The sequence below is a fragment of the Rhipicephalus sanguineus genome, chromosome 4, assembly GCF_013339695.2.
Source record: "Rhipicephalus sanguineus isolate Rsan-2018 chromosome 4, BIME_Rsan_1.4, whole genome shotgun sequence".
Classification (NCBI taxonomy): Eukaryota; Metazoa; Arthropoda; class Arachnida; order Ixodida; family Ixodidae; genus Rhipicephalus; species Rhipicephalus sanguineus.
The window spans coordinates 201,375,777-201,447,865 of NC_051179.1; the positions used below are offsets into that span (position 1 = coordinate 201,375,777).

At 45.6% G+C, this 72,089-nt stretch overlaps 1 protein-coding gene across 1 annotated transcript; it reads left to right on the forward strand.

Annotated features, from left to right (window-relative positions):
• The first annotated feature begins 37,158 nt into the window (after positions 1–37,158).
• LOC119391985 (filamin-A) lies at positions 37,159–50,128 on the forward strand. Its single transcript, XM_049415463.1, has 12 exons — positions 37,159–37,182; positions 37,933–38,050; positions 40,090–40,280; positions 41,063–41,221; positions 41,646–41,774; positions 42,904–43,033; positions 44,089–44,177; positions 44,702–44,924; positions 45,939–46,507; positions 48,075–48,351; positions 49,285–49,512; positions 50,100–50,128. The coding sequence occupies exons 1-12, from the start codon at positions 37,159–37,161 to the stop codon at positions 50,126–50,128; spliced, it is 2,166 nt and encodes a 721-aa protein (XP_049271420.1).
• The last annotated feature ends 21,961 nt before the right edge of the window (positions 50,129–72,089 follow it).

A 72,089-nucleotide genomic window follows, 5' to 3' on the forward strand; every position in this document is an offset into this window, starting at 1 on the left:
AACGGAGAAATTTTGGTCTGTCTGCCTTTCTGTTTGTCGGCACGTCACTCGATTCAGCCACTCGGCCAAAGTTGAACCATTTGCCCAAGGGCCAACCATCTTGAACTGGTACGACTGTTCATACTTGTGAACGTTATCGATCAAAAAGTAAATATCACGCATATCTGAGGCGCAACATCACTAGGTAAGTATTAGGTGATGTGTTCCTTTAATAGAAAATATACATACGTAATTCTAAAGACCCTAGTTTCTTAAGCTGCGCTGAAAATGTAACTGCGCTGAAACTTGCCTTCCTCCGTGCCCTCTGCACGAGCTCATTGTTGTGTTTTGGTTTCGGTTCTGTATTGCACTGTGCGAATGCCATGGGGCGCCGTTCTGGCATTCCTGTTTTACGCAGGCGACGTGTAAATAAAAGAGTGTGGAGAGTACTAGTTGAGTGCGGACGTTTCTTCTGCTTCAGCACTTCATGCCAAACCGCGTGTTCGGGCTGGCTGGCGTCCCCGCCGGTCGCGTTGGTCACCGCCGGTCTTTGCCTGCTGCTGCGCCGGGACTACCAGCCCGCAACACAGCACTCATGTTTCCCGACGTATTGCCAGATGGCGTCCATATCTCACGCAGCGCCTCTGCTATCGTCTTTAGACGACATTTGCAGCGAAGCACGCAGATACGCGGCCAATTTTTTTTTTCTTGAGTTTTGTGCCTCACCCGGAGTCTTATATCGGCCAGATTACGCTGATATGCGATCTCATGAAGCCACCATAACACATTTTCGTGAAACATCCAACGCGAAATCTTGACCTGTATCTCGCAGAAATGGAAGTATCGTTGTAGCTTACTGTTACAAGAAGAATCCAGAGATGGCGCAACCATCGCGTGCAGTGTCTTACGCAAGCCGCTTCGGGATTCTCCGCTTCCTCCCTCTCTGTTTATTTCCTCCTCCTCCTCCTCTATGAACTCCGAGCGGTATCAAGTTGCGTCTGGCCCTCCGGATCGCGGGCTGCTTCCCCGCCTCTGAACTCTCCACTCTGCATTCCTACCTCCATGTAGCCACACCTATTCCTGTGCCCCAACGCTTATTAAACTCAGTTAATCCCCGTTAACAAAACCCCAGTGTTTTATCGGCCACTGATATAAGTCATAAGAAAACATGGTGTCAGAAGTTAACCAGTTTTAAGTCAGCGCATGAGCCATTGAGAAGATTCCGGCACCAGCGAAATTCGACTCAACGCTGCAGAACAATGGCGAGCCTTCAAGCACTTCACGTTGTACCTCAAGGCAACTAAGACAGCTAGAGCATCATCTGACCGGCAAGTAGCACTTCTTTTGACCGTCGGAGGCTCTTCACTGCTTGATATATACAACACTTTGGACTTCGGGGAAGCAACTGCAGAAAGACCAAACACAGAATTCAACTATGCTCATGTCATCAGCCTTCTCGACGCGCATTTATTACCGAAGCACAACGAACTGTACTCGCGATACGTCTTCACAACTCGCATGCAACGGGTTGAAGAGCAGTTCGACAGCTTCGTAACTGATTTGAAGCTCAAAGCGCGCGACTGTGGATTTGGAAACGAACGAGAAAAAATGATCCGCGACCAGATCGTCTGTGGCATCTACGACGAAAAGGCTCGTGCCGACATTCTCAAATTAGAAGATCCAACACTAAAGAAGGTTGAAAAAGTGTGTCGAGCCCATGAAGCAACAGGAATTCAAATGCAAGCATTTAAAGAGGGCACTTCAAGCAGCAGCGATTCTGTGCACGCAGTAAAGAAATTCGTTCATCGCACCAACGCCAAAACCTCAAAGTTTGCTAAAGGAATGCCACAGAAATCTACTGTACCAAAGTGCAGGTACTGCGGTGGTAGCCATGAGCGCAAAGGAGAAGCATGCCCAGCTTGGAAGCAAACATGCAGCAAGTGCAAGAAACAAAATCACTTCGCAGCAGTTTGCAAAAGCAGCAAAGTAGTTGCGGGCCTGGCAGTAGATAGCGAAGACGAAGCCATCTTGGCAATTCAAAGCAGCCAACCAAGCTCCATCCACACGTTCCTCATAGTGAATGGAAAGTCAGTAAAATTTCAAGTGGACAGCGGAGCAGCTGTAGACGTCATCCCAGCTAGACACGTCAACGCACAGCAAATAGAACCGTGCACAACGACACTGCGAACATGGAACGGAAGCAAAGTGCGCTGCTGGGGCAAAACTCAACTAGAAGTCACCACAGCGAACGGACAGCGACATTCTGTAGAGTTTATAGTGGTTAAAGAAGACCTCACTCCTCTGATTGGAAGAACAACAGCTGAGAAAATGGGTCTGGTAACTGTAGACTATAACGTCGTGGCCGCAATAGATGAAACTCCCGAAGAGCAGTTCAACAGTCAGATAACAGAAAAATACCCTGACGTCTTTGGAAACACTCTAGGAACATTCCCAGGAACTGTTCATTTGGTGACTAAGCCAGATACGCTTCCGAAAGCAATAACGAGTTACAGACTGCCTGTCAGCATTACGCCGCAAGTCGAAGACACGTTGACGGACCTGGAAAAAAGAGGTGTCACCAAAAGCGTAACAGAGCCAACGCAATGGGTCAGCAGAATGGTTGTCGCAACCAAGAAAAATGGACAAATGCGAATATGCATCGATCCCCAAGCGCTCAACGAGGCTCTCGAGCGAGAACGTCACACATTGCCCATTCTTGATGATGTTTTACCCGATCTTGCTAAAGCCAAAATTTTCTCAAAACTGGACTTGCGAGAGGGGTACTGGCAATGTTCTCGATGACGAATCAAGCTTGCTGACTACTTTCCAAACTCCGAAAGGTCGTTACCGATGGCTCCGCCTGCCATTTGGACTCGCGGTAAGCAGCGAAATATTCCAAAAGAGACTTCAAGTGGCACTTGAGGGACTTCCTGGTGTTCTCTGCATCGCAGATGACATTCTTGTCTTCGGAGTGGGCGAGAATGAAAAAGATGCTCAAGCGGACCACGACACGAAGTTGGAAAGCCTACTTCAGAAATGCCGACAAATTGGAATCCGTCTCAACAAGGACAAAACACAGCTTCAAACCACATCAGTCGTCTTCCTAAGACACGTACTGACCAATGAAGGACTCAAAGTTGATCCAAATAAGGTCAAGGCAATACTGCAGATGCCAAAGCCAACTGATGTCCAAGGAGTACAGCGCTTCTGCGGCATGATGAATTACCTCTCCAGATTCCTGCCTGAAATTTCGCGTGTATTGGAGCCTTTGAGGAAACTCACTGTCAAAGATGCACCATGGCACTGGGGGAAACTGCAAGAAGAAGCATTCGAAAAGGCAAAAGAGTCCGTGACAAGAGCTCCTGTTCCAGCCTACTTCGATCCACGAAAGCAGCTAGAAATCCAGTGTGATGCGAGCGATCTTGGACTCGGAGCAGCTCTTCTTCAGGATGCACAGCCAGTCTCCTTCGTCAGCAGAGCACTGACACCGACGGAAGCTCGATATGCACAAATAGAAAAGGAAATGCTGGTCATCGTCTTCGCCTTAAACAAGTTTCATCAGTACACATTCGGTAAAGAAACGAAGATAATCAGCGATCATAAACCACTGCAAGCAATCCTGAAGAAACGATTGGATCAAGTTCCAAGACGACTGCAAGGCATGATCCTTCAGACGCAAAGATAGAACATCACAATCGAACACAGACCAGGAAAGGAATTAATCTTGGCAGACACGATATCTCGGGCCTTCCTTCCCAACGAAAGCAAAGAACAGGAACTCGAAAACATCAATGTCGTACACTACCTCCCCGTGAGAAAGGAAACCTTGGAAAAGATTCGAGCAGCGACTGAGAGTGATGACTCATTGCATAGACTAAAGTCAATCATTCCGTCAGGCTGGCCACAGGACAAACGTGAACTACCCAAAGACATGCGCGTATACTTCACGTACAGAGATGAGCTCACAGTTGAGGACGACCTGATCTTCAAGGGCTTACGCCTAATCGTCCCAATGTCTTTGCGAGGTGAAATCAAAGTGAAACTCCACTCATCGCATTGGAATTGAGAGCTGTCTCCGACGCGCTCGGGAATGCGTCTTCTGGCCAGGAATGAATGCAGAACTGAAAGACTTCATCATGAGGTGTGAAATATGCCAAAAGCACGCACACGCTCAGCAAAGAGAAACTCTATCACTCCATCCAGAACCAAGCTATCTATGGGAACGAGTCGGATGCGACATCTTCGAATTCAAAGGAAAGAATTTCTTGGTTACAGTCGATTACTACAGCAACTTTTGGGAAGTGGACCAACTCAGATCGATGACCTCAAACCAAGTGGTACTAAAACTAAAGGCTCACTTTGCAAAGTACGGGATACCGAGAATCCTGATCAGTGACAATGGACCGCAATTCACCAGCGAAGAATTCCAAAACTTCACGAAGAGCTGGAACTTCGAACACATAACATCAAGCCCAGGATACCCGCGTTCCAATGGAATGGCTGAATCAGCTGTCAAGACGGCGAAAATGCTCCTCAAAAAGGCAGATGAAAGCCACTCAGACCCACAAATGGCATTTCTTGATTATAGAAACACGCCACTGCAAGAGCTGAATGCTAGTCCAGCGCAATTGCTAATGAGTCGCCGCACTAGAACGACTGTACCAACAGCATCGGAGCTACTGCAACCCGAAGCAGTCGATGTGAGCGAAAGAAGAAAGCAGAAGAGGCGAAAAATCACGCACTATCACGACAGACAAGCGAAAGATTTACCGAGCCTCAGAGAAGGTCAGAATGTCACAGTTCGACCGACGAAAACTGGATCATGGGTCAAAGGCACCATAACCAAGAGAATTGACGACAGGTCGTATGAAGTTCAGACGGAAGACAGCGTCCTGAGAAGGAACCGAGTATTTATCAGGGCAAGCCCTTCCTCGGAACAACACACTGAAGTCAATCAGCCAACTAGAGCGACAGGTCAACCGAAGCAGACGGAAACTTCTGCCGGACCTCGAAGAACCATACAGCTTCCAAAGAGACTCGAGGATTTCATCGTAGGTTGAAGGATCGACTCCAAAAAAGGAAGGATGTTACAAGAAGTATCCAGAGATGGCGCAACCATCGCGTGCAGTGTCTTACGCAAGCCGCACGCTCCTTCGGGATTCTCCGCTTCGTCCCTCTCTGTTTATTTCCTCCTCCTCCTCCTCTATGAACTCCGAGCGGTATCAAGTTGCGTCTGGCCCTCCGGATCGCGGGCTGCTTCCCCGCCTCTGAACTCTCCACTCTGCATTCCTACCTCCATGTAGCCACACCTATTCCTGTACCCCAACGCTTATTGAACTCAGTTAATCCCCGTTAACAAAAGCACAGTGTCTATCGGCCACTGAAATAAGTCATAACAAAACACTTACCGCATCATTGAAGCTGACAGGGAAGTGAATGTTCTTCGTCCACATTCTCTCCCGAGGTAGTGAACATGCGCATATCGATGTTTTCTGGTGAAACTTTCCCTTTTGGGCGTCTGGTACTCACAGCCAGTTAGGGGCCTTAAAGGGACACTAACGAGAAATATGAAATTGAAGTGAAATGAAATGAACAGGAGCATTGAAGAATGCGTGCAGTTTTGGTTGGGTGTGAAAAGATGACTTATTAGTGGAGATATCTGTAAGCAAAGACCGAATATCTCTTACTCGATTTCTCTCGCCGCAGATACGGTGCTGAAGCGATGTCGTCACGAATCTCATTGCTCTCATCGAATGAGAAGGCGCGATGATACTTAACCACGTGTCAAATGGCCGCTGCATAGCTATGGCTTTCGTGATTGCCGCGATGGATGTGGTTGCAGACTTTCAACCTCGCAGCAAAGATCTCGCCATGGAAGCAGGATTGCATGTCAGTGAGCCTGAAATGATCCCCGTGTTATCGCGGCAGCTCTTTCTGGCAGCAATCGACGGAAAGCGAAGCCTCGTTTTCGTCGATGGCAAGCGAGGCGTCCAGTTTCCGAATACTGCTTATATGTACACGCGTATTTCATTTTGTGTTTTTATTAATGGCGATTTCCTTTGGGAGAACTGGCACTGAGGAGAGGCGAGGCAGAGCACTGAGAGCAGTGAGCAGGGCCACTCAATCTGCCCGCGGAATGCGGCACGCATCCGAAGAGCAGGGGGCCCTAGCAAAAATTCTAATAGAAAAACTAATAGCCTACTAGGTTATGGGCACTAATACATGTATTAGACTAATACAGTATAAGACTAATAGCCTGTACAAGTCTTATTGGACAACACTAATAGGACAAGACCAATATTAGGCTCATAGGCATAAACTAATAGCCTGTATTAGGCTCATAGGCATAAACTAATAATCTGTATTAGGCTTATAGGCATAAACTAATAGCCTGTATTAGGCTTGTAGGCATAAACTAATAGCCTGTATTAGGCTTATAGGCATAAGCTAATAGCCTGTATTAGGCTTATAGGCATAAACTAATAGCCTGTATTAGGCTTGTAGGCATAAACTAATAGCCTGTATTAGGCTTGTAGGCATAAACTAATAGCCTGTATTAGGCTAATACGCATAAACTAATAGCCTCTATTAGATCCATCTATCTATTAGGTGCCTGCACAGACAGCGAGCAGGCTTTGCTCGTAGCATGCGGCAGCGGCATGCATGTCACTGCATATGACACAAAGGCAGTTGTCAAACACAAACACACTTTATTTAAATCGTCAAGTGAGGTGAGCTACTGTTAACCTTCCTCATTTGGCTGCTGAGGTGGTGGTGTTAGCTGCTGAGTTGGTGGCCTCGGTACCTTCATGATGTCCGCAATTTTTACCGCGAGGTCAACCTCCTTAAATGGATACTTCCGGACGAGGAGTGGCCGAAGAAATCTAGAATCAAACACATAAGTAAATCACTTTTTTAAGCTCACAAACACAGAACACAGGCACTGTGTTCCTACTGTCCGTCCACGTCAAGTGCGCGCTGTTTTTGCCTTGTTATGTTCAACGAACTAGCTCGAGATGCGTTATTCTAGAAAACATGAAACAAATACGAAAATCGGAAACTAATATTTAAATAGCTGCAGTAACAACCAACCGTCTGTCACAATGAAAACTACAGAGGCAGAGCTTCACCCATTAACAACATGGCTGAAACATGCTACAATTTCTCATTTGCTGACATCAGACCACACAACAACAGCAAAAAAATTAACACCAGTGGAATTTTATTCTGCTTCTTTCCCCCAGCTTAAATTAAAGAAGTTGAGACTGCGCAGCTGTCAATGTTTAATTTTAGCAGCAGTAACAGTGCCCTATAGAGGGCACTGTTGCTGCTCAGCTTCAGGTTTCAGAGGGTGTGCTATGTCAGCTTTCAGGTTAGGGAACTTGACATATAATTGAGAATGCCAAGGATCATGCATAGTAAAATGCATAATAGAGAAAAAATTAGATTAAACGTAAACGAAATAAAGCAGCAGATATTTAAAAATGCACTAACAAATAACTGTGAGTGTTTTCATCACTTCTAACAAAATGTGACACGCTACTGCATGCTGTGCAGGTCACATAATAGAAGGACAGATAAACAACTTACAGTACCGGTCACTGTAAAAGGCAACCGATTAATTACAAAAAAGAAATGGAAAGCGCATGCAAAGTGGATGATCTCAATGAAGTGCCCAACATGATAAAAATTGTATCACAAACCTACTTCGAAGATCTTGCGCAGCTTCACAACTTCTTGCCAAAGACAATCATCCTCCTTTCTTGCTTCAGGAGGAAACAAAAGGCCCAGCTGTTTTTTTCCTAAACTGTGCCTCGGTGTCCTTCACACGACGTTTTGGCACTTGTTTCTGTCTTTTGTGCTGGTAGAGGTAGAAGCAAGAAAATAATAGTTTGGTGAAAACTAGAAACCACAGAATCATCATCATCATTTATTTACCCTTAAAGGCCCTTTTCAGGGTATTACATAAGGGGGGGACAAAAGCATCAATAACAGCATGGTCATTATTACATAAGGGGGGACAAGCGCATCAATAACAGCATGATCATTATTATGCAATGCTAGAAAATAAAAAAAAAATGTTTGCAAAGTACAGAATACATGATTACAACCTTAAAAGCGAAGCAAATACAGTGCAATAGGCAGAACAAGTGGTATAAATGCCTTTACAAAAAGAATAGTACACGAAATAACACTGTGATGGTGGCAGATTAAGAGTTGAGAAAACATGAAAGTATGTGCCTAAATTTATTGGAGTCTTGCTCATTTACTATTTGTTCGGGCAATGCGTTCCATAGCTCAATAGCAGTTGGTAGGAAGGTCAAGGCGCTTTGTTGGGCTAGTTGGTTATGATCCATGAGACTGTTTGGCGTAGCGCACACCCACAAGGACAAAGAAGGACACACACACACACAGCGCTAACTTTCAACTAATGGTTTTATTTTTGATCACACGTGTCCTTTTTATACAGCAAACAGGCGATCGATAAAACCAAGAAAACATGTAATAGTACAGCATTGACCGCGTGCACGTCATCACTGATCACATCTGCACCCACCTTCTTCAAAGCGACATTTCAAGATACCTCTTTTCTTTATCGGACAAACCTTGTGGGTGACGTGACCTTACCAGAGAAGGTGCAGCAGGTGCTGAAGTGTGGACCGAAGTTCGCCGTCGAGCCACGCAAGTCCGGCCCGGAACTTTTGGGGATGGTTCGGCAGGTGTCGAAACAGGTCCCTGAAGACGACGTTGACAGGTGTGTATCCGAAGGTGTCGACGTACTGATGCGTGGCCGCCCTCCGCGCGGGAAGTTTTCCGTATCGGGGACAGTGAAGTACTTGAAGGACAACTCGCTTGCATTGTTACCGGCCGATAAAGACGGCGGTTTTGCGGTGATGCCTAAATCTATGTATCAGGAGAAAGCGTCGGATGCCATTGGTTCTGTTTTTGATATTCACAGTGATGTTTCTTTGGAAAAAGTGCGGTCGACCGCTAAAAAGCTATGCAAGAGTTTTAGTCTTGATGGCATTGCCAAGTTGATGGAGAAGAAGAAAAAAAACGGAACTAGAAATCTTCTTCAGTGCCAAAACGCATAAACTTGCTTGCCCATTCCGAGTGATCATCTCCGAGAATGAATCCTGGCAGAAGTGCTTAGCAGTGTTTTTACAAAAGTACTTGAAGTTGATACCCCTTAACGACCCATTTTTGGCAAACAAATCGGAACAAGTGTTAGATTTTTTCAAAGACAAGCAAAGCGCAAACCTTTTGGCATTTTCCATCGACGTTAAGGATCTTTATTACAGCCTTCCTCAGACCGATTTGGTGGCGTGTGTGTCCGAGGGTATCGACAGACTAGGAGCTATTCAATTCCAAAATGCTGCCGGGGTGTCGTGTGAACAGTTTTTAGAACTTCTTTCCTTTTATCTAAACTCGACATATGCGACGTGGGATGGAAACATTGTGAAACAAAGAAATGGCATTTGTATAGGTTCCTGCACCGCTCCATATTTGAGTGATCTGTTTTTAGCAAAGCGTAACCAAGTTCTCGACGCACGTGTAAAGCACACGGAAGTTGTTGCTGTTTTTAGATATGTAGATGACTACCTAATCGTTTGTAATAATGAACCTAACAGTTTTGACGCGGTCGTTTCAGGAACGCTTAACATGTTCACGACTGAGTTATCTCCTCTGGCCTTGACGCATGAAGTACCAAAAGACAACTTCGTAAGATTTTTAGACCTCGGGTTGTATTTTTCGTCAACAGGTGTGTGTTGGGGTTATGAACCGCGAGGAAATAAGCCTGTACTTTCGTTTACATCTGCGCACTCAAAGTTGGTAAAGCGTGCTGTTATAAGTTCATGTTTTCAGAGTTCACTGATGAAATCGTGCCGGCACAAGCTTGAAGCGAGCTTATGGGCCCAGGCTAAACGTTTAATTGATTCTGGCTATCCCCTGCGCCTGTTAACCGCCGTCGCCGAAAATATCAGAAAAAAAGAAAGAGCGAACACCAGTAATCAGACAGCCGCCACTAAGGCAACCAAGGTTGCGGTGGTGCCCTACATGCACGCCATATCGCATAATTTGCGCAGGATAGCGAGAAAGTCCGGTGCGGACGTAGTTTTTTCCGCTCCCGAACGTCTGCAAAGGATGTGCAAAAAGGTTAATGCGGACAGCAAAGAGAAGCGCGAGTGCACAATCAAGCACCGCGAAAAGTTTGTAAATTGCAGTGAAAGAGTAGTGTATTCTATTCCTCTCACGTGTGAACGCGTCTATATTGGCCAAACCGGAAGGTGTGTAAAGTAGAGACTCAGAGAACACTCGTATAATGTCAACAAAGCTGTGTCTGGCCACCTGGGCATTCACTGCCAAAGGTGTGGTTGCGTTCCAGAGTTTGCGAGCACTCGTATTCTATATAGGGCTCGAGACAAAACAACCAGGGAAATAATCGAGGCATTTGAAATTGAAAAAGTGAAAGAAAAATGCGTGAGTGCGCCTTCTTTAGGTTTGTCCGATAAAGAAAAGAGGTATCTTGAAATGTCGCTTTGAAGAAGGTGGGTGCAGATGTGATCAGTGATGACGTGCACGCGGTCAATGCTGTACTATTACATGTTTTCTTGGTTTTATCGATCGCCTGTTTGCTGTATAAAAAGGACACGTGTGATCAAAAATAAAACCATTAGTTGAAAGTTAGCGCTGTGTGTGTGTGTGTCCTTCTTTGTCCTTGTGGGTGTGCGCTACGCCAAACAGTCTCATGGTAGGAAGGATTTGTTGAAAGCTTTAGTGGTACCATGTAAGCGTTGAACACTGAGGTTATTAAACAGACGGTGTGAAGTGCGGTTGGGCGGAAGAAAAATGGTGTCTCTGAGGTGAGGGAATTTATAATTCAGTTTGTGGAAAAGGGAAAGTTGTGAAATCTTACGGCAAAGAGATAGACTAGGTATGCTGAGGGAAGATTTGATGGAAGTGATACTAGTGTGCCAATCATAGTTTGAAGCAATAAAACGTACCGCACGATTCTGTACTGCTTCGAGTGAGTCAATAAGACAAGTCTGGTGAGGGTTCCAAATCGCTGAGGCATACTCAAGTTTTGTCCGAATGAACGTTTCGTAAGCGAGTTTGCGGACAGGGATTGGGGATAGAAAGAGTGATCGCTTGAGGAGGCCAAGCGATTTGGAACAGTCTTTTATAAGGTTATTTATGTGCGCAGTCCATGTGAGTTGATCCGTGATTGTAACTCCGAGGTAACGGTAACAGTCGACTTGGGTGAGCGTCGAAGATTTGAGAGAGTACTGGTAATTTAAGGTTGTGTGCTTGCGGGTAACACACATGTACTTCAATAAGGTTGAGAGCTGGGCTAGTTGGTGACTGATCATTATGCCTATAAGGTTAGGTAGCGCACTTTCGACGGGGACAAAAGAGGGGACCGTAACCGGCGACAGAAAACAACAACATGTAAGAACTTTGGTGAACTTTGGTGTACGGAACAACCTGCGTTTTCTTACTTCAGATAAGGAGGGTTGTTTAGTTGTCATACCGGAAGGACTCTTTCAGGAAAAGGCTTTGGTAGCAGTAGAAAATAATTTTGTCCGTATTGACGTTAACAAAAATAAGGTTAAGCAAAAAGCTGTCGCTTTACTAGAGAACAATAATTTTGACCGTCTTGCATCAGCAGTAAAACGCGCAGGCAGCTTGCATCTTGAGTTATTCTTTTCCGCTAAGACACATAAGATTGGTGTTCCATTCCGGGCCATAGTATCCGAAAGAGATTCGTGGCAGTTATGTGTGTCATCGTACCTTCAGAGTCACCTTAAGTTATTAAAAGTGTCAGATCCGTTCGTTCTTCAAAACTCAGAGGCGTTAGTTGCGTATTTAAGCACTCATAACCCGGGTAAATGCAGCTTCTTCAGTATTGATGTGCAGGATATGTATTACAACATTCCGCATGGTCCCCTATTGTAAAGTGTAAGACACTGTATAACAGATGAAAACGATGAGTTATAGTTCGTGAATAAGTGTGGTGTGTCGGTTGATGCTTTTCTTGAATTGTTATCCTTTTACCCGAGGTCGACATTTGTAATGTGGAACAATAGTTTGTACCGTCAAAAATCGGGCATTACTATAGGCTCGAAAGCAGCCCCGGTTTTGAGCACAATTTACTTAGCTAGCCTAGACAAGACAATAGATTTGAACCTCAACGGACTTGCACTCAGGGTGTTCCGCTTTGTCGATGATTTTTTGGTATTTGTTAAACCGGGTGAATTCAAAAAAAGAGTAGCAGAAGTTTTAGAAATATTTAGGAACAATAGTCAAGGGCTGGAATTCACGGTTGAGTTACCAAATAGTGACAAGCTGCAGTTTTTGGATGTTGAAATAGCTGCCGCAGCTGGACATGTATGCTGGTCGTACAATCCACGAACGGAAAAACCGTTACTTAGCTATAGTTCGGCTCATTCTAAGGTCGTAAAGAGTGGCATAGCATTTTCATGTCTGAGAGCAGCACTGACGAAGTCGTGCCCAGAAAAGATTAGCGAAAGCTTCAGTCAACAAATTAGCAGGTTAAAAAATGCAGGGTATGAAAAACACGTGCTGTGTAGATCAGCAAACAAGCTGATTAGTTACGTACGAGATAGCTCCAGGAACAAAATGACAACAAAAATGAAAACAGGAAAAAGATGGTGTCTATACCGTATGCGCACAAAATTGCACATAACTTAAAAAATGTAGGCAATAGGTTTGACCTAGAAGTAGTGTTCTCGGCGCCCAACAAGCTTGGTAAAATATGTGCAAGATTAGACCGCAAGCTTTCCTCAGCAGAAAAGACTAACAACAACAGATGCACGATAAATCACAAAAGTAGGTTTGTTAGATGTAAATTGTCCGTTGTATATTGTTTACCCCTATCTTGTGGAAAAGTATACATCGGGCAAACGGGTCGGTGTTTGAACACCAGGCTGTCAGAGCACAAGAGGGCCTTGGAAAAAAAAAATGATCATTCCCACATAAAGGGACACTGTTCTCAATGTGGCTGTCTGCCACTGTTTGATGACACCTCCGTCGTTTTCCACCATGTAAACCAACTAACCAGGGAAATAGTTGAAGCGTTTCACATTAACAAGCGAAAAGACTGCTGCATTAGTCAACCATCAGTTTCATTAAGTGATCGGGAAGTCACGTTCCTGGAAGGGCCTTAAATTGTAGGAATGCTTCTGTTGCGCCCTCATTCTTGCTCCTATTTCCGTTTTAAGCGAGTGTACATTTCTTGTTGAACGTCTTGCAATAACCCTAGATTGTGCGTGGTTTTTTATAGTGTACAAGCTGCTGGTGTTTCGTTAACTTTTGGTTTTTGTATAGCTTGAGTGTGCGCAGGTAGTTTGGTCCTAGATAAGAATACATTGATTGTCGGTTTATCTTCACACGTGCATAACTTATCCTTTCACAGGAGTGTGCAAAATTTTGTCTTTAATCAGGTAATATTAAGGGTTGGTTCATTTCTGTGTCACTCGGGGGTGCTTGGGTGCATATATATTGAAGTATTTTTCCTGAAATAAATTCAGTTGCGAGTGTAGCGAGTGTCGTGTCCTTTCTGTTTCTTTTGTCCCCGTCGAAAGTGCGCTACCTAACCTTATAGACATGTACTTGCATTTGGAAACGTTGAGGGACATAAGCCAGACAGAACACCAATTTACAATTTTATTTAAGTCTTCCTGGAGGATAAGCTGGTCATTGGTGGAGGATATGCGCCGATAGAGGACGCAGTCATCAGCGAATAGTCGAATGGATGAAGAAATGTTGGCAGAGATGTCATTTATAAAGATCAGGAACAGGAGAGGTCCGAGCACTGAACCTTGTGGTACACCTGACAAGACAGAGCTACTTGATGACTGAATGTTATCGATGACAGTGTGTTGTGAGCGGTTCGTGAGAAAGCACTCAATCCAGGATAGTACATGGGTATCAAGGTTGAGGCAAGCAAGTTTTGAAGTTAGACGACGATGGGCGACCCGATCGAACGCCTTTGAGAAGTCAAGATAAATAACATCAGTTTGAAAACAGGAATCAAGGTTAAGGTGAAGGTCTGTGGTAAACTCAAAGAGTTGTGTTTCACATGAGTAGCCCTGTCTGAATCCATGCTGCTTGGGAAAGAAAAAAGAGTGCTTGTCAAGATGAGATGCGATGCTGGAATACAGAATATGCTCTAGGAGTTTACAAGGTATGCAGGTTAGAGAAATTGGGCGGTAATTACATGGATTGGAACGGCTACCAGATTTGTGTATGGGCACAACATGGCTGATTTTCCAGTCATCCGGAATAGTGGAAGAGGCAACGGACTGAGTGAAAATCAATTGCAAGAAGCGGCTAGATTGCGATTTGGTGCCCTTTAAGGCTTTAGCCGTTATGCCATCCGGGCCTGGTGCACTGGAAAGTTTGAGGTTGTCGATTAAGTACGCGATTCCTTGAATAGTTATATTGACCTCCGACATTGTCGAAAAATTACGAGATGGCAACGTAGGAATATTGGCAATAGGTTCATTAGTAAACACTGAGCAAAAATAGGAGTTCATGACATCAGGACGCTGATCTTCTGGAACAGATGACCCGTCAGAGTTTATGAGCGCTATACTATGACATGAGGTGCGTTTTGGTGACAATGAGTTCCAGAATTTGCGAGGGTTGTCTCGCAGAATGCTCAGAAGGTTCAGGTGAAAATATTTACGCTTAGACTGCCTCAGTGCGCCGGTGTATTCACGCAGCACCGTAAAGTATCTGTCCCATTTTTGCGGATTGTTACTTCGCTTGAGCTCACGGAAAATGCGCTTTTTTTTCTAGATAGGTTTCTGAGGTTATTGGTATACCAGGGCCTCCCGGCATCTCCGCGAATGCGCACGAGAGGAACATAGGCATCAATAAGAGACAAAAGTTTGCCCTTATAGAGTGTCCAGTTTTGCTCAACTGTACGGAGAGAGGCTGATCGCTGGAAGTCTTCAAAGAAAGATTCCAGCTGATTGTTAATTTCGGAAAAGTTTGCTTTCTTATAATCTCGAATGTACTTGGTCGACGGCTGACGGTCAGGGAGCTCAATGGCTATGTTAAAAAGCAAGATGTTATGGTCGCTAACACCTTGAACACACTGTAAGGAAATAATTTGTTCACTATCGCTGGTTAGAACTAAATCGAGGATGTTGCTTCCTCGAGTAGGTGTGGTAACAACTTGGCTTAAGCTGTACATGAAGACGACTTCAAGGAAATCTTTGGATGCGCGGGTCGATGCGACGCAATTATCCCAATTAATATCCGGAAAGTTGAAGTCGCCGCATAACACAAGATTTGCACGAGGAAAGCGGGAGATTATATCGGATATGACGGAATGAAGTTCGTTTGTAAATGAAATGTCGGAATCAGGGGCACGGTAACAAGCAATCAGTATGTTCGTGCTTGCCGGTAGCGAAATCTTGAGGCAGAGAATCTCGTGCTGGCTTACAACAGGTACAACGGAAGAGACCAGACACCGTTTAGCAAAAACCAAGACCCCACCGCCTTTACGATCGGGCCTGCCCCGCCTAAAAACGGTATAAGACGTGTTGTTCAAAAGCTCGTCATCATCAATATCCGAGTTCAGCCATGATTCAGTGATAATGACAAGGTCAGTGTCATCATCTGTGATGACTGCTTCCAACCTTTCTTTTTTGGGCAAGAAACTTCGAGCATTAGTTAGCATAACCCTCATCGTGGGAAACGTTGGGCTTCTTGACAGCGGGTGGCTGGGAGGGGTACGATGGGAAAGTGGAAGACCAGCGATACGAGTTGATGGCTACTTTGTTAGTTGTATGACAGAATCAGAATCGGCGTCGTAGACGAACTGCTTGTCGTCAATGAGAAGCTTGTCAAAACGGATCTTGAATTGAGAACCCGTTTGCACACCAAACGTGTGAAGCTGCTTACGGGCTGCGCGCACGCGCGCAGAGTAATCTTCTCGAACAGCGAAAGAGGAGCCCTTAAGTTTGGAAGCAGCTTGAAGGATAGCGGTCTTATCTTTAAACCGTGCGAACTTAACGATAATCGGTCGATTTTTGTTTTCATGGAACCGACCTAATCTATGTGCGCGTTCTAAATCAGTCGCTGCAATCGAAATGTCTAGCTTCTCTGACAAGAATGATGTTACACGCAATTCAGACTGCGCCCAGCTTTCATTGTTTGCGTCTGGAATTCCCAAGAACAGCAGGTTAGAACGTCTTTGACGGTTTTCTGCATCGTCACATTTTTCTGCGAGGACTTTTAATTGGGAAGCAAAATTAGCGACACAATCCCTCGTGCCAGAAGAAGGTTGCGAGTGCAGTGACTGAACTTCATCAACTCTTTTCTCTAGGATTTCAACTCGAGCAGAAAGTGTACTCAACGAAGCTTCAATGTTAGTTTGGGAACTACGGATTAGTGAAAGTTCGTTGAGCATGGTACTTTGGGATAATTCTAAACGAGATAGCGCTTTTGAAATTGACTCGAGCGATGAAGCAGAGCCGGATGCAGGACCGGGGTTCAATTCTACGTCGCCTGCTTGTACAAGCAGAAGTGAGACAATGTGAAACGTAAGGTAGCAATAGCAAAACAGCTTGTATAGCAGACTGCGACAACTGTCAATCAACTCAGGGGGGCACGACACCGCAATTAAAAATGGATCATTAGAACGAGTACAACTTGCGTTGGCAAGGTAACTGACCTGCAGAAAAAATGGCAGTTGCATGACCCTGTTCCATACGGTGGCGCGCCCCGACTGGCCGCGAAGCAATCCTGGACTAAATAGTGGCAGCCGGGGCGTGTCTGCCGTGCTGATAGTACAGTCAGGTTGCCAGGCGAGAAATGCACTCGTGTCCAGGAACGGCGGGTTGGCAGGAGGATGACTGGTTTCGGGCTGGATGGGTAGATATTCCGGTTGTGATGGTCGGTTGCAATGAGACATCCAGGCTACCTCGGCATGCTCAAAGCAATCGGACGAAGGGGCGGTGGCCCACAGAAGAGTGGCCTGCAGAAAAAATGGCAGTTGCATGACCCTGTTCCATACGGTAGCGCGACCCGACTGGCCGCGAAGCAATCCTGGACTAAATAGTGGCAGCCGGGGCGTGTCTGCCGTGCTGATAGTACAGTCAGGTTGCCAGGCGAGAAATGCACTCGTGTCCAGGAACGGCGGGTTGGCAGGAGGATGACTGGTTTCGGGCTGGATGGGTAGATATTCCGGTTGTGATGGTCGGTTGCAATGAGACATCCAGGCTACCTCGGCATGCTCAAAGCAATCGGACGAAGGGGCGGTGGCCCACAGAAGAGTGGCCTGCAGAAAAAATGGCAGTTGCATGACCCTGTTCCATACGGTGGCGCGCCCCACTGTATGTATGCATGCACAGATATGGTTGCACTTGTCTACTGATTGTACAGGTGACAGCAACTCAAGCTGGCCTCGGCTACAGCCTTAAACTTCGCAAGAACTACGGTGCCAACTCAGTGCAATTATTCTGTTGCCTATTTATGCCAGCGCCAACAAATTTGGCCGCATGTAGAGATGTTGCATCTGTAGTTATTGATTATCTGAAATGCAGTAGATACCTTCGGTCTGGTTGGCTACTTGTCTCTACACTGACTGTACCTGCATGCAAGCTGGTGCATGTGCGTCAGTAAACAGACTCACTTGCAGATGGACATAAAACAGCTAAAGTAGGGAAATCATTCATGCTTTCAAGTAGGCAAGAAAACAAACAAAGGAATGGGGCAGCTATGACAAAAACAGTATTTAATTTTTGATGATCCTGTAACGATATGCGAGCTCCTCCCGATTTTCTATTTAGCGGACTTAGCACTACACAGTACAGTTGCTTGGGGCTATGCAGCAGCTTTGCTGTAAGCCTTCACTCATTTCACGGGAACGAGGACACTGAGAACACTGTTAAAGAATGTTCGGCGGCCCATATATAGGTACACGTGAGGCACAAGGCAACCGACCAGGCAGGCTATCAGCAAATCGGCGTCGCCAAAAAGCGCTGTCCAGGCTTAAGTAATTGAGTAGTGCTAAAAAAACATTTGCAAGATTCACCTTTCTGTAGGATTCCCCACTCGCTGCGGTGTCGCCTTCTGAACTGCTGTCCATAGGCATTTGGGGGCAGGAAAATCTCTTGCTCGAGCTTTCCGTGGAAGCATCAACCTCCTCTTTGGTTACTGAAAACAGGTACACGCGATGTGCATATATCGATTGTCCCTGAAATTGCACCATCAAACAATGAACAAAAAGCATACTCACCAAACAACTTCATAATCTGGGCTCGGAAATATCCGCTGTTTTCGTCATCCCAGCGTACACTACCATTTTTTGTTGTCGAAGTCTTTGATACACTACGGAGAGAATCTCTTAATTCTTTCTTCGTGCACGACAACCTTCACGCCGTCGTCCTTGAAGATCACATAAGCGTACTTTGTGCAGATTTTACACGCGGTGATAGAACTGCGTCTGTCAAACTTCGCTTGCCGTAGACCGCAGAGAAAGGAGGAGGGCCTATGTCGCGTACGTCATGAAATCCTTTCCCTCAGTCACGTGTGGCACATACCCGTATACCAGAATTCATGTTATGCGGGTATGTCCCTCAGGTGATAACATAGTCTTAATCAACGCAGTAACCGGGAACCTACACACTGACACGGAAAGTAATAATAGTAGTGATTACTGGCGTTCTAAGTCCGAAAACCACGATATGATTATGAGAGACGCTGTTGTGAAGGGCTCCGGAAATTTTGACCATCTGGTATTCTTTAACGTGCACTGACATCGCACAGTACACGGGCTTCTAGCATTTCGCCCCCATCGAAATCCGACCGCCACCGGGGGGATCGAACCCACGACCTTCGGGTCAAGAGCCGAGTACCGTAAGCACTACACCACAGCGGCGGACGCAAGGAAACTTTGGGAACTGAAGACAGAGCATTCCAGGAAGACGCTGGGCTACCATCCACTCATCCACGTGGTCCGAAATATTGACCACATGGATAAAGCAAAAACCGGGGTCAATGCTTCCTACAATAACCCAACCGAGAGGACCATGTCCCTCATAATTACCGGTGACCTCAGCATTGATTTTTGAAACGCAACAACGCCTGGTTCTTAGACGGCATAAAAAGACGGCTTGGATGTGGACAGGGCATCACAAGACCTGGGTGCCACGTCCAGCATAGGAGGCATCATAGATCATTTCTACGCAAGAGCCATCTACGGTTTCAATTAGCTGTACTATAACTCGCATTTCACTATACTTAGACCGTCCATAGCCGCGATCACAAACGGATCCGATAAAAAATCCTGTACAGCTGCTGGTGCTCCCTGATCACCGTGATGATGACCTTATTCAAGAACTGCCAAGGACCCCTTCCACACATGCATACAAGTTCGTGAAACGTGCGTGCGTTCTCCGTCATAACGGATAAATATAAGCATATAACAACTGTAACGCAACTGTAACAACTGCAACTGTGGCTGCAACTACGTGCAGTGTGCCTGCTCGTGCCACTCGGCTGTGCATATATCTAGGGAAACTTTTCTGAATAAAGCTTAGTCGCGAGTAGCGCCTGTCCTGTGCATCTGTGTTCCTTCATTGTCCTATTCGAATTCGCGCTATCGAGTATTGAATATTGAAGCTTATGCATCAGGTGTTGGTAAGACCCATGTTGTTGTTGGCATCGTTAAGCAACTGTAAACAACTGTTTATATAACACATGTTCGACTCTTCAAAATATGTGTCTGCGTATACCATTTGCACATTTCTCGAGCGTCATTCCGCAACGTCTCGCTCAATGTGAAAAATTGCGACACAGCCACATTCGTGCGCATGCTTCGCATAACATCGATTCCCACGGTAAGTGGGACCTGCCGAATTTTATGGCTTCTCATTATTAGAAATATGGTTGCCAACCTCTGTTCGAGAAAACACGAGTTCTTGTGGCTCACCCTCATGATGGCACCAGCAACTTTCATTATTTTTATCTGATAAAGAACTGGCTTATCTGGATTCATTAGCATGTGCTGTACCGCCTTTGTTGTTTTTTTTTACGGTCTCACTGTGCTTTCATGCTTGACCTCTTTTTGTTTAGCATAAGCATGTTGTTTTAATCTTGGGTGTAGGCAATATATTTGTGAGTTGTGATAAATTTCAGTTGGATGTCAGCGCTATACCTCGTCTCACCTGCGTTGCTGTGTCTACTTTCGCGCTGAGCAGTTTTAAGTATGGAACACCAACTAGCCCGCTACCACACGTTGCTCCGTGCGTAGAACCCGTGGGGTGCGAGCCGCATGCTCTTACGAGTAACGTGATGGTGACGAAGTCGAACGTTTTGTCACATAGAACTATTGATCATGTAGCCGTGGATGCGATTAGTGAGGCTTGCGCATGCGGTGACCGATACGGGTGTCACATGGGCACTTTCTATTGAAATTGAAATTCTGGATAGTGATTGACTCGCCTCCGCATCTAGCGCGAATAAGTAAATCGCGATTAGGAAACTTGGACTGGATCGACATCGAAATTACATCATGTGATGCCCGTACTACGAAATCGAGGCTGGTCAGTGGCTTTTCTGAACGACGAAGTGGTTCAAGTACAGTGCATTTAACAGCTAAGCCACGGCGAGTTCGATGCCATTACGTATATAAAATTAAACTTTCGAAGAATATGCGCAAAAGCACAACGCGAAGCAGGTTGCCGAGCGGGTAAGAACGGCCGTGCAAAGCACAAAACAAACTTCCCTAGAAATGTGCACAACTACGGACTACCACAATGCTACCACCGCCCACGTACCGCACGAAAATGGATCAAATATGAATCGCAAAGAACACCGTGCTTGTGAGGGGTGGCCCCCTCCGGGCCACCTCGCGCTTACTCCCTGTATGTACCTCTAATAAAGTTTTTTCCTCCTCCAACGCACTGATGCGAACACAATCCAACTATTCACGTTCAAAAAGCATACTGGCAAACGGCAAGCACAATCACAGCGTCCGCGCCCACCACACAAACACCGCGCCGATCACAAACACGCAAGAAAACATGCCCAAGCGCCCACAGGTTGCCTGAACTGGCGATGTAAACTTTCAACGAAAAGCCACAATCTTTCACAAATCCAAGCCAAGTTGCGTGAAAATAGCGTTTCCTTATTTTGACCCGGGTCAGAATAACGAAGCGCCATTTTCGCGAGGGTCGCAGTAGGGCCGGCCAGTTAATGTTAGGAAACTCTACGCTAGGGATGGGTAGTACACGGATTTGCCTAGTCTTCGTACTTGCGGGCTTCGAACGCACTTATGGCTTTGTTTATTGCTGTGTTTTGGTTTTCTTTCAGATAAAACAATGAATCGTTGTGAGCTTGGTGACCAGATTTGAATTGGTGAGCCTAAAAAAGTTAACGTGGTGAAGTGGAACTGCTGACTTTTGCTGAACTTTGTTTTGCGACAAAGCGGATGCAGGCGACGCGGAGCCAAACGGAGCCGAAAGAGCGAAGTTTAGACAAATCCATGCACTACCCATCATTCCCATGCTGGCTGAAGCGCCATGCGTTGCAGCTCCCATAGACACTAGCGCCAGAGTTCCCTTAGTGTATGTATATGAAACTATGATTGTGGTGGCCGCCATTCGCGCTATTGTACTTTTTATGTAGGGGCGTCCTCGTCGGGGCTAAACATCAAATCAGAGCACTTAGTTGGGCCAGTTGGTTCTGCATGTCGATGAAGTGGATGCGCTTGAAAGACGAGGACGAAGAAGAGACGGGACACACAGTGCGCAACTTACAACTTGTTTATTGGAAAAAGGGGGTAGCGTCACTTATATACACTTAAGCACGTGACACAGGGCCTGCGCGTTACACGTTACTGAGCACTCAAAAATGCCATCTCTTTATTAGATAATGTCAATGAAGCTATGCTGACACACGATTCTGCGCATTCTAAAATATATTTTGCTTCAACTACGAGCCTCGCCGATTGATTACGGTTGCGAGATAGGACTGTGCACTGCTCAAATTTCGGGGTGCAGGAGCACTTTTGGCAGTGAGTTGCGAGATGACCGTTGTTACCGTTCCTGACATTATTGCTTTTTCCGCTCCGCAGAAATTATCAAGACTGTGCAGATTGACAGAGCCCTGTTCCAGTGCGCCTCTCATCTGGGACGTTAAACACAGGGTTAAATTCGTTCAGTGCCAGAAGGGTGTCGTGTACAACATTCCACTTTCATGTGGAAAGGTATATATAGGACAAACTGGGCGCTGCCTAAACGAGCGTCTAAGAGAACACAGCAATAATGTCAGGAACGGTAACAACGGTCATCTCGCAACTCACTGCCAAAAGTGCTCCTGCACCCCGAAATTTGAGCAGTGCACAGTCCTATCTCGCAACCGTAATCAATCGGCGAGGCTCGTAGTTGAAGCAAAATATATTTTAGAATGCGCAGAATCGTGTGTCAGCATAGCTTCATTGACATTATCTAATAAAGAGATGGCATTTTTGAGTGCTCAGTAACGTGTAACGCGCAGGCCCTGTGTCACGTGCTTAAGTGTATATAAGTGACGCTACCCCCTTTTTCCAATAAACAAGTTGTAAGTTGCGCACTGTGTGTCCCGTCTCTTCTTCGTCCTCGTCTTTCAAGCGCATCCACTTCATCGACATCAAATCAGAATATCCTTGAAATAACGGAGTTTAGTATTTTGCATACTGTTACACTTCAATAAAAACTAATTGCTGTTTATAAGAAGTGGCCTTGCCTTGCCAGGTACCGCGTCATCAATCTTTTGCAATAGTTTTTGATCCAGCTGACTCGTAGTTGTCAGCAGCCTATCGGCATCATTATCTTCATCTCAAAATATACGGTGGCAGAGGCGGCGCAACGGCAGGCAACGGTTCGCGGTCTCGTTTCGCTGTACACTCTAAGGCAAAAGGGTGTTAAAAGGGTGTGTGGTTCGTCCTTTTGGGGACTAATGGGGCTGCCACAACCATTAATCCCTTTAAAGACTAACGGCACCGGGTCTAACAGTTAGTCCCCACAATGGACTAACATTTAGTCCTCACATTTACACCTTACGGGGCAACTGTTAGTCCCCACAGATCACCTCTATGGACTAACATTTAGTCCTCACATTTACACCTTACCGGGCAGACGTTAGTCCTCGCAGTCGCACCTCGCCGGACTAACGGTCGGTCCACTCAAACGCTCCATTCGGATGAACTTTTTATCCCAGGGATGATTTTCTACAGTTACTCTCCGCAAGACTTAATACTTTTTTCGCGTGTTTCTTTCCGCGGTGAGCAACAAATGCCGCCGAAAAGAACACGCAAAAGAATATTTAGTCATGCGTGTGTCACTACTTTCGCATTCAATGCGGCAACGAAAGACAAAAGTGAGACAATGAAACGTTTTATTTTTTTCTACATTCTGCTCGTTGTGGGCAACGGCTGCATCCTGCAAAGCACAAAAAGTATTGCAAATATTTAGTCACGTGACAGCGAGGGTGAAGACGCGCACACTGTGAAAATACGTGCAAGGTGAGCTAAAACACGTCTAAAACATGGTACGCAAATAATTTCACCCCTGCGAAGCACAAAAAAATTACAGCATATCCACGGGATGAATGATGATGAGTGGGGCGAAGCTCCGGAGGGCATCATCGGTAAACCGTGAATGCGAGTAATTCGCCCCACTAAAGTAAACACGTGAGAAATGTTAAACATCAAACTTTCTCGCATCGGCTGCTCAACAGTCACCTGTGAAGTGCCGGCGGTGGCCATTTCTCCTGATGTAGGGCTTGGCTGGAGAAGTTCCACAGCGATGGCCTCAGGACTAAGGCCTCGCAGTCCGCGACTGTAGCGGTGGGCAGGAGTATCCACTGCAGGAACGGGTTGTGGGATTGGACTGGCAGAACCGCTTCGTGAAGGGGTGGTGAGCATTAAAGCCCCTCCATGCGTTTTCCGCCGGCTAGGTTAAGTAGCGCCAACTCGTCCTCCCACTCTCCCTTCACACCGGCTCCCCGCCTAGCGGAAGCCGAAGTGCCGCCATGATGTTTCTGCTGCTTTTCTGGTTGATGCACCCGCCCCATGCCCGCCCATGCCCTCGAGACGCAGAAACACCGAGCGAAAACTCGCTCGGCGGCAGGGAGTTTACGGCGAACCTCAAAACAACAACGCTTGGGAAACAGAGAGTGAAATATTTGCTTTCTCGCGTGTGCACATGCGTGCGACGAAACAAGATGGAAGGAAAAAGCGGAAGGAAGTGGCTCAAGAACTTCCTTCCATAAGCTCCGGAACCGGAAGTGGGCGTCGTCATCGAAACAATAGATGGCGATACTTAAAAAAGCGGCAGCAGGCGCGATGGAGGGGTTTTAGTGAGCATCAGGCGTTGAAGTCCGAAGAACCGAAGACCCGAGCGTCGTATTCCTCAGAGAAATCGTGGTTGCTGCTCGAGCTTCCCACTTCGTCGTCCTCAGTTATCTAGCCGGCCTTGAACACGTCCGAAGAACTGAAGACCCGAGCGTCGTCTTCCTCAGAGAAATCGTGGTTGCTGCTCGAGCTTCCCACTTCGTCGTCGTCAGTTATCTAGCCGGCCTTGAGCCGTGTTTTCATCATATACAAGTACCGCCATCTAACGGACACTCCACGAACTGGATGGATGCTATGAGCGTCCCCTTTATAACGGGGCGGTGACATGTCTGCCACCAGGCTCGAAGGCGAAAAAAAGAAAGAAAAAAAAAATAAACTTCCTTGTTTCATGTTGTCCTAATGCCTTATCTACATTGATTAAATCTACGTTATTATACCAAAAAATATAAATTCACGGTCCATCTCTCTGCCTCTTAAGGCAGAATGACCTTTTTTTTTCCAGTTATTTATTTTTGTACTTTATCTCTACTTTTCTGCCACCAGTACTCTAACCGTCTCTTACTTATTTCTATCGCGGACGTGTTCAGCTTTCCATTGTTGTCCCTAAAACCCAAGGCTTCATGTAGACTCGTGCCCACACGTATACCTGGGTGAATATCGCCACATTCAATCAGTACATGTTCCATCGTTTCCTTAGTTCCCCCGCAGCATGTACATTGTTCTTCTTCGTTACTGAATTTCGCTTTATAACTACGCGTTCTAAGGCAGCCCGACCTTGCTTCAAACAGTAAAGCGCTTCCCCTTGAATTATCATAAAACCTTTCCCTCCTTATTTCGTTTTTTCCTTTTCGGTAGTTACTCAGAGCCGGCTTCTTTTCCATCGCTGTCATCCAATGAGTCCTCTCCGCCTCTCTGACCTTCCGCTTAATGCTCCTTGTTGTCATATCGCCCGCACTGCCAGCCGTATATTTACTGGTGAGCCTCCTAGTTCTTTTTCTCCACTGCGTGTCAAAACCTTTCCCTCCTTATTTCGTTTTTTCCTTTTCGGTAATCATATACAAGTACCGCCATCTAGCGGACACTCCACTAACTAAACGAGAGGTGGTTACTACATACATCGGGGACGCACGACCCACGGCTTGAGGAACTTCGCCCCCAAAATATTGCAAATATCTGCGACACGTCACAGAAGGGATGAGACGCACGTACATGACAAATACGTGCAAGGTGAAATAAAAACACATTTCTAAAATATGGCATGTAAATAATTTCACCGTGATGTCAAACGTCATCAAAGACGCATTTCAAGCCACACAGCGCAACAAACACTTCAAGTGCGGCAGCCGCAGCCATCACGCTGAGGCGCCGCCTACCACCGTGCCCCAACGAGCAGGCGAGTTTTTTGCGAGCGGCGTCGTACAGCTCGAGCAAGCCCGTCAGCCGCCGCAGCCGCCAGCGAAACTCGAGCAGAACAGCGCGCGAACGCGAAGCCGACGCCACGAACGGCGCCAGGCTGCTTGCGAGCGAGCGAAGGGGAAGCCGACGATAACGGCGTCCAATTTCCACCAAATTCCTCGAGCGAGCACCAGTACAGCGAGCGAAAGCGGGGTCGACTCCACGAACGGCGGCGAACTGCTTGCGAGCGAGCGTCGAGGAAGCCGCAGGTCATGGCGACCAATTTCCGCAGAGTTCCGAAGCGCAGCTAAAGTCGGCTAGCTGAAGCACCCCTGAGAACATCTACCACATTAGAGAACAGAAACTGTACCTTTGGCTGCAGTACGAAAATAAGGGTAGCGGCGGCGTACTGAACTGCAATAGAGCGAGGCGAGATGGCGCTGCAAGTACTATCATCATCATTAGACAAACGCATTTTTGCGGCTGGTTCGTCCTGGTTGCCCTGGTCGCGCTACTGCGCTTTTTGCTCCCTGTGGCATTTTGTTCTTTGTCCTTGCTAAATCGCGGCTCGCGTGTGTAATTGTTATCGCCAGGTGACCAAACTGGCCTCGACTGGCAAAAACAGCGTCAATCAAGTAAGGTTTGCACCGTTTATTGCGAGTCCCCAAGGTGGTACAAGCAATGTATACAGTCAGGTCCAAGCAAAACAAGTCACTCATACTCGTCGAAAGCTTCCAACCCGTTCGTGTGTAATGAGTCTGAAAGCTCACAAATATCTGCATAGAACTGAACACCGAGATCGCTGAAGGAACGTTGCCCTCATTGTGTTGCGGCGTCAAAGTTTAACAGCATAGCTTTAGGACAAGGGTCTTATCCTGCCGTTAGTGGCGCTTGCCAGGTTGTGTTGATCTTTAAGTGAGTGCATGGTGGTGGAGTCGGAAACGCAACACGCGCTACGCCGAGAGATAGCTAGCGCAGTGAGAGCTATGTAGTTTTGATAAATTTGGTTACGTAAACAATCGCGGATGCGTACAGTTCTGCATCTTTTTCGCTCTGCGATGTCACCTTGAATGCGTTACAAATAAGGAGTGTGGCGTTGTGTCTACACGGTAGGCACGAATTTCTCGGCGAAATTCTCGGCCGTGAAGCCATATACCATACGTATTACGTATTCAGGTAATAGGTGGAAGAAAATATTTCAGGCTCGTTTCTTTCCTCGTTATAGTTCAGTTACACAGTTTCTGCAGCTAGAATTTCTTGGCGCTAGTAGTAATCGGACTGCTGAGTATGCAGCGTAGATGACTGCCAAAGAAACAGAGACATAAGGCGAGTGCTTACAGATTCCTGAAGCACAATTCTAAGAAAATAAGCTTTAGGCATGCAGTGTACATCTTTGTTGGTGTTCGCACAGAACACTAAACAACTGCTCAGCCACGAGCACAATCTCTGTATCACATAGACATGTCGATAGAACTTGAGCACTCTATTGCAAGCAGACACTCACGAAATCAACTGGTGGGAACCTGTGGCAATGCTGGATAAATAAAGGTCATATATATATTGCATACTTGTTATTGTGTTATTTACTTTTTCAATATATTTGGGCTTGGAAGCTCAAGTATGCATTCTCCCTGCTACTTTTAGAAGCTCCGGCTTGAAATACTGCCACATGCGCTCCTTTCTTTCTGTGTTTTATGTTATTGGCCAATTGCACGTGTAGTTACTGCGTTGCGCAAACTGTGCCAGAATGTCTGGGAACATTCCAGATTATTTTAGGATCTTCTGTTAGGCTGGAGCGCGCAATCGCGAACTGTATGTATTCTTCAACTAACGCAGCCACCCGTGATAATGCTCGAATGTTCGATGCCACAGGTGAAAATGCCGACGCGCCTTGCCCCAGATCAGTTTATCGACGGCCGACGCTCTGTTCGCCGCTATCAGTGTGCATTGTGTATTGCTGTAGTGTGACTTTTCGTTTCCCGGCCACAAGTTCGGCCAAATAAAAAGTTTCATCTTGGACACACCGACTGCTGCTTTCGTCGACATCACGACTCCGTGACAATAGGTAAAATCTTGTAGTGTGGATGTGCATAAGTTTATGTTCATGTATGTTTTAAATTACCTTTTCGATTTCCTAGGTTTTTTTCGTGACAGTAGTTCACAGACTTTCACTTCATAGTGGTAGGTGCTACAACTTTGACATGTGAATTTAATCAAACAGCAGAAGCAGGTTAGAAAATCGTTGGCGCAAAACAAGAACGAGGACGAAGAAGTAACACGGAAAAGCGCACGCCGTGTTGCTCCGTGTTGTGCGCTTGTCCATGTTACCTCTTCGTCCTCGTTCTTGTTTTGCGCCAACGATTTTGTAACCAGCTATGCACCAACTAGCCCGACAGCATACGTTATTCAGCAGAAGTAGGTGTGCTCAAACAAATTTGGGACGTTTCTCTGCTATATATATAAAAAAAACACTAACATATTCACTGAACACACTCTCACTCATCACGACAACGTAAACGTGCTTGGTGAAGCTGTGCTGGAAGAAGTGCCCGTCGCACTTATAATTTGTTTATTAGCTCTAAATAACTTGAAGGAACACATTGAACATATGTGCAAAGGCTAATGTAATTGAGCACGGCATTGTAAAGCTTTGTCGTATCTTTTTGTAAACTTCTATGATCTAAACACACTTAATTATTGCAAAGCAGTTTTGAGCGTAGTTTCTAAACTGTCTCATAAGGCACAACTAAATGTTGCATTTATGTTGCGCGGCGGCTGTATTTTCGATGGAGGCGAAAATGTGTGAGGGCCGTGTACTTAGACTTAGGTACACGTTAAAGAACCCCAGGTGGTCGAAATTTCCGGAGCCCTCCACTAAGGCATCCCTCATAATAATATTGTGGATTTGGGACGTTAAACCCCAGATATTATTAGATGTTCGAAATACTGTTAATTCCCCTCACTGCCGTGATGTTCGTTTTGTAATGTGATTTATAATTACAAAAAACTGACCGTACGTTTCGAGACCCGTTCGGTCTCTTAGTTTTTTTAATTAAAGGGGCCCTGCAACACCTTTCTTAGTTATATTGGAATAGTCTCATTATTGACGTATGACTCTTCACGAGTCATATGCCGCAAAAATTTTTCGAATCCGTCAAGTCTAATACCCCTGTCACACGGGGCAACTTAAGTGCACCTTGAGGGAGTGGACTTCGCCGCTAGTGCCATTCGCACGCTGTCACACGGGAACGTTTAGTGACACTCGCTGCAAAGCGCACTTGCCGGCGAGTGCGTTCGCCAAACTCACTTCGCCGAGACTAGGGTGGCTCCGAGACGGAGTGTCTAGCCTCGATAGCAGTGGCTCGAAAATAAATAAGTTATTATCCGAAGCTGAGTTCATAGCATTTTTGAACTATCGTTTTCTTTATTAGGAATATTCTTATGCATTAAAACATACTATAATACAAAAAACTACTTTGCTATTCTCGTTCTCGGGCAGTTTACAGCCCCGGCCGCCAGGGGCATGCCCAGCAGCGCACGCCGTGCAATGGCTGCAGCCGCCGCGTTTGTACGTAAATTTTATTTTAAGGGCTGGTTATAGCTGTAACACAGTATTACTTAAGAAACATTGCCTGAAATAACAAATACCTGTTGTGCTACTTCAGTACCCATCGCCATTACAATCATTTCCAAAGTGCACTTCCTTTTCTCGTGTAGCAGCGCGCTGCCAAAGTGCCATTCTGGGGGCGTAAGTGCACTCGCTCAAAATGACACTAAACTTGCCAGTGTGACCGGGGTATAAGTGGTGTTACCAAATTATAGAGATCACGTTCCGCAGCTTTCTCCCTCAACTCAACGCCGTGAGCGCGCGGAAAGCTGCGCGGGGCGTGAAGGGAGGGAGGGCGGAGGTGCGAGGAGGCGCCGAAGAGTTACGTCAGCGCCGGCGGCATTTTTTTTCCTTCATTTTTTTCTCTCTGGCGTCTGGGCGCAACCACGTGGTCTGTGGCGCCACTTCCGGTCGGCTTGCGTGGTCCTCGTCGAGCGGAGCCCATCGCACCATGTATCGCGCGTGCTTGAAAACTGCGAGTCGGTTTGGTAATGTTGGGTGTGCACCTCGAACTGCCGTAGTGTTTTCATCGCTCTGCCAACCATGGACGCAAACCTGCGTGCGCGTTTGGAACGAATGACAGCTGAGATGGGCTTCGACCCACACTACGATACACCGCCTCGTCGCACTGCTCGCGCTTGAATCGTATATTCAACACGGCAAAGCTGCGTGCACCCTTCTCCCAGTGGCGGTACTTCGATGCTGTTTGCTCTTCGAATGCGGGTGCACAGCGAGTGCGGGCTGACAACAAAGAACTAAAGACTAGAAGAAAGGATCGTGGGGCATCGGGCCGGCGCGGACCCATCCCCCGGCTGTCTGCAGCTACCATGAAAATGCGAGTCTGCTTGGTTGCTGTGTCGCTGTTTCTCGGGAACCTGAGACTACGGGGAGGATACGCCGAGGTATGGCTCGATGACATACTGAACAGACAGCGAACGGGACTCTCGCCATACAGCGAACACAGGTATCCTAAGCTAGCCGGTGCCAGCATTGTTATCGTAGAAATGCTGCACCGCTGCCTCGGTCGGTCGTGAGAACGTGCCGACGATGCAGTTTCCAGCTGACGAGGCAACACTCGAAGGGCTGCCACTCTCAACGGCAACCGGCGATGGTCAAAAGCACAGAAATATTCACGATTTCGGCACTGCGCATGGCGAAGAAAACGCAACCACGCAACTACGAGCAGACGAGCTGTCGGTGAGACCGGAAGTGCTAATATTAATGTTTGTTCGGTGTTTTAACGGCATAACACAATATAAACATACATATTAGCTACTTATTGAACTCAAAATTAACAACGAAGGTAATAATGAGGGTGTTACCGTGATTATAACATCAGCCAATGGTGGAACTGCCGACAGCCGCGTCATATTTTGCGGACTAATACATCATTTGTCGAGAGAAGAGGGAGCGATTTTCAGCTGACTTTGAGAATTTATTGTAAATTCCAGGCCGATCGCTTCGCTATAATATTTGGCTCACGTGTTCTCGGGAGCCTCGACTACCGACTGGCAGCGCTTTTTGATCCTGCTCAAAAAGTGTTGCAGGGCCCCTTTAAGAAGACTAATGAATAAATGTGGCTGGAGAGTCTTTTTATTCTTATAATCGTGCCCAGCCAGACAGCCTTCTGTATATTCACCTTTAAATTTATAATTTCTGATGATTCACATAAAACCATGATATGATTATGAGTCATGCAGTAGCGGGCAACTCTAGATTGATTCTAACTGCCTGGAGTTAAACAAACGCAGTTGCAGCCTTGAAGAAGACAAGATTGCTTGTCGAAACATTTGCTCCAGCGAGACCTCTTGTTCACAAATGTTTCGTCTCTTCAAGCTTCCGTCTTTCCCTGAACTGCAGACGCAGATCTAAGCAAACGAGTGTCTTTGCATTTCGCCCCCAATGAAATGTGACCACCGTGGCTGGGTATAAAACCTGCGTTGTTGAGCTCAGCAGTGCCACGTAACGTAACTAATGCACGGAGCTAGTGTTCAATTTCAACGCTATTGCGGTGTAGATTGCATGACACAGTAGACAGCTAATATTTGTGGGCGATTGTAAGCACCCCTCCATGAGATGCCTAGTGAACCATTCACAAATACAGCATTGCAAGCGTGAGGTTCAAGATCACCTGTTGTAGCGGACGTTCACATGTTTCGCCGCACTTGCAGAGTGGACATTCGGGGGTGGTCATCCTGTTTTTGCATGGCAGTCCTGGAAAAACAAATAATGACATCACCAAATATTGATAAGCATAATGAATGATTATTAAATTTTGCAAATTAAACATATAAACATAGTGAACAAAAACAGCGGTTTGTTATGCATATATGTAAACGTACCTTATAATGCATGTTGTATCACTCGGGCTAGCTTCTTTACAAGGCGTGTCATGTAACAGGTGTCTTGCTCATTGCACACAGCTGTTTCCTTGTCATGCCAGGCGGCTACAGCAGAAAAAAAAATTTCTGATTATAGTGACGGTTTTTTATCACACTAAAGTGAAAGTACACTCATAATTATGTGAAGCTTTTGTTACACTAAATGTGTAGTAAAAATAACCTAAACTGACAACAGGAGAAATGAGACCTCTAAATCTGGCTTCTCAAATGCGTCTCTGGCAAACTATAACTTATATGTTTTTTGCCTTGATATACAGGCTAGTTACGAAGATACATGCGAGGCGTTGGTGATGCAGTTGCCTTTCTTTATTGCTGCGTCCTGGTTAATGTTAAAATGTGCTGGCTGATCAGCTTGCGACATCAGTCTCTAGAAAAGCTGGGAACTCCTCACTGACTGTACCTGTAATGGATATGAAGCCCTGCCTTCGCAAAGCACTCCGAAGCTACTGGCAGCGCTTGTGGGATGCCCAAAGTAACAACAAGCTTGACACTATCAAGCCACGTTTCTGTAACTGGCCGTCCGCCATGAAATCCAGACAAAGTGAGGTCCTGTTCTCTAGACTGAGAATAGGACACACCTATGGCCCCCATAGCTACTTACTGACTGGTGGAGAACCTCCGGTCTGTGGTAGGTGTGGGGAAGCACTGAGCGTACTTCACGTGGTAATACAGTGTCAAGAGGCGGAATCTGAAAGGAGAAAAAACTTTTTTAAAGCTTATAAGGAGCACATCCCCCTTCACCCTGCATTATTTTTAGGTATTGATTAGGGGTGTGCGAATACTCGAAAGTTTCGAATATTCGTCGAATATTACATTCGAAATATTCGTATTCGATTCGAAAATTGTGTATTCGAAAAGTTTCGAATATTCGATAACTTCGATTATTCGAAAAATCGAATATGCGATTCGATTATCATGCATAAAATAACTCGTCTTCCACATTTCTGCTGCGTTCGTATTGCTAAAAACGTTGCCGAGAGGAGCGATAAACATCGTAAGTACACGGAGGCACGATATCTGCCTGCGACGAGCGCCCCAATACGTATGATTTATTGCTGGTGCATCTCCGACGTGCAACGCTGTTGGCGATCGTACCGTACATTTTCAATATTATGCGGCCGTAACGTGCCGCACTACCACTCGTTCACTATGCGGGACCACTTCTGAAGAAAGACAGTGACCCATGTGACTGGTGGCGGACTGTAGGCACCTTCAGATACCCCAGTCTGCCAAAACTTTGCCCCATGTACCTCCCTATACCAGCCACTTCTGTTCCAAGCGAGCGTGCCTTTTCAGTGGCAGGAGGGGGTTGTCTCTGTTAGAAGAGGGCGCCTGCTGCCTGATCATGTGGAGCAACTCATATTTCTTCATTATAACATCTAGTCATTACTTTCATTGTGCCGTGATATTTGCTTGTGTTGTGATGTGCATTGTGCTAGCCTGGACATTGTGTTCTGGAGATAGCAGTGTATGTTGTGTTGCCAGTCAGGCTGTTAATGTTTTTGTTTTTTTCAAATAGCTACATGTTAAATAAAATATTGTTACTGTGGAGGCATTTTTCCTTTGATATTCGATATTCGATTCGATATTCGAAGGTGGATATTCGTATTCGATTCGTGTTCGAAAAATTTGATATTCGCACACCCCTACTGAAAAGCTTTATTGAAGTACGTATGAATCTTCACCAACTAGCTCAGACCAAGATACTGTGGGTAGCTGTAAAGCCAAATTATTAATTTGTCACCGCAACAAATAAGCTTAAACTTTATTTTAATTGTTCCTTTATTGGGAAGGGGTGCAATCTTATATGGTGCAAAAAGAGAGTGCTTAGGCTTTGCAGATGATATAAGTAAGTCAGATTGTCGGTTCAGACCGTGGAGAGGTTGTACAAAGCTTGCACACGTATACAAGCTCCTTATAGTTAACTCAGTGTACTGTTTAGTGATACTCTCAGCGGACCTTCGCGCCGGTTTCTGGAAAACAGTAAAACTTCAGCGAGAGCCCGGAGTTATAGGGAGTTTATTTGGATCAATGATGTTACGTTTCCGTAATAAGTGTAAATAAGCGTACTATCGCATGGGCCAGGATACATATGCCAGAGTATAAGAAAATGCTGCCATGTGATGATATTGCCAAATCGGCGACGCCACATTGACGTCATTGATATCGAATTTCACGCGCCAAATTCGAAAGGCAAAAATGTAGCCTCCGTATTGCTCACTCATTTACAGCCGTCATTTTTATGAAGGGGAACACGAGAGCGCATGGCAAATAGCCTCGTACGAGTCGTACCGCGCATGTGGCGCGCCGCAGTGGTGAAATGTGAAAATAAAAGTAGAGAGCGGAGCCATTCCTCCTATTGCCTGCACCCCTTCTTGCAGTTTTCCTTCTTTTTTATCTCTTTATTTTGATGTTGTAGCAACAATCCGAAGCTGTTATAGCAAGAATCTTTATCGAAAACAATATTTGTTCACTGAAATACCCCAGCAGAAGATGGATATCGAAAAGAAAACGTAAAATAAAGACAAACACATTCATGACGCCGGGAAGTCTAAGGTTTGATAAAAACTCGACTGGCGAGGAAAAATCGTGGTTGAAGAAAACGTACACTCGCCAACTAAAATAGAACACAAAAACAACAGTATTGACGTTTCGGCGCCCAATACAGGTGCATCGTTCACAACACAATACAGGCCCAATATAAGTGCCTTGTTGTGAACAAGGTACCTGTATTGGGCGGCGAAACGTCAATACCGTTGTTTCGTGTTCTATTTTAGTTGACGAGTGTACGTTATCTTCAACCATTCGTGATGGGAGTGACGGAAGGAACGACACCACTCCTTCCTTTTATTTTCACATTTCGCCACTGCGCCGCGCCGCATATGCGGTATGAGGCTATCTGCCACGCGCTCGGCATTTTCTTTTAGGAACGCAGATACATATCTGTACGCGGTTTTCGTGTGTTTCCGAATTTATTTAAATACTATATGTAGATAGCTTTCCCAGCTACATCGGAATTTAAGTGCATGCAGTTTACAATTGTATACATTTCCACACACACACAAATAGGAAGGATTTCAGTGGAAATGGTACAGTAAACCTGGGTATCTCGCGATGTGCTTTGGAAACTTTGTACATTCGATTTCGCGGAAAATCAATTCTGTGGAATCCCGCAAACTGGAGAGGAAGGGTTATGTGAAATGGAACATGTTTAAAACATTGTGCCAAAAACAATAATGTTTATCTTTGCTTCTTTCTACGCTTACATTCATAAGCCTCGATGAAACACTGCGTATTTGTCGTTCCGCCTACGCTGGCCACGTGGGTGTTCTATTTCACGCACCCGTGCGCGCACAGAATCGCGTCTACGGAAACAGTCGTGGGCGCGCTATACTGTGCGCTCGCTGTGATAGTTATATTGTTTGCTCGAATTTGATTCTTTGTTCAAAGCAAACGCGGCTGTTCAATTGTGCCAACAAAAAATTTGCGAGGATCAGCTTTTTTCATCGAGATTCGCGCCGAACAAAAACCTCCATATGTGTTGGCTGAACGCTCAAACAGCGAGCTGCGTGGGCCCCGCCCTGCGCATCTGCTTCGATGAAAGCAGAGACGTGGTTTTGTTTGTTTTTCGCATCTACGTGCATAGAGCGCTTTCCGTTGCATGCCCGCGACATTGCTTTGTCTTTTTAATCAAACTCTATGCGAATGGAACATTACATCACCAATAGCAGTTTGGTGCAGTGTGGCGAAACCTACGGGTCGCATCAGCTAGTTTATCTGTGATACTGCATCGCAGGTGTGTGAACGTATGTCGGGCTGGTTTAACACAGCCCATCGGGTGAGAGCCATTTTAAATGCATGTATATGTGTCTGCGGCTCTTGACCTTGGATGGCACATGGCGACCAGTCACATTCGATCATTGCAAGATAAGCGCTGTCCTGTCTTGACCAAGGATGTTTATAAAGGCGTCATGAACCAACCCTCGTGCTTGATGAAAAAAAAACACACATCCTGCCGAAAGCATGACACTGAACAGGTCAGGCAAATCTTGCAGTCTTGCACGGCAAGGAGAGTTTACAGGCGGAGCACGAAGTTGCCATTTTCTCAGCCGCCCTCTTTTCATACAGAGGCCCGTGTTCACTCTATCGGAGTTGCCGGCACCTGCATGCAGTTTGACGTCAAACAACAGATCAGGGGCGTAGCCAGGGGGGGGGGGGGGTTCACCCCCCCCCCGAAATTTTTCAGTTTTGCTGGCGTATATATACACGCGCACATACAAACGCACGCACGAACATAAATAAAGTATGGTTGAACCCCCCCCCCCCCCGAAAAAAATTTCTGGCTACGCCCCTGCAACAGATAGCATGTTATTGGCTAGTTAAGAGCTGCGTTTGGATCAGATACGCTTCTTGCCACGGGTACCGCCTCGTGCCGGAGCTGCGCTCCATAGTGTGCTAACATTACACAGTAGCGACACTAGCGCGCACAGGAATTACAGCGGGAGGAAGCGATCGCGATCACGCGCGCTCAAGGTCATGACGCGCGCTGACTCAAGTTCTTTACGGTTAACGGTTTAATTTAACGGTTAAGCGGTTAACCGCTTAACGGTTTCATAATGTCAAGTTCTTTCCCCGTGGCATCCCTCCCTTTTCCGGCGCATTCGTAGGGACGAGATAAAAGAGAAAGCGTTTAAAGCGTGAAACAAATCCCTGTAACACCGCACACCGCTCGCTCTTTATTGCCTCACGAATCGCTCATATTGCCGCAAAAATTTCTCGAATCCGTCAATTGACGGATTCGAGAAATTTTTGCGGCAATATGAGCGATTCGTGAGGCAATAAAATCCGGTCATTCGATGATTGCTTGGAAAAGTGGTTCATATATATCCCCTTTAAAAAAAATTCTAGAGCGGAAGCTCTCGCAACGCCTCACCGGCAAAAGTGCCTCGACATATTGAGGCTTCGTACGGAAACCAGTAATACTAAGACATACGTTGAGCAGTGTCTGTCAGGAAAAGTTTTCCGTATTAAACTCGTAGGGCGTGGGGGGAAAGTGCTCCCTTTCCTTTGCCCCGCGCTAACGTTTTATCGGGCCCCTCCTAAAATGGCTGGGAAATTTTGTTCTTGACATGTGGCATATAATGCTGCATTTAGTTCTTGATACGTAGTATCTAATGCTGGCCGGATTGAGCCTCGCATATACACAAACTTTCAAATTTCGATCACAACAATGATAGATTGTGGGGTACGTCTCTCGCGCTCAAGTAACAAAGGACACGGTACACTGTAGTGCAAACCAACAAAAGAACACTTATTTGCATCTTTTGAGATAGTAAGTCCTCCAGCCGAATTATAAAAATTAATATGGCATGCCAATGTAGCACACTGCGGAATCGACGATGCTCGACTACCACGACGACAGGGTATTGAGGGGGTAAAGTTTGCCCGGTCAGGTCTCACGAACGCAGGTGCATTCACGAGAACGGGAAAGAGTCGGCGGGATCGTCCTAGCCAATGTCTTAGCCAGAAATTTACATCGGGGGAGGGGAGTGGTCCGACTCCCTTTTAGGTATGTTCGTGAAAAATGTAAAGATGTCGGGGGGGGGGGGGTCGAACCCCCCAACCCACTTCCTGGCTGCACCAGTGGTCCCAGCGGAGCTCCTCAACGCGCGCGCCTAAAGTCCCTAGATTTTTCCCTGTAAAAAGGAAAAATCTAGGGACTTTAGTCCCAAGGGTACAGTGTCTGGAATATAAAAGAATGAGAGCCGTCCCTCATGACCCGCGCATCCTCGCCGTCAGGCAGCGCCACCGCAGAAACACTGCCCGTGTCCCGCGGGAAAGCCCGCCTACAGGACACGCGAAAGCCACGAGGTGAAAACACCTTACCAGGAGATGTGAGCATTAATCACCACAAGATTTATGTTGTGTACCTCACTCTTGATGCACACAGTTAGACCTGCTTGACTCCTCCCCCAGTCATACAGCGATGAACCCATGCCTCTCCTTAATTCTTTGAGAGTACATATTTAAAATCATTGCATTCCACATCATACTCTACTTTTTATGGGTATAGCTGTCCATGCTGTCATATTAGCTTCCATTGTTATAACTTCTGCTTGCTTCTCATGGCCTCATATGGGCTTTTTAATTCCCTTGTAATTTTTCTATTTTAGAGTGACTGGAATGATGGACTGGCCTTGTGCTCCTTAGTGCATTCACTTGGTGCTTCCGTAGAGGACTTTGAGCACCTGAGCAGGGATCGATCACAGTGGGAGTCAAACTTGCAAAAGGGTAAGTTTGTACTGCATGTTCATATATCGCACTTGTTAACATCCGTGTTTCTTTTTCCACAATAGTTTACTTAATGTGGAGGGAAAATACAATGCCTGAAGAGCCACATCATAAGACCAAATCAGTTTCAGACTTTATTAATGATGTTCAAACTCGTCATGTTGTCAGTTCGAAAGATGCATAGCATGACCTCTAGAAAGGAGCCACTGTCTCATTGTTATTTTTTGTTACTTCATGCACCCCCTAGTCCTCGAGACTAAGGCACCTTGTAAGGCTGTAGTGCTATTTGCAAACCACAGTCGCTTGTATTTTACAGCAACTTTGCTGTGTATGCCTATGTGAGCTCCTAATGTGTATGTGCCACAGAAATTGGGCAAGATCTATTACTCGCCAATCATCCACTAAAAATGAAGAAATCATTATTACCTCTTTGGCGCTTGCTGTTTGGCCAGATTAGTCCTTGCACCATTACACCACATATCATCATATTATTATTAGTTTTCAAGGCAGATTACTTTATATTTCGCTGCCATGGCTACAAGCCAATACTTCTGCCTACGTGGTTACTCAATATGTGAATTCCTTTTTATCCGATAAGTTAATATGTTTTTGGCATCAATGTGAGTGTCCTCTTCATGCCATGCATTTAGCAATACGGGATGTGAAGGTAGACACTTCTTGAAACGTGCCTTTTTCATGTCTAGAATTTGATGCAACCAAGCTAGAAGTTCTGAGTAAGATATGGTGGGCTGAAGTGATGAGAAGTCATCAAACAAGGAATGTCACTGGAGCTAATGTTTCAACAGGGTGACATCTCTTCGTCAGAGGAGCAACTGCTTTCCTTAGCAGCATTCTTGCGTTTGCCTAGCTCACTCTTTCCCACCCTCAACGGGGGGAGAAACAGGAGGAGGAGGAGGAGAAGGTAGTGCACAGAGAAGAATTACTGGCGTCTTGATCCTTAACAAGCTTATTCTTTTCTTCCTCCACTATTAAGGATGAGAAAAAGGTGCCAAGGAAAACACTGCCAAGGAAAGCAGTTGCTGCCCTCATGAGAACCAGTCTCATCGAAATTTTGGCTTTTGTGATATTCATTGTTCGGTGACACTACATCACTAAAACCTGACGAAAATTCTTCTAAATTCTTCTGCAAGCATACTTAATAGTGTATCTTAGAAACCCAAGTCATATTTTGTTGCACACATATGCACTTTCTCAAAACAGTAGACTCTAATTAAATGGAAGCTGAAGGCGCCAGGAAAGTATGTTCTGTTTAACAGGAGTGCCATTTACTAAGAGGTGAACAGAGGTGCAGAATTCAACTATGATACCAATCATATTAGAGGTAGTTGTTCCAATTAAGCAGCAATTCCGTTTAGGAGATGTCCGTTTACTGAGAGTCTATACTGTACTTGCATTGTGCATTCAATACATGCACTTATTGAACAGTTGCAAATGTGTGACAGAAGCTTGTGCTAACACTCTGCTTTTACTTTTGAGCACATGCTAGCAATAAGCCAGCATGCACCAATGGTGGTGCACAGGCTTTCAAAAAATGTTTATACATAGAAATGTATGAACATTTCAACAAGGAAGGCTTATAAGAAGGCTTATACAAATGTTTGCATGGGGGCCAGTTTTTAGTAGACATTCGACTTTCTTCTTATATACTGGATGCATCGCGCAATGTAGCACCATGTGACATTTTCATGCGTTATTACGACTTGCTGATGTGAGGAACATAAATGAGATGCAAAATAGTGCAGACTTCTTTTAAGATAAACGTGAGGAAATCTCTACCCTCTCTTTGTCTTGTTGTAAGTTTGTGTTGAAGGTGCACATCGGAAACTAAAGTACCTAAACAGTTCAACTTACTTGAAAGGTTAGCTTAACAGAGTTTATGCAGAAGGAGCCTTCTGGATCACTGAAAATGTTGCGGTAATAACTAACAAGATCCCTTGGGCTACGCTGGGACCTTTTTCTGCGGCCATGGACTTTGGCCTTTTCTATCCAAACTGACTGAACACATTCCCTGCACACAGGTATCAATGGCGGCAAATACCTAGGCGTGGATCCCCTACTGACAGCCAAGGAGCTAGCAGACCCTGAAGTACAGCCATTAGGTGTGATGGCATACGTAGCTAGGTTCCAAGGCATCTCACCGAAAAGGAGGCCCCGGGATAAGCTCACCGTCACAGGCACCGACCTCAATAATGTCCACGTCAACAAACCGGTCAGTACTGTACACATTTGAAGACTTGCATTGAAATCATTTATTATAACACCCAGGAGTAGTGCTAGTAGGCAAAAGAGTGCCTCAGGTTGTTTACTATGCCAAGTTCTCTATGAACCAGTTTCAGTTTCAGTTTCAATCAGGTGTACTTGTAGTTTAGCCGCAACTCAAAAAGTGGTCGCATGGGAGCAGGAATTGTGACATTTTGGCACTCACTCTGGTCATTTGATATGTTGTTACTCGTCACTTGGGGTATTTGAGATTTTCAAGTAATCTTTCAATGGTTTCAAGGTCGAAAACATTCACAGAGCTGTAAAGTGAAAAGTAAAGAATGTCATGTTAATTGTCTTTTAATCTAACAATTGTATTTTGGTGATCCATCTGCACAAACCTTTTATCTCCCTAATTATTTCTGAAAAAAAAGAGTTCCCAAATTACTGATTCTTTTTTTAGATGTCTATGGAATTGGCACATTAAATAAACACAAGAAATGCATTCAAAACGATATGTTTTGTTGGAGAACATATAGAAAAAAATCGAAGTGTTTAGCGGAAAGTTGGTTTCCCTGTATGGCCTGCACTCCACTTTGCTTTTGTTATTGTAGTTGTAAATAGCATTGTCGTATTGTAGCACTTGCTCGGGTCACTTTTGTCAAAAGAAATTTGGACATTTTGCCGTGGATAGCATAAGCTTTGGTCCATGCTGGTGGGCACGTGAAATGTGGGGATGTGCTGAGCTCATCTATGTGAGGTAAAGAGCTCATGTAACGTCTACTCATGCAGGCTCACTTCAAGGTGCACATAAAGGAAGGCAAAGTGGACCTGAGGCAAGTTCGAGCCGAAGTTCGAGGTCCGTCACTCACTCCCGTAGAGTGCAAGCTTCAACTGAACCAGAACGGGGGTTCAGGCACATTTGTTCCTGTTGAAATAGGAATGCATGCAGTGAGTACAGTTATTTTATTTGTGTTGTGTTTCCGCAAAATTCCAACTTGGTCATGTGTTTTCTCCTAAGCAAGGTTGCACTTTGCTTTAGGGATGTTCATGCAAGCTACATTTTTGCAATGTCGCTCTTTGAAATTTGCAAGCAGTTAATGTTGCTTGATTTAAGATGTTTCAGAAGCTAGTGACGTCAAACTTATTTTCGACATAACATACGGGTGGTATTGTTAAGAGGTTGTTCTGTAGCGTCTGCAATATAGCAACATCGGACAATTAAATCCTGGTCATCAATGCGCAAGTTATTCTCTCACAAATCTTGATGATTCAGGTGCAATGGTTTTTTATGTGCTGAACAATCAGTTTAGGGAATTATGCTTTTAATCTGATCCGACTTTTTTTTTCTGTTCTTTCTCTGGCCAATCAACAGCTAAGTGTGTACTGTGAAGGAGAACTGGTAACTGGCTGCCCCATGCACGTCCGTGTTCATCCGGATATCTCACGGATTCTTTTCTCTGGCATCGACCCTTGCGCCCTTGGATCTTTGGTTGAAGTACTAGTGAGTGATGCTCCCGAGCATATTTTAAGTTGATTACAAACTTCTTTGTTATTTTTATCAGCTGTGTTCAGCTTTTATGTGAGCGCTCTCAAGGAGTTTCTTGCACTTCCTGAATGAATCACGATTCTTGTTATCAAACTGCAGCTCCTAATTAGCATTCCAGCCATCTCTGCATTCATCACTCAAGGGCTGTTGCATCTTAGACCACAGTTTTTTCTGTGGATACGATTGTTCTGTATAATGCATTTCTTATACTGATCAAGACAATATCTGCGGTCAGGCCTCGTGTGTGGATAGGTTTATGACTTGGGCATTTAACCCGTATATGCCCAGTGTCCTACATATAGGACGCTTCTTTGACGCACTCTAACATCGCTATTTTTTTAGCTGATGAGTAGCCCCACGTACAGCACATCAAGCAGGCCTCAATGAGGCCTGCTTGATCTGCTGTAGGCGGCGCTAGTCATCAGCTAAAGAAATAACGATGTTAGAGTGCGTCAAAGAAGCATCCTATATGAGGACACTGGACATATATGAGTTAATATATGAGCAATGCACTCAGTTATCGACTGGCTGAACATATTAATTGCACCAAGCTCCACAAGCTTCTGAAAAGAAAATGCCTGGTGATAGGTATCAGAATTTTCTTTTCTTTCCCAAAAGAGAAACTATGGGTTTTGTTTGATATTTCATTCACTCAGTACAAAAGAACCAAATGGTGGACAACTTGATATTCCATATTTGCAGAAGCAGTGCAAACAGCAAAGGTAAAGAGTGGAGCAGAGCAGCACTGCTGTCTTCGTCTTGTTTGTGCTGTTTTTACAAACATGAAAAACTCGGGCATCGAAGGACCAAATCTTATTTCAGCCTTCCTGTGCAGGAACCTTATTCTGCACGACCATCAATCTGAAGGCCCAGATTATGTGAAATAGTTTACTTGATGTTCGACAAAATGCCAAGAAAATCTGACTTTTTATTGTAACTACAATATTGGACTGCTGGCATTAACATTACATTTCTTTCCATACTTGAGTACCTGCTAGAGAGAACCTTGCCATACTGCATTAAACATCTGAAAATGTAATGAGCTCCTTCGTGACTGGTTTCTGTGGTTGTTCTCACCAAATAGATTAGTTCCAACGGGGCTGGAACAGGCAATATCCATGTAGAGGCTGTGGCACCAAGTGGCAAGACTATGGAATGCACTGTCAAGGAAACTGATGGTGTTTTCACGTCTACGTTTATGCCAAACGAAATTGGTGAGCTTGAATGAAGTTACGCTGGTGTCACTTGGTTTTTTTTTTCAGCTTGCAGTGCACTAATCTTGCCTGTGATATTTAAGAGGACTCATTGTGCTAAGGATTGTTATGAAGCATTGTTGAATATCGGTGAAATATACATAGATATCACACAGGCCTCTTGAGAAATTCTTATGTGTCTGTGTATATGTCCAGTTAGTTTCTATGCTATCCCTAGTTAAAATGGTATGCAGAAAATTCATGGAGCATTACACAACAAAGTCAAAGCGAAATAATTGTTAATAACTGAAACGACATTTCAAATATCTTTTGTAACTTGTGTGTTTGGTCATTGTAAGCTCCAACATTGCAGTTGCGCAATATTCACAACATAAGCTACCAGGGTTGTACTAAGTACAGCAAATGCACTGTAGACATTAGACATGAGAGAGCGGCAACATTTGGCAATAAATTAAAAGCGAACCTGTCATTTGATAAATTCTCGAGTATTCAGCGTGCTATCTGAAAGTAGCCGGAACAGTAAGGTGTCACTTGGAGGGCTGTAGCCATCTGTCAGAGGAGGCTAGCCTGCAGGTGCACACTTTCAAGCAAGCTGTGATGTGTTACTTGGCTCAGCCTTACTGAAGTCTGCTCAAGGATTTGTCACTTTAATCAACAATTACAATCTGCATAATCTAAGTATTAAACCACTTTAAGTGCACTAAGCAAAAAGTGTTCAGTCCTATAGCTTTTTTCAAGGTGGTGGGCTTACTGTTGCTAAAATTGAGCCTGTGCAGGCTTGGTTATGTGTCTTGTGCATTTGTTCAAATGAAAGGAATCAAGACTGAACTGCACTGGTTCTTTGTTTCTTGCCATTTATTTCAGCTAAATGAAATTTCATGCAATGTTCATAGTCTTTCCCATACCTGTTCTCTAGCGAGGCTCTTCAGATATCCACATTTCTCAGAATTTCACGCAGCACATCTTCAGCCGGCCTTTAATTCTTGCAGATGCCTTGACTTTATAAAGCTAGTGTTTCACATGCTCGCCTTTTTTTTTACCATCTTGTCCTCCAGGTGAATGGAAAATCGATGTCACTTATTCTGGTGAGCACATCCAAGGCAGCCCCTTCACATGTTACGTTTATGACCCAACGCAAGTCACAGTGAGTATTTTGTACACCAGTATAATTAAACAAACATATACATTACATGTGTATTGGCTACATTGAAGTTAAATCACTTTCTCTACTGGGTTGAAAGGAACAGTTGATAAGTTGTGCTTAGATGTATCAGAATGATCCAAGTTCCTTAAGCTTTGTGAACCTTTCCTTGATATTTACTCTTGGTTTGTGATAATCTTGACCATAAAATATGCATTGGCGATGATAGGCTGTCTCAGGATGACAACAAACTTGCTTTTGTAGCACCATACATTTTGCACCAAAGAACATAGATACATTTTGCACCAAAGAACATAGTCTTTGTAAGATAAGTTGTGATGGTTAGCTGTACTCAGTCATGCAGTTAAACAAAGGGATACTGCCCTTCTTCAACAACATATTTGTGCCACTGTTTTATCCTGTTTTTGTCATGACTAAATAACTATTTAATTTGAGCTCCAGTATTGCAAGAATATTATTGCACTTACCGTTTTATGTTGAAGACACTGTTTTTATGTTGTTCACAGATCAATGGCCCCAGTGCTGTCCAGATGGGTAAAGAAGTGGTTTTTGAGTGCGACGCCAGTCGTGCTGGTTGGGGCAAGGTTCAGCTGGAGGTACAAATCGATGGCCACAATGTTCCAGTCAGCATCGATGAGAGAGGCGATGGCATCTACGTAGTCTCATTCTTACCTTCAAGAGAAGGCCACTACAAGATTTTTGCCACATTCAACAACGTTGATGTACATGGTAAGCTTCTTGATACAAAGTGCATTGGCTTTCCTAACTTCTTAGTTGAAAGCACTCTAGAACAAAAGCCAGAAATGTCTTCATTGCTAAAGATAAGAGAAAATTGATGTGTGTCCAAGATTAGCTTGTGACAGCAAGACACATATGTAATGTTTTGAAAGAAAGAAGATGAATTTTAAGGGCTTGTTTTTCTTTGTTAAACACAATATTAAGGAGAACTAACAGTCAATAATGCCAAGGAAAGTACAGGTGATGTTATTTGTAGTATTTAGGATATAAATGTGAAGAAAGTAAAGTGGACGAAAAGATGACTCGCCGCCGGCAGGGACCGAAGCTGCGACCTTCGAATAACACGTCCAATGCTGTACCACAGAGCTACGGCGGCGGTCATCCTCCCGTCCACTTTATGGGGTATATGTGTGCATTTTAAACCTGGGAGCGTTAGTCAGCACCGATCGAAGCCATGGCGGCGAGTGTGGAACGCTCTTTTTCTGCCTTTCTGGCATCACGTAGCGTAGTCATCTTTTCGTCCACTTTACTTTCTTCACACTTATATCCTAAATACTACAAATAACATCCCCTGTACTTTCCTTGGCATTATTGACTGTTAGTTCTCATTAATATGTAATGTTTTGTTATCTGATTTTGAGGGCACATTATTATGACAACTTATTAGTATAGAAAGAATTACGCTAAACATGGACACTCCCCCCCCCCCAAAAAAAAAAAGAAAAAAAGAGGTAGAGGACATGTGATGCCCGTACACAGTAAGTGCATCATGTGTATCCCTTCCTTTCTTTGATCCGCGTCATCTAGCACAAGTTTTTCTATCTGCATAAGCAACTTGCCCAAGTTGCATGCACTTGGATTAACGTATTGTTATGGAGCTTTGTTGTTATTAGTATTTTGCTTGCATGTTCGTGGATGTGATTAGTATTTTGTGGCAATGCTATATTAAGCTAAAGCAAATTCTGTGAACTACGGCTTAACTTGTTTAATTCTATACTCTCGCAGGCTCTCCATTCACAATAGTCTCCACTGCTGACGAACCAGAATCTCCAAGTTCGCTCAACGATGCCTTCTTCACTCGCACGCTAACACCAAGCGGAGATCGTGTGTCCAGCTCCACGTCATCTTTCCTCCCTTCCTCCCTCGCATCCTCTCGGGTCACATCCCCAACAAAGACTGATCCCGACGGTCGCGTGTCGCGCAATGCTCTCGAGTTCCTTCAGTCCCGCATCGAGACGACGACAACCACACGACAAGAGACAAGCGTCACCCACGCAACGAGAACAAACGTGGAAAGTGCGGCAAGCAGAACTGTTTCGACGCCACCTCGAGGTGCCACGCCTGAGCGGCCCTCGTCACGACACATGAGCAAGGCGCCACCGCCTCCTACACCGAGAAAGCCTGCGCCAGCTGTCCCGTCGCCATCTGTTCGAAACCAGAGCCGAGCACTGTCCGAGGAGCGGAATGGGAACAGGGAAGAGCAGTTTTCAAACTCAAGGAATTCCTCAACACTGGAGCGGCGCAAAAGTCCGGAGATGAGGCAGATGACTCCACCAGTAGTGGCCCAGCGACAGGTATGGAAAGAGCCTCCAGTTGTCTAATTAAGTGTGACTGGTAGTTTTCAGAACTGCCATTTGAGCATTCTTAATTACTACTACAAATCACGATTTTCGATGGAGGCGAAAATGCTAGAGGCCCGTGTACTTACATTTAGGTGCACGTTAAAGGGACACTAAAGAGCAAAACGATTTTTCTCGCATTAGTAAAGTAGTCTTTCACGGTACCAAAAACACCACGCTTTCTGCGCGAAGACGCTTAATAAGCGAGAAAACACGCAAAAAGAAAATACAGGTGGTGACGCTACCTTGGAATTCCCGCACCATTTGCCGTGACGTCACATATTTTTGACGGCGCCTGCTTGGGCCTACGTAGTTCTTAATCGGTTAAATCGAAGTACATTGTCCTCTGAGGGGGCCAGAGACTTGACATAACGAGTTTGTGGAAATTTCGTTGAGCCAGTGGCGCCAAAATACGTTAAATGCTCTTTGAAGTCTTTTACGTCACGAATTACAAAGTTAGGCGTGAAATTTAAAAATGAAACTTTGAACTTGGTTTTCTCGTCTAATAATAAACCTATGGTGGTGAAATAAACTACACAATAGTTCTCCGAGCACACTTTATCAATCTAAACCAATTCATTGTTTCTCTTTAGTGTCCCTTTAAAGAACCCCAGGTTGTAAAGATTTCTGGAGCCCTCTACTACGGCGTCTCTTATAATCAAATCATGGTTTTGGGACTTTAAACCTCTACAATTATTAGTATTATTATTACTACAAATCCTGAGTTGATCTATAGTGCGAAATCCTGCTTATCGAAAATGGGCTATGCCAGGAACATCTTAATTTAAAGGAGCAAATTTTAGATTACATTAAAATGTAGCAGCAGCGTAACTACAAAGTTTAACTATGGTGAAGATGGATATAGATCTGTCTAACACATGGCAGCATATCCTAATCAGATAACCGTAGTTGGGAGTGTGGGCTTGGTAAGCATAACTGTAAAGTATGTGAAATGAAACATAACACGCAATTGGATAGCAATAATTAACCAGGGAGATTGTTTCTAATAGCTGTTTGTCCTTGGACACCATTAATGGCTTTTGTTATTAACATTGTCCAGCTTCATATGCGTGGCATTGTTTAAGACTACATGAAAAATTCTCACATGTAGGCTCCCCTAAATATCAGTTCCTCAGGACTCCAAGAAACTTCTTGTCATGTCATGTAGGCATTTGCCAAAACAAGGTTTTTATTTTGCATTAGTTCCAGAGTTCCAGCATTGTAACAGTTAATTTAGTGGTGTAGCTAGCTTTAGTTAGTTTAACCTCAGGTGCGCTTGAAAAATTGCTCTGAATTATTCAATGTTCAAATTAGGAAGAGTGTAGGAGGCAGGTGTTCCTTGGGACTTTTGAACACATAGCATAAATTTAAGAACACATTGAGCTCACTGTTGATGAATTAAGAGACGCCAGCTGCATAAGTAGTGGATGAATTTTCAGGAACCTTAATTCTTTTGTTGCTCTTCGACTTCACATCTGTTTCCTTCACCATGTCTATTGTCTTATGACAATCGTGCATGCAGATCACAAAAGAAGAGCACCGCTTGGACAGCCGCCAAGAGACTCATCACCATGTCGAGCACCAGAGAATTCGGACAAGTGAGACTAGCAGTGAAGCTAAGACAGTGCAGGGGACGAGGCAGGCAGGGCCTCCCCCTGTTGCTCCCAGAGGAGGAGGTGACATTGCTCAAGTGAAAATATCGGGTGAGGCTCTCAAACTTGTGCCTGTCAAGCAACCTGCAACATTCCGCATCAGTGCTCCTGACTTTGACCGAGACGACTTCCAGGTGACAATCGCTGGTAGGTGAATTAGTAGTTCACCTGAAGGATCTAATCACCATCACCACCCCTTTTCTTTCTCTAACTTTCCCTTCACATTACCCCAATGATGAGCGGCTTGAGTCGAAAGCACCTGCTCAGGCTGATCTCCCAGCTTTTAGAATAATGTTTAGACCTCCAAAATCTTTTTTAACTAGTCACTCTAGCATGAAAATGTATAAGTACATTGCCTTTTGTATGGATTACACTATTCTATATTTATGTTCCTTTAAGTGTTGTAGGTAGCTTTAGGAATTAATACAGGACAGGGGTCTTAAACTTACCTGAGCCAGAGGGCCCCAGTCACTAAATGCAGTCCCGCAGTGGCCAGGGCAGTGAAGAAGGTTGAAGCGAGATGGGGGTTGGGGTGGGGATGAACAAGATGTCAGCTAACATTGTCATTTGAAAGAAGGCTTTTGCCAAATCTCATTTATGGGTAATTTCTGAACGGGATTTAGAGTGAGGATTCAAGAAAAATCGATACCGATCTCCAGAATAACTGAAACCTGGCGCTGATTCTAAAATATAGAGTACTTCTTCCTAGGTTATGGCTCAACACAGGCTGGCAGCATAGGGTGCCTCATGAAAAGAATGCTCAAGGCCAGAGACCAGTCATGTCTGTGTAGCTCATGAACTTAATAAGAAAACTTTTTTAAATGTATGGGACGAAGACAATCATGCCCGGGCCAGGCCGTTAGAGAAACAGATGCATGCGGCCCGTGTGTTTGAGACTCCTGACATAGAAGTTCATGATGTTATGCTTGTTCGAAGAATTGCTTGAGAAATTTAGCATGAAGGAAGTGTGAGTACTCTATAATATCACTATTGTGAGCATCTGCTAATTGATATAAAGTGGTATGTTAATCCAGTGCCTGTGCCTAACTGAGTGCTTGCATCCTTGTTTTGTCTAATTAGCACCCACTGGACGAGAGTTCCCTGTGCACATGGATGTGCCACATCCCGGAGAGATAGACGTCGAGTTTATCACATCTGAAGTTGGCGAGCACGTCATTGAAGTGAAGCTGCAGGGACGACCACTGCCAGGTAGCCCCTTCCGAAGTCATGCCTTTGACGCCACCAAGATAAAAGTGGGAGACGTTCCCAATGGAGTGGTTGGACATCCCGTGGAGTTTGAGAGTAAGTGTACTTGCAGTGTTTTCTGTGATTTCAGGACTACTTGATATTTTGAATATTCATTTGAAATCTTTTGTTGCTTAGTTTGCACATCGTTTCATAATTTGATAGCTGACTTCTTTGCGTTACTTTATTCGTGACATTTTGCCAGCTTTCTGGTTTCTTTTTGTGCAGTTGTGCTTGTTAGTCTGACTGTGCATTTAGTCAGTTTACTTAATACATATACAGTAATTTTAGAAGAACTTCTTGCAGGGCGAGTTGGTGCATGTTCGTGGTGGAAATCGTTGCACATTCAATCGGACGAATACAGGAAGGAGGACAGAGTAAACGGAAAGAGCGCAACCAAAAGAGCGCTCTTTCCGTTTACTCTGTCCTCCTTCCTGTGTTCGTCCGATTGAATGCGCAACGATTCCCACCACGAATATACAGTAAGCTTGTTTAGAATTTCCATCTGTTCACTAATACTTTCTTTTCGTTGATTATCATTTCATGCTTTTTTCTACTTGTGCATTAGTGCGCAGCTCCTTTGCTATCAACATGACTGGCTGTATTCAAAATATGCAGTTAAATGTGGAAGAGTGTTTATGTTGCACCAGGCATTGTTATTGAACAGAAGCAGCGATGACTGAACAGTTATCATTAATAACGATTTTTTTTTCGTGTGTTGGATGAATGCTTTTATTGTCAGCTCTAGAGCACTGCACTATGGCTTTAGGGGCTTTGCAGCTGTATGAAGGCACTGAATGTGCCCTGAAGCCTGCACATTTATTATTGAATTGAATTGAGTTCATTTGCAACAAGGCTGCGAGGATGACCAGGCAAAAAAGCTAAATTGAGCAGTTTGAGGGGAACCTGGCCACCTCATATACTGGGCAGCTTCACAGCGGTCAAACAGAAGCACATGGTATACATACTACATAACTAAATAGGTGAACAGCCACAGTATGAACTAATAAAGGTTATCGTGGAAATATTTCGCACAGTTGAAGCACCATTGCATACACAGTTATCGCTGTGTATGCAATGTAAATTTTTCTCTCTTTCATGTAGCTAACGACACTTCCACTACCTACATTTTGTGGCTACTTCATGCATGCATTCAACTGCATCCAGTTCTTTTGTCCTGTAATTGTGATTGCTATTATATTAGTACACATATTGTAGTGGTCTCTCTCTTGTTGTCCACTTACAATGTTGTAAAGTTGTATGCATTTTCAATGCCCTCCACCTACATTTAGCAGTCTGTGATGTGTGTTATATGCACCTATTTAGCTGTCTTTACGTAGTTTACAGCAGAAATAAATAAATGTGTGCTGCATAGTTTGATATTTGAAGCTGTACTCCTTTATGTAAGGCTTACCAACTTGCTCCATGGTAGCATATGTTCTCCTGGTTGCAATGTCTCCAAAGCCTAGTTCTTACTCTATATGGCACGTCTCGTAAGATTCATGTTAGATTGACCCTACTGAATTCATGTCCAATTTGGTTTGAAGGTTTTTGTTAGGGGTGTGCGAATATTCGAAAGTTTCGAATATTCGTCGAATATTACATTCGAAATATTCGTATTCGATTCGAAAATCGTGTATTCGAAAAGTTTCGAATATTGATAACTTCGAATATTCGAAAAATTCGAATATGCGATAACTCGTCTTCCACATTTCTGCTGCGTTCGTATCGCTAAAAACGTTGCCGAGAGGAGCGATACACATCGTAAGTACACGGAGGCACGATATCTGCCTGCGACGAGCGCCCCAATACGTATGATTTATTGCTGGTGCATCTCCGACGTGCAGCGCTGTTGGCGATCATGTAACCGTACATTTTCAATATTATGCGGCCGTAACGTGCCGCACTACCACTCGTTCACTATGCGGGACCACTTCTGAAGAAAGACAGTGACCCACGTGACTGGTGGCGGACTGTAGGCACCTTCAGATACCCCAGTCTGGCAAAGCTTTGCCCCATGTACCTCCCTATATCAGCCACTTCTGTTCCAAGCAAGCGTGCCTTTTCAGTGGCAGGGGGGGGGGGGGGTTGTCTCTGTTAGAAGGGAGCGCCTGCTGCCTGATCATGTGGAGCAACTCATATTTCTTCATGATAACATGTAGTCATTACTTTCATTGTGCCGTGATATTTGCTTGTGTTGTGATGTGCATTGTGCTAGCCTGGACATTCTGTTCTGGAGATAGCAGTGTACGTTGTGTTCCCAGTCAGGCTGTTAATGTTTTTTTTCTTCAAATAGCTACATGTTAAATAAAATATTGTTGCTGTGGAGGCATTTTTCCTTTGATATTCGATATTCGATTCGATATTCGAAGGTGGATATTCGTATTCGATTCGTATTCGAAAAATTTGATATTCGCACACCCCTAGTATTGATCCGTTGTTTGACAAGAAATCTGTTCTATCATTTTTAAACGATGTTGGTACACTGAAAATAATTTGCCCATAAGAATCGTAGCGCATCCTCTGCAGGAGGATGCTGCTGCGAAAATAGGATGTTTTAAGTGCACTAAACCTCCGGCTCCTTGCTTACAAGGGGCCGTGTGAGGCAGTAGTGCCTAGAATTCCTTCACCCTTTTTGTATATTCCATGCATTGCACAGTTTTTTAATCCACTACATACATTTCATGTCGCTTTCATTCTTTTAACCACATGTTTTTTACGCACATTTAGCGCACAGCATTTTAAGGCCCCTTTACAGCCACCTTACACCACCATTGATCACGCATTACACCATGTCCTGGCGCTCTTTGGCCACCATTGGCACTTGCGCCATAAAACGCCATATATCATCATGGTTAATGTTAACTGAACGATAAACTCAGCAACTCGCTCCCATGGAAGCCACGCCGCAAGGAACGCACATTTTTCTCATCGACAGAGTATGATGTTGAAGAATTGAATATTGCAATGGGTCGCCTCCGTGTGACACCCACACGAAGCCATTGGTAAAAAAAAAACTGAAGGAATGGGTTTTTACTCACCGGTCCGTATATTCTCGGGCTTGAAACGAGTGTCATCCGGTGAAAGCTTCAACGGTCCCTTCGTTCCCCCGAAGTCAGCTGAATGCACTTCGCGAAAGCATTTTAACGAGTCGAAACGAACAGAACAAAAGCGAGTGTGTCGGCCGGCAGTGGCTCGAAACATTTACAGCGAAACGAAACAGCGCGAGACCCATCCCAATGCACCGCGAACCGTTACCTGCCGTTGCGCCGCCGTATATTTTGAAATGAAGATAATGATGCCGATAGGCTGCTGACAACTAAGAGTCTTTTGGAGCAAAAACAATTACAAAAGATTGATGACGCGGTACCTGGCAAGGCAAGGCCACTTCGTATAAACAGCAATTTGTTTTATTGAAGTGTAACAGTAAGCAAACAACTAGACTTCCTTATTTCAGGAATATTTTGATTTGAAGTTTGGCCCCGACGAGGGCGCCCTTACATAAAAAGTGTAATAGCGCGAATGGCGGCCACGACAAGGCCGCCATGTTATCCTAACACAGAGGTTAGTAGGTCCACTCCCGGTGTTTGAAGCTGGAACTCGCCGCGGCGTATTTTTTCGTCCTCTGCGGCGATCGCTGGAACTTGAGACTTTCCGGGGCCTGGGCGAACTCCGAGCGCGACACAACCGACAACACGCCAGCTCGAACACTAGTTGGAAGACTGACCCGAGCGAGGAGGACGGTTAGTTCCCTTGACACGGTTTGCACACGGAACGTATCCATGCACGCGGTGCTGCGCCGTGCTCCCGACCGGGCTGCAGAAATTAAGCGCCTTTTCCTCTTCAAACCACTACCACCACCATCTCCCGTGCCTTTCATCCCTATGCAGACTAACTGGTTTGCACACGGCACTCATTCCTCTCCGCTTGCTCCTACGACGGTCTAACCGTTCATCGCGCGCGCCTATTGGGCTCCGTTACTCCTCGTTCGGGTAATTTTGCCTTACAGTGTATATGTTTCGAGCCACTGCCGGCTGACACACTCGCTATCGTTCTGTTTGTTTTGATTCGTTAAAATGCTTTCGCGAAGGGCATTCAGCTGACTTCGGGGGAACGAAGGGACCGTTGAAGCTTTCACCGAATGATCCTCGTTTCAAGCCCGAGAATATACGGACCGGTGAGTAAAAACTCATTGCTTCAGTGTTTTTACCAATGGCTTTGTGTGGGTGTCGCACGGAGGCGACGTACTGCAATATTCAATTTTTCAACGTGTCATACTTCGTCGATGAGAAAACGTGCGTTCCTTGTGGCGTGGCTTCAAGTGGGAGCGAGTTGCTGAGTTTAACATTAACCAGGCCGCTGCAATAAAAAAAGGCAACTGTATCACTAACGCCTCGCATGTATCTTCGTAACTAGCCCGTATGTCAGTGCAAAACACATACGAGGTATAGTTTGCCGCAGTCGTATTTGAGAAGCCAGGTTTAGAGGTCTCATTTCTCCTGTTCTCAGTTTAGGTTATTTTTGCCACAAATTTAGTGCAACAAAAGCTTCACATAGTTATGAGCGTACATCCATTTTAGTGTGATAAAGAAACCGTCACTATAATAAGAAATATTCTTGGTTTCTTTCCCGCCATAGCCTCCTGGCCTGACAAGGAAACAAGTGTGTGCAATGGGCAAGTCATTTGTTACATGACACACCTTGTAAAGAAGCTTGCCCGAGTGATACAACAACATGTATTATAAGGTACGTTTACATATATGTATAACAAAATGCTGTTTATTTGTTCACTGTGTACTTTTGTAAAATTTAATACTCATTGATTATGCTTATGAATATCTCCTATCATTACTTGTTTTTCCAGGATTGCCAGGCAACGACAGGATGAATACCCCTGAATGTCCACTCTGCAAGTGCGGTGAAACATGTGAACGTCTGCTACAACAGGTCATCTTGAACCTCACGCTTCCAACGCTATATTTGTGAATGGTTTACCAGGCATCTCATGGAGGGGTGCTTACAATCGCCCACAAGCATTAGCTGTCTACTGTGTCACGCAATATGTACCACAATAGCATTGAAATTCAACACTAGCTCCGTGCATTAGTTACATTACGTGGTACTGCTGAGCAGTGGCGTAGCCAGAATGTTTTTTCGGGGGGGGGGGGGGCTGGCTGGCATGTCAATATATACATATATATATATATATATATATATATATATATATATATATATATATATATATATATATATATATATATATATATATATATATATATATATATATATATATATATGTATATATATGTGACGCTATGAATGAGAGATGTCCAGCGTCACAGACGCCATACCTTTATTCTATTCACGCGCCACGTCTTCTTCGTCGGCTTCTACCAGACATCACTGCCTTTATACGTCACAGGATTCCCCCTCCCCCCAAAAGAACGCGCGAGTTTAACAACAAAAGATGAACAAGCAGAGTACTAAAGCGTAAATGTCAAAATGCGGAGTAGTTCCATGTCACAAGAGTGTTCCGTAAAACCACTAAAACTTTCAAACAGTGTCCAGCAGTCCGGTGATATTAAACGCAGCTCTGGTGGGCGAGGCTGGCTGTTCCACATTGGATGACATAAGTGTGCCGGGCTCGTGGACACTGATGATGACACGGTTCTTGGGAGGAACGAATAAGGTTGAGAGCCCTTGTAGTAGATGGTCGGATATCGCATGAGTCGGATTCTGTGCCGTGGCTGGCACGGACACTTTGCTTCCGGTTTGCGTGTGCGATGATCAAGGCTGATAGGGTGATTTCTGTGTTCTTGCGTTATAGCTTCTGGCCACTTCCGTGGTTTTCTGTGGTTCCGTCTCAGGTGGTTCATTCGTAGGCACAGTCTTGATACCTGACATTGAAGGCGTCTCTGGCGACGTTCCTTTCGGCGAAGTTGTCTTGAATTTGATGTCCTCTTTGTTTTGAGCGAGGCGTCTTGAATTTTTCTTAAATTCAGTTGATTTGCATTCAGACGCCTTTCTTTAGGCTTCGATGGTTGTAGTTGTCCTTGTCGGAGTACCTTTTGTTGCTTAAGTCGATCGATTTGCTTGTGCTGGCTTCGCTGATGATGCTGCAGAAATTGCCGAGGTGGTAGCACTTTTGGAACATGACAATGATTTTCTTGGTAACTTGGTCCACTAGGTAGCTGCTGCTATGCTTTTCGGGCAGTGAAGTTGGTGCGAGCTCTTCAGAGGCTGCTGCAACGCCGTTAATTACAGACGCCTGTGGCAGCCGGCAACGTTCGAGGTTTGATGCCTCTGAGCTTTCTGTGTTGTTTCGACTCTCAGGTGGGTGTGGACTTGACGGTGATGCCGTAACAGGCGTGGCTTGGTCAGACTCCGATTGCGAAAGGTTGTCTCTATGCGCACCTACCGAGCGACGCTGGTCTGACGCATGAATCTGTACGGAAGGGACACGGCTTGGTCGAGTATCTTCAAAGTTTCTCAGCTCTAACCCGACCGTAGCGAGCTTGTGAGGTGTGAGGTGAACGTTGGGAGCAACTGGAGATCCACATGATGCAAAACCAGGTGGTGGGTGAGGTGTGCGATACGGGGAGCAGAGTGCATAAGGTGGTTCAGTAACATGAGTCCTATGGTTCAATGATGACGTAGAAAAGGCTGATTTTCGTGCAGTAGCAAAGCCCGGTGGAAGATTGAGTCTCCGTGGAAGATCTCTATGCCTTTCAGTGAGCGGATGCTTTAATCTGTCTGTGGGGAATCGCGAATTCATGCTTGGTGTTCGGATGCGTGAAGACTGCTTTTGACTGTCACGACTAAGTGCGATTGTCTCCACATGGTTGTTTATAAGCAAGTCTTTGTCGTAGTCGTTAAAACGGGTAATCATCTCTTCTCTGATCTTTTTCCATGACTCGTTGTTTTGAAATATGTGTGTGAGGTAAAATCGGAATGCCTCACCGGTGACGTAGTCATTGAAGTTGGCGACCATCTCCCTTTCCGACCATGATGCAGCGGTAGCATGGAGCTCGAATAGGTCGAACCACTCCTGCACGGGTCCATCGTCCGCTGATCCGGTGTACTTGGGGATGTCAAGGTCAGCCGATGGTTCTGTCATGATGGTGGTCGCTGTGTGCAGCAGGATCTGCTTCGGTGGTCTGCATGCGGTCAACGCGTCTTGCTGATGGCTTTGCTGCTGATGTGCGGATGATGAGTTGGCTGCGAGGTCTCCATCCTGTCGACTTGTGTGACGCTATGAATGAGAGATGTCCAGCGTCACAGACGCCATACCTTTATTCTATTCACGCGCCACGTCTTCTTCGTCGGCTTCTACCAGACATCACTGCCTTTATACGTCATATATATATATATATATATATATATATATATATATATATATATATATATATATATATATATATATATATATATATATATATATATATATATATATATATATATAAACTTCGGGTATGAAGATCGACGGATCCGGTACGATAGATGGGTGAAAAGAAGGACTCACGTACGAAATGTAGTTTTATTAACGTTTCGGCTGGTGGGCCAGCCTTCGTCAGAATGAATGTACTGCCCGTGACAGACACTATTTATAAGTGTGTGGCTACACACCGTGGTGCGGAATAACAGTGATGGGCGCACGACACACACACACACACACACACACACACACACACACACATATATATATATATATATATATATATATATATTCCGCACCACGGTATGTAGCCACACACTTATAAATAGTGTCTGTCACGGGCAGTACGTTCATTCTGACGAAGGCTGGCCCACCAGCCGAAACGTTAATAAAACTACATTTCGTACGTGAGTCCTTCTTTTCACCCATCTTCGCAAAAAAATGTTGCTCAGGATGGGTGCCACTCTCGACCCTATGCACACGCCGGAACGTTGAACTAATACAGCATTGTTCAACGTGATACATTGGATTCATTGTGCGCTTCGCTCACAATGAATCCTAAACATCTACCCCAATTAGCAGTTCTGTTAGGACATAGCTTCGACTCAAACGATGCGACAATGTTGGCTCGGAAACGAAAGTGGGGCAGATGAGAACTACTGGAATCGTGGTTCATTCGTCTTAAACCATCGGCTTGCAACAACAGCCGCGGCCCCCTACTGGACGTTTACAAGGACATATGCGACATTGGTCGATCTCCGCTCAATGCCACCTGCACAGGTGGCGAAACTAGACTCCCGAGAAAAACTGCTCTGCAATCCCATCCGCCGCAAGAAGGCTCGCAAGCATTCATGCAGACTCCTCGACTCCTTGGCTCGTCGCACACTAGCTTTTGTTTACTTTTCAACTTGTGTTATAGTTAGCCACGGTTAAGCATATATATATACATAGATATATATATTCATTGTGAGCGATATATACATATATATATATATATATATATATATATATATATATATATATATATTTATATAATGTCACGAGGCGTTCTGGGTGACCAAGCCCTCAGATGGTAGAGCCGAGCAGCGAGAGATGACAATCGGGACAACACCGAAACGTAGCTTTTATGAATAATCTCGTCGTCGTCTTCTCCTTCCAAGCCAGATCCCCACTACCCATTATTTCCAGTACAATATATATATATATATATATATATATATATATATTCGCTAACAGTTCAAAAGCATATGCTTAACCGTGGCTAACTATAACACAAGTTGAAAAGTAAACAAAAGCTAGTGTGTAGTGGCGGATGGGATTGCAGAGCAGTTTTTCTCGGGAGTCTAGTTTCGCCACCTGTGCAGGTGGCATTGAGCGGAGATCGACCAATGTCGCATATGTCCTTGTAAGCGTCCAGTAGGGGGCCGCGGCTGTTGTTGCAAGCCGATGGTTTAAGACGAATGAACCACGATTCCAGTAGTTCTCATTTGCCCCACTTTCGTTTCTGAGCCAACGTTGTCGCATCGTTTGAGTCGAAGCTATGTCCTAACAGAACTGCGAATTGGGGTAGATGTTTAGGATTCATTGTGAGCGAATCGCACAATGAATCCAATGTATCATGTTGAACAATGCTGTATTAGTTCAACGTTCCGGCGTGTGCATAGGGTCGAGAGTGGCACCCATCCTGAGCAACATTTTTTTGCGAAACTTGACAGAGCTGTTGACAGGAATCTGAACGGCGTAGTTGAAAAAAATGTTTCGGTACGCTGATGATTTCCTTGTCTTTGTAACGAATGAAAACGTCAACGGGAAGATGATAGACACCTTGAAAGCTTTTAAAGAGCTTGGCTTGGGGCTGCATTTCACGGTAGAAGCTGCAATAGACAATAAGTTGCAGTACCTAGACCTTAGGCTCGATTTTTCTGGCGCCCATGTCTGCTGGCAGTATCTCCCAAGATCAATAAAACCTATCCTGGACTTCAGATCCAGTCACTCCAAGCTGGTAAAAATAGGCATAGCCACGTCATGTTTGCGGTCGGCTCTTTTGTGAGCGCCCGCATGTGCCGCCTATCTTATCACTAGCGCCACCTACAGCGCTGCTATGCCGACTCAACACCAAGCCCAAGCGAGGGAGGGGTCAGGTTCGCTACCGCCGCCGCGACGGACGGTCACGGTTTTGGCGCGCTTCACTATGTTCTTTAATAAATAGTTTGTTACCTTGCTACTCTCGCCTCAGCCTTCATGCCTCAGCCATCACGCCCAGCCCTCACACTTTCAAAATCTTGCATTCACTCTTTGCAAGCGAGCGCGATGTCGCAAATCAAAAGACCGAAAGAAGTTGGCTATCCCAATTCAGTAATTTCACTGTCTTGTGAAAAAGTGCTAAGAAGCCTCAAGGAAGTAGAGTGCGGGGAAGGCAGTGCCAAGGCTGATACCAAGCAAGTGGTGGCCACAAGGGCGTCCGCAGAACTTTTTGCAGGGAGGTGCATACGCAAGGGGGGGGGGGGGCATTCAGCACTGACAGCCTTTCTTTCACGTGACATGACAGGCCGTGACATGACAGGCAAGATTAGTCAGTAGTTCGTAACGCGCGAAATGGAATGGCAAACCCGAAGGCCAGGACCTGAGTGGTGCTAATCAAGCTGTGTAGCTTATCGCAACTGCATAGAAAAATATTATCCGCAATTCCAAGGGGTGGCGTCCGCCCCCCCTTGCACCCCCCTCCGGTCACCCATGGGTGGCCATTCCCTATGTTCATGCTCTGTCTCACCGCCTGAAAAAAGTGGCCAGGAATTACAAGGTTGATGTGGTTTTTACGTCGCGTCGTAAATTAGGAACAATTTGTGTTGCAGTTACTAGAAAAGACCGTGACAATTCATCCGGGCAAGCCACATGTAATGTGAAGCATAAAATGAAATTTGTGCCTTGTGAGTGCGGGGTGGTTTACTAGAGTGCCTCGATGCGCGCGCCCCCGCTTAGAGTGGTGTCAGCTTTTGAAAGGGCAAATGCCGCCTCCTCGGCCTTCGCGGCACCTGCCGTTTTGAATCCACCGCCCCGTCACTTGTGCGTGGCGTGCGTGCTGTTGTTAGGTCGGTGCTCGTTTTCCTCTAGTTTCATGCGCTCGCTACCATCACCATGGCCGGGTCTTGCGTGCCGCAGTGCACCAATCATTCCAGGAACGCTGGGAGCTGTATCGTTTTCGAAGATACGAGGTTTCTTTGGACAGTAAAAATCAAACGTGACAAGTGGCACCCGAGGCATTATGCATTTGCAGCGCAAGTTTCCGGCCGGTATTTCGAATGGACATACAAGGAAAACTTCTGCCGGTGTCAACCTTGCGTAATAAATGGACACACTGATATCAGCTACATGCTTAAAATATTTTGGTTCACGTGTGCATGAAAACTGCATTTTACTTCGTAAACATTCCCCAGCTGCACTTGGTTGGTACTCTCTTTGATTTTTGCTTCCGCTATTTTTTTGTGATGTGAAATGTATCATGGAATACATTATGCGTGTTTGTCTGCAGATGATATCGTTCTTTATTTTTCTAATATTAATTATCTGTGAGAATTTATGTCCCCAAAACCACGATATGATTATGAGAGGTGCCGTATATAGTGGAGGGCTCCTAAAATTTTGACCATCTGTTGTTCTTTAACGTACACCTAAATCTAAGTACACGGGCCTCTGGCAATTAACCTCCGTCGAAATGTGGCCGCTGCGGCCAGGATTTGATCCCGTAACCTTCGGGTCACCAGTCGAGCACCATAACTATTATAAAACCACGGCAGGTTCTTGTTTTAGATGTGAAGCATCTTATAGCGGAGTTCAATCCGGTGGTGGTGGTGGTGGTGGTGGTGTGAGGCGTGACAACCCTTACTGCGCATGCGCATACCCTCTCCACTCCTCCTCTCCACATCCCCTCTCCACTTTCCCTCTCCACTCCTCCTCTCCACTTCCCCTTTCCCTTCTCCCCTCTCCAAGCTTACTCTGAAACGCAGGCTAGACCACTGATCTCCACTAGGAGGAGCTGGATGGCGCATCGAGCACGCGGGCGTGAAGCCACCGGAAGCCGCCGTTTTTGTCCCGGAAGAGAACTTTTCTCTTCTTTTTTTAAAGAAATACCTGCCTGTGGCGCAGTAAACTGTACGAATCGACCGGAAAAGTCGTCAGGGAAGACATTTCACGCGTAAGTACCTCAAAGTTTCATTCCTTTTTACGCATTTTGTCCGTTGCAGCGCTCCGCCATATTCGGACGGTGTCGGCACGGCGTCTGTCATATTTCGTGTAGCGTTCGTCGGCGTCTAAAGTGAGGCGTAATCGCAGAGTTTAAAAAAATAAAAAAGAAAAACGATCATAACAACAGCTGCCACCCGAGAATATTTGAATTGCGCGACTGAGACAGACAGAAGACGCCAGCTTCCGGGACAAACAAGGGACCTTCCGGTGGCTTCACAAGCGCCCGCCTCGCAGAGCGGGGATGCGCCGTCCAGCCTTTTTAATGGAGGTCAGTGGGCTAGACATGCCGAAATTCTCTCCTGCGCAACGCCGCGATAAGCACCAGGGCATGTGCGTCCCTTCCCCCTCTCTCTCCTCTCCTACGCTGCCGCCCTCTCGCGCTCCTGTCGACCGCGTTCCCCGCTCGCCCTGTGAGAATTAACGGCCAGGCTAGAGAGAAGACAAGACGCGCGTAGCGTTCCTCTTCGCGTTGCACGACGCGAGGTCGGTAGCATGCCCAGCGAACGCCATCGGAACGCGATCGTGCAAGTGCTCCGGCTTCGCATCGCTCGTGGTCCCCGTTAGCGGGAAATGGTGCAATTTTTTCTATGTTCCTTCCCGTGGTTCAAGTACGCGTTCTGTACTGGTCTGATGCCCATGTATGCATGTGCGCAGTTAAATGTTTTTTATCCTTCAGTGTTTCTGTGTTTCAAGATTACCTTTTCGTCCTGTCTTAAATCATAACGCAGTCCTTTTTCTTATTCATTCATGACGACCGTGAAGCGACTAGTGGCAGTTGTGTTTGATTGTGTAAGTTGCGTTTTATTTGTTTAATTACTTCTTTCAGCGGAGCATTAATGCGCACAAATAAATGACCTGTACACTAGATATTAACACACACACACACACACACAAACACACACACACACACACACACATTCAGTATTTATTGTCGTTCAGCAAGCATAATTTATTTATTTTGTAGAGAGAGAGAGACGTGAAGGCGGCCGACGTGGCCGTGCCGAAGTCTCGCCACTTTATTCGAAGGCCCTAGTACAAGCAGAGCGGCAGCGGCTGCCGGCGTCCAGCTTCCAGTAGCGTGAGCTTGTCCTTCACTGCTCGAGCCTCGAGCTCTAGGCATGAGCTGCGCGAGAGACGTGGCGCGGTGGTTGGAAAATGACGATGATGATGAATGGCGATGATGATTACGCTACAATTTATTAATAATGTAAGCCATGAAGGCTCATACAGGAATGCTAATACAAACAGTACTCGCGAAGCGTCTATACAGAGAAGACGCATGAAAACAACAGGACGACGGGGCAGCATAGTGTACAGTACACATGCTATGTCAGTAAAAGAAATACAAGAAAGAAAGTCAAGTTGTACAATGAGTAAGTACTTCATGAAAAAAAACGCCAGGCCTGCGCGGAAAGCGCAGCACAGTCACAGCGAAAGCTGGGAGAGCGTCATTTCTAGAGCCCGTTGTAAACTCTCTTGGGGCTACAAATAAAAGTACACTAGCAAGGTACCCACTACGCCATAAATCACAATATTTGTGAAGTTTAGAAGCACCTACAGCACCATTATTTGTCATTCTGCGCAGAAGCGAGGTTCCAGCTACAAATCTGAAGGCATTATGTGCACTTTGTTTACGTGACGACTGTTGACGATGAAGAATTGTGGCTCAGCCCTTTGGAAGCTTTAAACGACTAACCAGTTACGTAATTCTCATTGTGTGTCGCCCGGTGGCTATTTCACTTTCCCACCATGCAATATAACATACGTTGACGTGAGAAAGAGGTACAGAGAGAGGGGGGAAGAACTTTATTGAGACCCTGAGGAAATGGATCATGGGCTTATGGGCTCCCTTGGCAACCAATGCAAGTGCACTTAAGAGGAACCCACTACGCTATAAATCATCGTAATTTCTGTGAAGTAGGGAAGCAGCCACTATGCCATTTTTTGTCATTCAACGGAGAGCCGTGGTACCCGCTAAAAACACGTAAGGCATTATGCGCACTTTGTTGGTGTTGTGCCTGATGACGATGAAGAATTATTGCAGAGTCCTTTGTAATGGGTTGGAAGCATCCAACAGCCCTTTCGTTGCGCAATTCGCATTGTGTGACGCCTGGTTACAGAATTCGCATTGTATGACGCTTGGTTTTCATTTTACTCTTCTACCCCACTAAATTACATATGTTAATGTGGTTCCTTCCGGACATGAAGCCTGTATAGCGTCTTTTTGCAAGGCAGTTTCAAGCACCTTGATGTCGCTGCATGTTGATGGGGAAGGCCGTCTTATTTGCTGCGACATCACTTTTCATTATCATAATTGGAGGTTTGTTTGCGTCTACGCTCCCTTAAAAGTGAATGAAAGGAAGGCTTTCTTCCTGTCCTTAGCCTCGTTGCTGAACACTGATAGACATTTAATTGTGTCGGGGGACTTTAATTGTGTTTGTGACTCTAGGGATCACTCATATTTAACAAATCGTTATGATGCAAGTGCCGCTTTACCGCAGCAGTTACCGCAGCTTTACCGCAGCAGTACCACAGCAGGGTATGCGCCTTCCTCGTTAAGGTTTACGCACTTTCAAGGGGTCTCTCATGCTCGGCTTGACCGTGTGTATGTCTCTATACGAAGTGTCTCTCGGCGGGGAGGATACCAGAATCTTGGAAGAATGCCAACATCATCTTGATCCGTAAGAAAGGGGACGTCAAGGACCTGAAAAAATACAGGCCCATCAGCTTACTGTCCGTTGTCTACAAGCTATTCACAAAAGTAATTGCTAACAGAATTAATACGACATTAGAGTTCAATCAACCAAGGGACCAGGCAGGATTTCGTACAGGCTTCTCAACAATAGACCATATTCATACTATCAATCAAGTGATAGAGAAATGCGCGGAATACAACCAACCCCTATACATAGCCTTCATGGATTACGAGAAGGCATTTGATTCGGTGGAGACATCAGCAGTCATGCAGGCACTGCGGAATCAGGGAATCGACGAAGCCTATATACAGTGGAACCTCGGTGATACGAATCTCACGGGACCACCTAAAATATTCGTATCATCCGAAATTCGTATCACCAGAAAGCATGGAAAATTAGCATGTGACAAAAGAAAGTTGGCGTACATTTTCAATTATTGTTTTTCAGGGCCGCAGCAAGGTCAGGAAGAACCCTGAATGATTGTCAGTTAAGTTTTTAGATGTCGGCAATCATACCAGCACTCATAAATATACGGACCGTATACGCGTATTTAATTAATGAACCAGGTGCGTTGTGACCCGCGACAGCAGTAGCCCCTTCCCAATTTTAGTATGCCTTTTTGCATGAAACCGAAGTACTGCAGCGAAAGTAACAAAAGAAGCGCTTTGACGCGATGGATCAAGGCCACAAAATTAGAGAACCACGGTCCTGTGTTATGATTTTCTTATCACGGAGGTACTGGGGATGTTTTTTTGGCATATTTACGGCCGTGCCCGCACAGGTGCGACCTCAACGGTCGCGCATGTTGACGTTGTGAGGCCTGAGTCCTTCGCCAAGACCGTCCTCGCCTTCTTTCGGTCTTCGTCTACCTTTCATAGGATTTTTGATGCACGAGGCAGGCACGTGTAAACACAGTACAATGACAGCAGCCTGCGTCGACGCGATAAAAAAAAAAGAAAGCATGGCGCTAATGTCCTCTGTAATCTAAAGGCGAAGGAACACGGAGGCACATAAGAGCCTCAAAGATTCGCGCACACAATCTCGGAGGCCATGACGCCTCTCTGAAGGTTTATTCTGACCGTAAGAAAAGTGTCTTTCTTACACTGTGATTCTGACGATTTGGCGGTGCGGCGCGCATGCCCACGCTTGCGTGGCGCGTCTTCTGCGACAGCGCGGACAGCACCTCTTCTTACCTGGGCGGTAGCGTACGTTCGTATCAAACGTCGCTGGGTGAAAATCGGTTCGCAACAACCGTACTGCATTACATTTCAGGCCAATGGGCCTTGACCGGGACGAACAAAAAATTCGTATCACCCCGAAATTCGTATGAGCTGTGACCGTATCACCGAGGTTTCACTGTAAACATAATGGAAGAAATCTACAGCGCATCCACAGCCACTATAGTCTTTCATAAAGAAAGCGACAGAATCCCAATAAAGAAGGGCGTACGGCAGGGAGACACGATCTCCCCAATGCTATTCACCGCGTGTTTACAGGAGGTTTTCAGGGCCTTATATTGGGAAGAATTAGGGATAAGAGTTAATGGAGAGTATCTCAGTAACCTGCGATTCACTGATGACATTGCATTGACGAGTAACGCGGGAGACGAATTACAGCTCATGATTACTGAACTGGGTACGGAAAGTAGAAGAGTAGGTCTGAAATTAATATGCATAAAACTAAAGTAATGTGGGACAATCTTGGCAGAGAACAGCGCTTTGCGATAGGTGGAGAGACGCTGGAAGTTGTAAAGGAGTACGTCTACTTAGGACAGGTAGTAACCGCGGAGCGGAACCATGAGAGTGAAATAACTAGAAGAATAAGGATGGGATGGGGCTCATTCGGCAAGCATTATCAAATCATGAATGGTAGTCTACCACTATCCCTCAAGAGGAAGGTATATAACAGCTGCATCTTACCGGTACTTACCTACGGAGCAGAAACCTGGAGACTTACAAAGAGGGTTCAACTTAAATTGAGGACGACGCAGCGAGCGATGGAAATGAAAATGATAGGTGTAACCTTAAGAGACAGGAAGAGAGCAGAGTGGGTCAGGGAACAAACGGGGGTTAAGGATATCATAGTTGAAATCAAGCAGATGAAATGGAGATGGGCCGGGCACGTAGCACGTCGGCAGGATAACCGGTTGTCATTAAGGGTAACTGACTGGATTCCAAGAGATGGCAAACGCGTGAGGGGGAGACAGAAAATTAGGTGGGTAGATGAGATTAAGAAGTTTGTAGGTATAACGTGGCAGCAGAAAGCGCAGGACCGGGTTGATTGGCGGAACATGGTAGAGGCCTTTGCCCTGCAGTGGGCGTAGACAGGCTGATGATGATGATGATGTCTCTATAAGCCTCTGGTCTCACGTTCACAACTATGCTGTAAAGCCTATATTTTTCACAGACCATTGTTTAGTAGCTGTTTCACGGGGTCCTCGAAAATTTCGTAAGGTTCCTCCAAACTGGGAATTATGGAAGCTAAACGTACAGCTCTTGCAGGAAGAATGTTTTGTAAAAACAGTCAAACAATTACTCCATGAGGTAACACAATATCGGCAGCTGCCAATTTCTGCTCAATGGGAAATGTTCAAAGAAAAAGTTAAGTACGAAGCGATTGGTATCTCATGCGAGCTAGCCCAAAGAAAAAATGCTGAAAAACATTATCTTTACGATTTACTTAATAAGCTACATGCTTTTGAAAGCCAGGAGCCGGGATTGTACGGGGATGAAATAAATATAGTTCGAGCACAAATACAGAAACATGATACGGAATCATACTGAGGGGCAATGATTCGTTCACGTGTTATTCGTTTTACTGAAGATGAACCCACCAAAAGAAGTCTTGGGGATGAAACGCGATACGCGCTTTCCAAACAGATATTGCAAATTGAATCATGCGGTACCATATGCACAGAGACACAGCAAATAAGAGCCGCATTTGAAGATCATTACAAGAACATGTTCACTTCGTCTGAGTTTCTGGATAACTACGAAGAAAAAGCTGACCGTTTCATTTACAGGAGGATGATCGGCTCACCGTTGAGGGGCCTATAACTAAGGAGGAAATTAAGTTTGCAACCGGAACATTGCAGAAAAACAAAACTCCAGGTCCAGATGGCATTAGCGCAGAATTTTACCTGACATTTCAAGAACTTCTCATTCCTTTTCTTGAGCCACTTTTTAAGGAAGCCTACGAACGTGGCGAACTTCCTCCTTCTTTCTATCAAGGACATACAACTTTGATCCCGAAAAGTACCGACAGTGAAGTATTAAAGAGCGCAACTGGATATAGGCCGATATCTTTATGTAACGTTGATTATAAGATATTTGCGAAAATTCTCACGAACAGGTTGTAAACAGTGATGCCCACCAAACATGTGACATTCGAGGCCGCTCTATACAAACCAATATTCATATAGCACGGTCAGTCCTTGAGTGTATTGATGGTAGCATGAATCAAGTAGCTCTTCTTCAGATTGACCTTGCTAAAGCTTTTGATAAGGTACGGCACGATTTTTTGTTCCGACTGCTAAGACATCTCCAGTTAGGAGATGTATTGTACAATGGCATATTACTGTTATAAAAGATACACCACAAGATTAATTGTGAATCGCACGCTTTCAGGTATCATAGAGGTAAATGCGTCAGTACGTCAGGGGTGCCCGCTCTCACGTTTGCTTTTTGCAATATATTTAGAACCACTTTGTTTAAGTGTTCTGTTTAATTCTGACATTAAAGGATATACATATGAAGCCGAGGAGATTAAAGTTCTACATTACGCAGATGACATTTCCTTGTTTTGCGTGGATAAACCGAGTGTCCAGGAAGCAGTGAACACTACTATGTGTTTTTGTGAAATTTCCGGAGCTAGTATAAATTTCGATAAAAGCAGAGGATTCTGGCTGGGCATGTGGGCTCTAACTCCCTCGGTATTTGCAAATATTCATTGGGATGACACTCCGATCCGTCATCTAGGTGTGCCTCTTGATAACTACCGTAATAGTGGTCCTCATTAGACGTCCGCGTTAACCACTATCCGTCGCGACGTGTCAACTTGGCAAGGACGCAACCTTTCCGTTTTCGCGAAAGCTAAAGCATGCAACATATTTCTTGCATCAAAGCTTATCTACATTTTACAGGTGCTGCACTGCTCTCGTGTACATATTCAGGCATTTCACAGAATATTCGCCTGCTTTATCTAGAGTTCATCATGGGAAGCCATGAGAAGGGACAACCTTTTTCTTCCGCTTGAGAAGGGTGGGCTTAGTCTTGTGCGTTTGTTTGTGCGACAACTGGTGCTGCGATTTAGTCTTCCACGATACCAAAAACACCACACTTGCTGTGAGAACACGCTTAATAAGCGAGAAAACGCGCAGGTAGAAAACACAGGTGGCGACGCCACCTTGGAATTCCCGCACCATTTGGCGTGACGTCACATACTTTTGACGGCGCCTCCTTGGGCCTGCGTAGTTCCTAATCGGTTAAATCGAAGTACATTGTCCTCTGAGGGGGCCAGAGACTTGACATAACGAGTTTGTGGAAATTTTGTTGAGCCAGTGGCGCCAAAATACGTTCAATGCTCTTTGAAATCTTTTGCGTCACGAATGACAAAGTTCGGCGCGAAATTTAAAAATGAAACTTTGAACTTGGTTTTCTCCTCTAATAATAAACCTATGGTGGTGAAATAAACTACACAAGAGTCTCCGAGCACACTTTATCAATCTAAACCAATTCATTGTTTCTGTTTAGTGTCCCTTTAAGGATATCTGTCACCCGTTTCTTCTGGCAGTTATACGGAACCGTCTTTCTCACCATCTCCCTTTTCTTGTTATCACAACAAGAGTGGCGTAAGAATCGCAGTTATGGGGTTTCTTGAAAGAGATTGACGACACTGTCCAGTTTTTGAAAGCCACATTCACGTTAGAGTATTGTACAACGTGGACAGAAAGACGCTAACCGCCGCACTTGTAAACACCCTTTTCCCTGAACCTGTTTACCGACAGCACTATTTATCTCATTCTGGTCATGATGTATTCTGCCGTGTACGTAAAATGTGTATATCGCCAGCTGGGTGATTCCACGTAAGATCGAACAATCGATAGCTGGTCGACCTCTCAAATTTATTTCAAAATTTTATATATTATTGCCTGATGAGTGGAAAGAAGAGATCCGCAATTTGTTTTGCCGCCAAAAATTTTTTCGAAGCACAGGAAATCAATAATGACGGAGAGGTGGAAGAAGAAGAACAACTTTATTAATGCGCACAGGTAGTCCTGGTGCGGATGGGTGGAGCCCCTATTCCAGGGCCCCACTGGCTTCTGCGGCTCGCCGGGCCTGGCCGAGGGTTGCCAGCTGGCTTCCCAAATCCAGATCGGAGAGTCGCGCCTCCCACGGCCAGTTTGCTAGTGAGTCTTTGACTAGCGGCGAGACGGCGCCTGCAGGGCGCATCTGGCATTCGTATGTGATGTGGCGGAGTGTTGGTGTGTCTTCACACCAAGGGCATTTATTTTCGTGTCTGTCGGAATACATCTTGTGTAGTCTTTGCAATGAGGAAATGTGTTTGTCTGTAGTCGGCGCCAATCTCTCGCCTGGCCCCTTTTGAGCTTGGGATGGGGAGGAGCCTTGGATCTTCGTCCGAATCTCTGAAGCTCCAGAATTTCTCGTGGCGTGCCGGGTGTGGGGGCGTTCGTTGGGGCGGAGTGCTCCGCGGCTCGGCCTGTCATACCTCGAGCCAGGCGGTCCACCCGTTCGTTGCCGTCCACTCCGGCATGTGCTGGGCACCAGGTTATTCCGTGGTCCTGTGTGAGGGTCGGCCCCAGGATGCGTAGGACACTGGCTGGCAAGACTCCCCGCAGGTATAGGCGGCATGCGTCCTGTGAGTCTGTAAGTATATATGCCGATTGTTCCTTGGCTTCGGCGGCTCGTATGGCCAGGGCGACAGCCGCGGCTTCCGCCGTTGCAATGGATGAGGTGCGTACAGATGCAGCCGCGACCGTGCGCTCCCTATTTGTCGCGACCGCAGCGAAAGCGGGCCTCGGTGTTGCTGTGCGCGGGTACAGACTTGCGCCCGCAAAATACAAGTCTGGGTCGTCCTGCCTCCTCAGCAGAGCTGTCGCCCTAGCTCGTCTCCGTTTTGCGTGGTATGTAGGGTGCATGTTGCGCGGAATGGGGTCTACATGTAGCCGTGTTCGCAGTGCGTGTGGTAGCATTTCAGTCTCGTCCCCGCAAAACTGCGGCGCCAGGGGGTAGTGTAGGCGTCTCAACAAACAACGTCCCTGGGGCGTCGCGTTGAGTCGCTCTCGCTGAGCGATGATCGTGGCTGCGGCGAGTTCTTCGTAGGTGTTGTGCATCCCTAGTTCCAGTAGGGGCTCCGTGCTGGTGCTCTCTGGAAGGCCGAGCGCCGCCTTGCAGGCGATTCGGATCAGTTTGTCCACCTGGTCAGTCTCGGTGCGGCGCGTGGCTTGAAAGGGTAGCGCGTAAGTTATGCGACTAATGACGAAGGCTTGCACCAATCGCAAGGTGTCCGCCTCCGTCATTCCCTCTTTGCCACGCGCGATTATGTTGACGAGTGTGGATTTTGCTGCGTACCGTGCGCTTGAGTTTGGAGAGTACGATGCAGACGCTGCCCGTTTCTTGTACCTGCATCCCGAGAACCCGAATATTTGGTGTCCTCTTGATGGGTTCGCCATCGAGAAATAGTTGTAGGGCCGGTGCTCTATTCACCTGAGTGTGCTTGGGTCTGACGTGTAGGTAGGCCGACTTGGAAGGGGCGCATTTCATGCCAGCTTCTTTCGCAAAGGCCTGGACCATGTCAATGGCCCTTTGGAGGGTGTCCTGCCGGTCGCCGTACGAGCCTCGAGTGGCCCAGAGCGTGATGTCATCCGCGTATATGGCACATCCTAGATCATGATGTTTATCCAGTTGTAGTGCTAGTTTGTGTAGACCGATATTAAATAGTAGCGGTGATAGTATCGAGCCTTGAGGGGTGCCTCGTCCCGGTAGGTCGTACGGGAGTGAGCGTGTCGTACCGATTCCAACGCAGGCGGTGCGGTTGCTCAAGAAGTCTTGCACGTAGCCATATATTCTGTCTCCACACCCGACGTCTTCGAGCCCCTCAAGAATGGTGGAGTGCGAGATAGTGTCAAATGCTTTTTGAATGTCGAGTGCGAGCAAGATTCTGTCGGGACTTCCCGGTTGTGGGTTCAGGACTTCGTCTTTCAGCAGTAGGAAAACGTCTTGAGCCGATACTCCTCTCCTGAAGCCGAACATTGTGTACGGAAGCAGGTCTTTTTGCTCTATGTAGGTCTCTAATCTGTTGAGGACTACTCGAAAAGTTTGCCCAGGCATGATGTGAGCGATATGGGCCGTAGTAGTAGTTCACGCGGTTTACCCGGCTTCGGTATTAGAATTATGTTCGCCGTTTTCCAATCGAAGGGTAGTCTACCGTTGGGTTTCCATACCATGTCATTAAAGAAGTCGGTTAGCTGTTGGATGGTCGCATCACTCAGGTTTCTCAGCATTGCGTTGGTAACCCGATCAGGGCCTGGTGCCGTGTTCTTCTTGAAAGTCTGAGTAGCAGCATAGAGTTCTGCGAAAGTGATGGGGCATCAAGATCTCCGTTTTCTTGGCCGTGATAGTCTCTGGGGCAGGTTGAGGGTGTCTGTGCTTCTCCGGTGTAAGTGTCCTTAAGCAGTTGGATGAGCTCATCTTCCGTACCTGGGTATTCTCCGATGAGTTTCCTCATGACGTTATTTGTTTCCGTGCGCGTGCTGGTTGGATCTAGAATGCAACGAAGAATAGCCCAGGTCTTCTTGGTACTAAGGGTGCCTCGTAGGGAGTCGCAGAAACTTCGCCAGTTGTTGTTATTGAGCTCTCTGGCATAGGCGTTTGCTTCTTCTGCCAAATGGGCTATCCGGCGACGCAGTTTGTTGTTGTGTCTTTGGCGCTTCCAACGCTTTACTAGACTTCTGCGGGCCTCCCAGAGGTGTGCCAGGTGGTTGTCTACCGCCGGAGTTTCCGGTGTGGTGTGATACTCCTTGGTAGTGGCGTTGTATGTGTCTTTAAGGAAAAAGCTCCATTCTCCTGCCGAGGCTGGTGTTGAAAGTGCTGTCTCTTGTTTTTCTCTGTACTTTTTCCAGTCAGTGAGCTTGGCCGTCCCCAGGGATTGGCGTACTTTTGCCGTGTTGCAGGTTACATTGATAATATAGTGGTCACTGCCTAGCGTCTCGTTCAGGTTGCTCCAGGTCGGAGAGGTGGAGTGAAGCG

What these genes read in the sequence shown, in the direction of transcription:
- LOC119391985 (XM_049415463.1), top strand. Translation starts at nt 37,159, where the DNA reads ATGCTCGACTACCACGACGACAGG. An exon ending in ATGTCCACGTCAACAAACCG is followed by an intron (nt 40,281 to 41,062) that starts GTCAGTACTGTA and finishes CTACTCATGCAG; the next exon opens with GCTCACTTCAAGGTGCACAT. An exon ending in GTTTATGCCAAACGAAATTG is followed by an intron (nt 43,034 to 44,088) that starts GTGAGCTTGAAT and finishes CTTGTCCTCCAG; the next exon opens with GTGAATGGAAAATCGATGTC.